The sequence below is a fragment of the Diadema antillarum genome, unplaced genomic scaffold (genome assembly GCF_040938485.1).
Source record: "Diadema antillarum isolate AM-2024a unplaced genomic scaffold, OU_Dant_1.0 seq00000297_RagTag, whole genome shotgun sequence".
NCBI lineage: Eukaryota > Metazoa > Echinodermata > Echinoidea > Diadematoida > Diadematidae > Diadema > Diadema antillarum.
In genome coordinates, this window is record NW_027271320.1 from 1872676 (window position 1) to 1944764 (window position 72089).

At 36.6% G+C, this 72089-nt stretch overlaps 1 protein-coding gene across 1 annotated transcript; it reads left to right on the plus strand.

Annotated features, from left to right (window-relative positions):
* The first annotated feature begins 15410 nt into the window (after positions 1-15410).
* LOC139730184 (C-type mannose receptor 2-like) lies at positions 15411-41905 on the plus strand. Its single transcript, XM_071641080.1, has 5 exons — positions 15411-15462; positions 20124-20506; positions 28093-28144; positions 30275-30475; positions 41499-41905. Exons 1-5 carry the CDS (start codon positions 15411-15413, stop codon positions 41903-41905), a joined length of 1095 nt encoding a protein of 364 aa, XP_071497181.1.
* Positions 41906-72089: the final 30184 nt, after the last annotated feature.

Below are 72089 nucleotides of genomic sequence, written 5' to 3' on the forward strand. Positions count from 1 at the left end.
ATTATCATTCCTTTTCGTTGGAGATCCATGCGGGATGGTCAAAACAAACATAAACAATAGATATCTCAAACCTAATTGTTATAACAAAGCATCATATCCTCATATACCCAACCCAACCCTCTATGCCCAGACAATGTAAACCACCCCATGGACTTACTTGGAGCTTTAGAATATCCTTTGTCAACAGAGAGAGACATCCAAACCTTTGCAGTGCCGACTAAGATCTGCCATGGAACTGATTGGTATTGGCTCTGCATCATTGACAGCAGATCTCGTTTCCTATTCTCCTTCTTCTTCTTCTTCTTCTTCTTCTTCTTCTTCTTCTTCTTCTTCTTCTTCATTATACTGTGTAATCTTGTAATATTCTGCCATGGAGCCTTTTCTTAATTGGTTAAAGAAGGTCCAAAGAGCTATATGAAGCAAAAAACAACAAACAAATGCAAAAACAAAAAGAGAGACATATGTACCTTTAATAACAGAGCTGAATATTGAGTATCTCTCTCCTGAAGTGTTTCAAAGAGATAAAAGAGACAGTGGCCGAGAGTAGCCGTCACCTTTTTTGGGAGTAGGCCTACTTTGTGTTCTTGCAAATGATGCCTGACATTTTTAGTCATTTGCCCTTTTTGAAGAATGCAGCAATAGAGCCACAACTTCCTGCGGAGTGGATATTGTGGAGTTCTTGATGCAGAACATCATCGCTGAATTTGCCTGAGCTGTACTTTCTTACAGGGATTGCCATTGTAGTTTTGTTTTGTTTTGCTTTGTTTTGTTTTTCAAGTGTGGCTGTAACACTGCTTGTTTTGCATATGATTGTCATTGCAGCTAAAGAGTACATATCTTCTCTGGATCATTCCAAACTTCATGATGTTTCACCTGGGTGAATGGATCCCAGATGATGCATGCATATTCCAGGACAGTCCTGAGCGGCATGGAGTAGCAAAACACCTGAACTTTATGATACTCGTATCTTCGTCTGGAGAGAGTCTTTGGTTAAAGTATAACCTTTCTAAGCTGCTGTGGTGATTTGATTCCAGCTGAGCCTCCTATTGGAACTCCAAAATATTTAGCACAATTCGCTTTCTCCATGGTTTGCCATGAATGCTTATCTATTCCCTGGGTAGGTCTCGGATGGCAATAGCTAGTTGCAATACACAGGATTGCTTCATGTGGAATGCATGTTGGGCCTCACAGTATGTCGAAGTTTTCAAGATGGTCCATGATGTCGCAGCTGTGGACTGTATACTCCAGGACCATGAGTCATTCATCGCAGTCATACTGTAACAACCCACCAGTTTTACACTGGCCAATACAGGCCCACCAGCTCGAAACTATGCAAATATTGCCTATGAGCTTGACACTTAGGCAAACCAGTCCCATAATGAGTCCGACAAATGGGGGAAAAGATCTATGAGACTTACACGGAATAGATTAAACACTCTGTATATCAGTCGCGTGGGCCTTGTTTTCCTCGAGTGTCGAGATAATGGCCATATTTGCCTATATTTGCTAGTCTACATAACTAACCCAAACATAACAGTTGTATTTGAGGTCACTGCCATCACTCAAGAAACTTAAGCTTTATTTCTGAAGTAATTGACCTCTCACATTTCAGAGACCTGTTATTATAAACCAATGCTCTGTGGAATATGCATACATACTTTGATCAAAACATCAATGCGTGATCTGTACATGAATAAGCATTTACGATTACACCAATGAAGCCAAACATCAGTACAGGTAAGCCTACACATGTGACCTCAGTGACCTCTCATTGTCCTGAGAGGTCGAAGTTGGATAAAATGCACAGGCTAATGACCAATGTTCCATGGAATGACAAGATTCTTCTATTATAGCATAAATGACTGTACATCGGGTATTACAAAGTTGACCATTGACTATACATAGAATATCAATATTCTGATATTTTGAGGTCATTGACCTGTCACCTTCCTCAGAGGTCAAAGGTAGAGACACGTGAGTAATTTCTCTTGCTCTGTGGAATAGGAAAACAATTCAATTGTAATACAAATGAATATAACATCTAAATCATGTTTGTCACCAACCAATTGCACCAAATATCAATGTTTTGACATTTTGAGGTCATTGGCCTCATCATAGGTCATCTGAGGTCATCAGAGGTCAAAGGTAGAAATCTGACTTGAAAGGCTCAGTGGAACATTGAGGCAATTCCTCTTTAATACAAAAATTAGTTTTTAGTACATAATTATCGTGTTTCAGTTATGCGTGACGCATTAAAATATCAATTTTCTGACATTTTGAGGTCATTGACCTCTGAAGGTCATCGGAGGTCAAAGATAGAAACCTGTCAGGGCTCTGTGGAATATAAAGACAATTTCACTGTGACAAAAATTAAGTTTTAGTACATCATTACTGTGTTTTATCATTAACCAATGATGCAAAATATCAATTTTCTGACATTTTGAGGTCATTGACCTCTGGAGGTCATCAGAGGTCAAAGGTAGAAACCTGTCAGGGCTCTGTGGAACATTAAGACAATTTCACTGTGACAAATATTAAGTTTTAATACATCATTACTGTGTTTATCATTAACCAATGACGCAAAATATCAATTTTCTTAGATTTTGAGGTCATTGACCTCTAGAGGTCATCAGAGGTCAATTCAGACTTACCTCCCGATCTTAAAATTAATCTTATAGCCTGTACTAACAATGGTGAAAGTTTCATGCTTTTGTCAAATTTTGCTCAATTCTTCGGCTTATCTGCTCTACTAGTGATGAATGGGACAAAAAAAAGGAAGTAAACCACCAGAGTAACACCAATGAAGAGATTATTAGATTAAACTGAAATTAAGCATGCCTCATTAACACATTCTGTCCATAATTAATGCCAACTTTCAAAGCAGCAGCCCTATCCTTTCAAAAGTTATTAGAGTTGTAAGTGAAGAGTGTGGACAAGGTTTTTTTTTTTCAGAAATGAAAAAGGGATTCTAAAGACACACCTAATCACACTATTCTACCAAAAATGTTCGAGATAAACTGCTAAAAAACACACTTTTCTGCCCGTTTCATGGTACCAAAATTTAGCATAATGTAAAAGAAGACCTGCTCTTTCAGAAAATATCAAAAAGTCAAGTTCGGCTAGGTTGACCCATTTCACTTATTTTCAGTCCTCACGCAAAATCAGTGTGTGCGACTTATGTTCGTTTTGAGGTGCACGGTCACATATATAGAATATTGCAAATATATAAAACATAATAGTGTCGTCGATCTGTGCTAAAGATGTATAACGCAACAGTACATGCTATGATGTAGACAGTACAGTACATGCTAAAAGATGTATAACGCAACAATACATGCTATATGATGTATAACGCAACAGAAGTGGACCTTAAATATTTGAATACTGTAAACAAAGCACACACTCTCGAAAAGTCTTAACTTAGAAACGAGGCTCTGAAGAACAGGGTTTATTCGAACGTTTAATCTTTACCAAGCCGTGCTAGCTGTGGAATGGAAGGGTCAAAACAAAGAATGTAAACCACTGGAGCAGCAGCAGTGGATGGATTATCAGATTAAATTGAAATTTGCCATGTTCTATAAACACATTCTGTCCATGATTAATGCCATTTTTCAAACCTGTAGCATAATGATTTCGAAAGTTATTAGACTTGAAAGTGAAGAGCACACACAAGGATTTTTTAAACATAAAAAAGGGGCCTCTGAGATATTCCGGATGATTCTACCCCCCCCCCCCCCAAAAAAAAAAAAGAAAAAAAAAGTTGTAGAAAAACGGGTGAACTGGTTTCTTGATTTTGTGATGCAGGGTCACATTTGCTTTTGACTTCGAATACTTCAATGTGTTTCAATGTCATGTAGGCATGTCAATCTTCCTGATCAAATTCTCAGCTTTTCTAAAAAGTTGATTTCCACGCAATAATTAATTGATAAGATTCCGCCTTCACAGGGTCACTTTCAATGTCAGGAAAAGTTGAAAAGCATGATTACAATAAGATAGTGTTTCTGCTATGAAAAAAGAAAAAAAAATGTGAACCCCCAACTCAAAACCAATAACCACGTCTTTTCCAACAGGCAGTGCATCACTGTAATTACAATTGGTAATTTTTAATTCACAGAATTCCTGTGACCCTGAACTTTAAATCTTTTTCCCTCTCATTGAAATTACACCTCCTCACTCTGTCTGATTCGGAGCACGTTTTGAATGGGTTAGGGTGGTCTAATTTTGACGAGTAATATGTCATTTTAAAGGTTAGAAGACACTCCTTGGAACTCTGTTTATTAACACGTATATTAGCACATGTATTAACGACTGTAAGTTGCACTTGCGTTTTAATGTGAAAAACATTAGTAATGGTAGGAGCCTTTTACTGCGTTTTCTGCAGTGTATAATTGGATGACGGATATTAGTATTAACAAAACAAGTATTTGTATTCTCCAAATGCGATACGTATACTGCACGTAAATACAGTAATGACACAACATAACAGATAGCATTGTCTTTCTTTAAAAAAGCTAATATTAAGTGAATCATCAATAGTATCTCGATATTGAAAAAAAAGAAAGCACACCCTCTGAATAAACGGTGACCTGAGAAAAGAGATTCTGAAGTAGTGGGTCTTTTCAAGCAAATAATATTTACCTAGCCGTGCTGTCTGTGAAATGAAAGGGACAAAAGAGAATAAAGAAACCCACAAAACAAACATGATATAAACGACCGTAGCAACCCTAATGAAGAGCTTATCGGAAAATTTAGTGAGCTTGCTTTATCAACACATTTTGTCTATGATTAATGCCAACTTTCCAAAGCAGTAGCATTATCCTCTCTAAACGTATCGGAGGTTAAATTTACGTGAATATTTTGCACACTTTTAAATGAAATAAAAAGGGGGCATTAAAGTCACAACTCATAAAGATATTCTACAGAAAAATCTCCGAGAAAATCTAGTAAAACACAATTATTTCTTATTCGTTTTGTGATCCCAACCTTCAGCATAATGTAGAAGAAGACTTGCTCTTCGTGAAGACATTATGAACAAACCCGAGACTGTCTAGGTTGACCCATCTCAATTATTTTCAGTCCTCACACAAACTTAGTTTGTGCGACTTTTTATTGATTTTGTGATGCATGGCCACAAATAATCTATATATTTTACTGAGGAGAGATAGACCTCCTTTTCTCTTCTTTTTCTTTTTCTTTTTCTTCTCTCTCTCTCTCTCTCTCTCTCTCTCTCTCTCTATATATATATATATATATACGTTTGTATATATATATATATGTATATATGCATACATATTTATATATGTGTGTATATGACATATATATACAATAATTATGTGTATTCATTAGGTCTCAAACATATATGAACATTTTATTTTTTGTATTTTTTTAATTGTCTTTGGTTTCCTCTATGTTTCGGGAATCTGTTTAACCCGTGCACCTTAAAGAAACCAAAAGCCCAAAAAGAAATGTGGATTCAGTGAAAGCAGCAATAAAGTAGAAGACATCAGTGAAAGTTTGAGAAAATTCGGAAAATTTATTGTTAAAGCGTCGGTGTTGGAAACGTTAAACGGAGACTACTTCAGAGATTATGACGCATGTGTGGACAGCAATATAAAGAAAGTATAAAGGGGATAGGACAACGCTTTAATTTTCTGGCATAATGAATGAACACTTTACTTACTGCTTGCAGAAAACAAGGGGAATAATATAATTGCTACCCTAATGTCAGTCACCAAGTTGATGGAATGTGTAATTTTCACTTTGTTGTCCACACATGACATCATAACATCTAGTAGTCTCCTCATCCAGTGGTACAATATCAAAAGTTTAAACATTCATATTTTTGCATCGATTGTCCAATTTTCCTTAGATTTTCACTGATGTGTTCTGCATCAGTCCACATTTCTCTTTGGATTTGGGTTTCCTTTCAGTAGGGCCTACGGTTTACCAGCATGCTTCCAAGTGGGTTTCATGATGTTACTTCTTTAGCATTCATTCTCAGATTTCAACTTTCAAAGATCGACCACTATGTTCTATATGTTTGCTATACTCTGTTATGCCTTCCAGCTGGATATCATGTATTATTTCATTTTGGAAATATGTCTGACAGCTGGATATCATGTGTTATTTAATTGTGTTATATTTGTTGCATTTTTCCATCGAGAAAGATTGAACTTGAACTTGAAATTGAAATACATATAACAGCGTGAAGCAGGTTTGGCCACATATACAATGGGTGCTGCACAGCAGTATAAGTATAGTTGTGGCGAAGAAAGAGACCCCCCCCCCCCCCCCCCCCCGCTGCTAGCACACGTTGCAGTAGTTCACTCTATTGCCTTGCTTTTACTGCCAAGCTTTCGACCCCTTTACAGGTCTTCGTCAGGACTTGGGATGTGAACATATCAAAAAGCCAACAACCGGAAAAGTAAACAGCTGCATGGCACAAGGTTACATTCAAAGCACCATTATAGCAATCATTATGACATAACTTGACATGTACGGCTGTGAAAGTAATAGAAGCATAGTAGCATACAGAAGTATTTTAAAATACAAAATAGCAACGGTTTTATTGCAATGAAGTAATACAACATATACAAAATAATACAAATCAAATTGGGCTAGCAAACTATATTACAGTAAACTGATTATCTTCTTTGAGGTTTTAGAAGTTTCTGGTGTCTCTGGAGTGAGGGAAATGAGTTCGCAAGTGTAATGTGAAGGTTGTGAAGTGTGAGGGTGTAAAATTGCAGTAGTTAGGACGTTCAAATTTAAATTCAAATTCAAACTTGGATGCTTGCATTTTTCATCAATGTTGATGGCGCGAAAAACTCAATGTTTCCATGAAGGCCATACACAAAAAACCTAATTATGATACTCATCGCCTTTCTTATCTTTCATTCATGACCAGAAGTGTGTGTGCGTGTGTGCGCGCATATGTGTGTGCTTACCAATGTATGTATACACTCACTATCCTGCTAATGATCGTGGGTGTTTTATGACTTGTGATGGTGTGTGTCTGTGTGTTTTAGTGTGTGTGTGTGTGTGTGTGTGTGCGCTAGTGCATGTGTGTGTACTACAGACTCAGACACACACATACAAGCACTCAAACACACGCTCCTGCTCATGAATAAAATGTGAGAAAAAAGGATGAGTATAATTATTAGGTTTTATAACTAGGTTAATGTCCCTTCTAATGGATGCATACAGTTTTGTTCGGTTTTTTTTTTTGCGGTATCAACTCCCAAAACACTGCAATTTACACCCTCACACTTCAATGCCCCATACTACTCTTGCGAACCCCTTTCACTCATTCAAGAAACACAAGAAACCACACAGCTACACTCCTCAGTGCCCTAAGCAAGGTAATCAGTTTGCTTTATTTAATATTGCTCAAGCAATGTATTTCTTTTTATTCTATATATTTGGAATAAGTATTTCATTGCAATTATATCCATTGGTATCATTTTCACCGCCGTGCATGCCAATCTATGTTACAATTGCTCTTCTAGTGTAAAGAATATCACTTTATATCATGTCGCTGTTTACTTCTATTTTGACTTTCTTTTATTTTGTCCGTTTATTTTGTTTTATTTTCGTCTTATTCTGTGATTCCTGTCCTTTTCCATCGCTCATATATAAGCGTATAGTGTCGGTCTCGTCGGATTTGTTTACGTAGTGTCGGTCTCGTGAGCCTCTTCTGCGTAGTGTCGAACTTTGGTGTTGAACTCGTGGGCAGTATAACTAGTGACCTGTATGAGTTGTGAGCTGTACGACTCGTGAGCTCTATGACTTGAAAATGTGGGCTGCATATAAAACTTGTTGGCTGTATGACTCGTGGGTGTCGTCTTGTGACGTGCACCCGATGATGTTGGGGTTTAACTCTGCAGGCATGGTAGGGACTGTGAAGGTCCATAAATGGCTTTCACATGAAAATTCACAATCTTTGCAGTGTTGCCGCAGAAAATAAACTGTTAATTTGCATTACAAGTTAAAAAGATTGTAAGTTATGTAATACAGTGGAATGTGATAGATATACACTTAATCAAATCATGAAGTATGGTATTTAATTACGTGCCTTTTACTTGTGCTCTTTTTTCTGATGAGTAATCGATTTCTTTTCTAAAAACAAATGCCTATGGAAATGCGTCTACTTGTTTTTTTCATATTCCGCCTTTCAAATATTTTCTTGCCAATTTCTTTGAGTGCTCTTTCCATTTCGTCATATAAAAGGTCTCTCCTCGCAATATTTTTCAACGAATAGAGTTTTTTTTCCTTCTTTTTCTATCCAAATCTATCATGGTAAAATCGGGAATGCTGGAATATCAGTATAGATATTTCTATATGTGACCCTGCACCTCAAAACAAACAAAAAGTCGCCAGGCATGAATTTTTAGTTAAGACCATAGTCTAATAGAACAGACTTTAAGCTTTAAAATGATGTATAACTCTAATCACATGGACTCTCCTAACCTATCTAAATATTGGAAAGAAAGCACAAAATCAGGAAAAGTGTGAACTGAGAAAAGAGGCTCTGAAGTACAGTGTCTATTCAAGCGCTTAATCTTTACCAAACCGTGCTGGCTGTGCGATGAATGGGACAAAGAACAGGAAGTAAACCACCAGAGTAACAACAATGAAGGGATTATCAGATTAAACTGAAATTAAGCATGCCTCATTAACACATTCTGTCCATAATTAATGCCAACTTTCAAAGCAGTAGCACTATCCTTTCAGAAGTTATTACAGTTGAAAGTGAAGAGTGTGGACAAGGTTTTTCAGAAATGAAAAAGGGATTCTAAGGACACACCTGATCACACTATTCTACCAAAAATGTTCGAGATAAACTGCTAAAAAAACACACTTTCCTGCCAGTGTTATGAAACCAAATTTAAGCATAATGTAAAAGAAGACCCGCTCTTTCAAAAAATATGAAAAAGTCAAGTTCGGCGAGGTTGACCCATTTCACTTATTTTCAGTCCTCACGCAAAATCAGTCTGTGCGACTTTATGTTCGTTTTGAGGTGCACGGTCACATATATTATATAAATTGTATCTACATATATATATATATATATATATATATATATATATATATATATTATATTATATACATTATTCAATTCATTTTTCATTTTCTTATAAAAAAGTCAACCACAAAGTACATTTCTAATATAGATAAGATGTCTAACTTAACCTGAGTGTACAATAGTATGTTTTAATGTAAAACAACGTCAGTAATATTGGATTATTTTATTCAAATTAAGATATTTTTGATGGGGCATACGTAAAAAACAGTCGTAAAGAGTCATATCTGTCGACTTTTGTTGGTTCTGTGATGCAGGTTCATAATGATCTCAAACTCTGACCTAATGTAGCAGAGGAATCACTCCTGTATAAAGATCTCAAAATTGACTAGGTTGTCCTGTTTCCCCTATTTTGAGTCCACGTGCAAAATCAGGGCGTGCAACCGTTCTGTTGGCTATGGGATGCACATTCACCTTTGTAGTTAAAATTTAAAAAAAGAAAAATCTGCATTGGTATTTCTAAGAGATTAGCACGTGTATTTTTACGGAAAGAAAGCAACGTTTCATGATACATATTTATATTAGATTAGCAATATGCCAGTTACAAAATAATAATGTTCTTACCACTACAAATTGCTGACAAGGGTAAAGACACTCATTGTGCTGATAGAATAAATTGCAAGCTATCAATCTTTGATTTTGAATAGTATTGTTGGATTGAAAGAGAGAAACATGTCTGTGTTCACTGCACAGCGGTGACCTTCCAAATGGCAATATGTGTGGGGTTTGGAAGAGGTCGATAGATGTGAATTATCCACTTAATAGACGAGAGCGGGGTTGCCAATATTATATGACGTTAATGAAGAAAATTTGGGGAAAACATAGCTGAATATAGGGGACTGTTTGTACATCCAAAACCGCTGTGATTTATAAAGGACTAAAGTGAAAGTCATAATCAAAATGGTAGTAAGGTTGGCATGCTTTAAAACCAAGCAAAGTAGGAATGCGCAAGCGTACTGACAATTGACGGAGGCCATTGCGTCCAACAGTATTCACCAGCGTGCCGTAAAAGAACCACTACAAGGTTAAAAGGTGGCATTTCATTGTTGTTGTTGTTGTTTCTGCATACCGTCATAACATTGATTTTTACGTCACTGACAGCAAAATACTACCCGCCACCGTCAGAGCTATCATTAATTACGCTATTTTTTTATTTCTTCGCTGAGTGCAATACGTTTCCATGTATAAGGTGAGTAAGATAAGAGCCATGAAAAGCAACTTATTCTCACATTAATTTACTGCCATTCGATCATATCCTCACATATTTTTTTTTTTCATATATCCTCTCTGTGTCAGGATGTCGGGAAATCTATACAATTTGTACATGCGTTTTTTGTTTTGCTTGTTTCTTATTAAAACAAAGAAAAAAGTAGAATATTAGTATTGCTTTTGAACATTAAGTTAAATTCCATTTTATTTTCGAGGACCTAACAAGAAAGTCTGAAGATATTACACAACTATCAAATGTATTTCATACCATACGGACGAGGCAATTGTATACAACGCAGAGGTAAATATTGTGTATGAACCTTATGAAAGCGCTTTCCTTAAAAACGCGGAGTAATAATCCAGAAGACTGTTAACGCTGCAACTTACACACAAAACTCCTAATTTGGTAATGCTGCTTTACGCGGAGGTGCTGCTATACTTCACAATGCATTTTCCTGATGATCTTTGAAAGGTTCGGTGCACTCTAGCTGAGAGCTCTTGCGTAGCACTACACAACAAGGATTTAGATACGGTAGGCACGAGATTTCATATTTGTCGTCGATCTCTCGTTTTTGTCTTTTTTGTTGGGGGGGGGGGGGGGGCAGGATTAACTTCTTTTGATAGATATACGAAGGGCAATCCACGTTCCAGAGTAATGTTGTGAGCTCAGTAGTCGTTTGCCACATCTTCTGTGTCCTGGTTGATTTTGTAATTAGGAAAATAAACTTTGTACGCAAAAAAAAAAGAAATGAAGATATAATTACATTACTTCATCATTTTTTTTTAAACTTGTACTACAGAATTGCTTGCACCGTTTCAGTATGCCTTTGTTACTATTAGCAAATTTTGTTGTCTCACTGTTTGAATTACGCTTTAGGTTATATGTTACGTTTTCCTAATGCTGCTATATCTGCAAAGTCGTTTTATCAAATGGCTATATCAGACCATCAAGGCAAGTGTCATTATTTGTATATACAACTAATTTCTTTTTCCTAGTCATTGTTGAAATTCATGTTTGTTTTATCTTTGTTCATTCAAAAATACTTGTGTGTATACATTCCTAAATAAAAGAGAAAAAGAAAACACCTCGGGCAGTGCCAAGGCAGAGCGCGATCTTCTTCTTGTTTTAATAATCCTGTTTAAGTATAAACATAAACATACCACCAAACAAACAAACATATTATCCAAATATTTGTAATATCGCTAAATTCAACCTTATTCCCCAGTCTGTCCCAGAATGTGACATAATGAACACCTCCTCTCCCGTTTAACTCAGTGTCTCAGAATCTTCGGTACCCGAAATGAAGCTTTTCAAGAGATTTCATGTGCAGGTGGTTTTATATATCATCGCCTTTCAGAGAGGTGAGTATACTTACTGTTGGAAATGATAATGATGATAATAATCATAATAATTATCATTATCATTACAATTACGATAACAATGATAAATATAAAAATGTTAACAATGATTATTAATAATGACGATATTTTAAAGAAATGAAAATAATGATAAGAAATGAGGACAAAACGAACAAATCAAAGTCTGCATTACAAAATTAACGTACTTTATTAGTCATAACGAAATACATTCTCAGTCTCGAATAAAATAGTTTAAAATGTAAAACACACACACACACACACACACACGCACAAACACACACACAGAAAAACCTGCATGTCTCTTCCTTACCCCCATGCCCCCTCGTTTTTTTTTTCCGCTTTCTTTCACTTACTTTATCTTTTATTACGTGTAACTAATTATACATCCAGCACCTTTTAACTGCAACAACATTTTGGCTGTGGTCGACTGCATTTCTTTGAAATTAAATCACGTAGGTGGTACAATTTGTAACACGCGTCATCTGGTATTGAACTTGAATCTTTTCTTGACAAAATATAACGTGTGTTGCGACATAAATTGTCGCCCCCGGCTCGGGGCGACAACTTATGACGGAGTTAGCGGCAAAATTTGTCTCCCCGTCACAAATTGTCGTCTGGCGGCAATTTTTGTTTATGCTTGTGCAGTTCCCAATTTTTGACCTCGATGGCGCCAACTTACTTGTAATGGCAAAAACAGCAGGCTGCGTTTTGATAGACTGCGGAAGGGTAAAATGATATTTGACTTGATTTTGATATCATTTTATTGTGCCCCATTTCAAACTCAAATAACATGATACAGTCAATTGAACATGAGACTGGGCATATGCATCGTAATTACAAAAAATACAAACATGAGATGTGAGGGAACTACGAAAAGGCAGAGCTTGTAATGCATACGTCCCTATATAGATGAAAATGTTGGTCTTGTTAAACAAACCACCTAGTAACTAAAGCTAGGAAAGGAAGAAAAGGGACGTAAAGAGAGCACAAAGAGCAAGAGAAACAAATAAGATACATCAGAATATTACGAACTAGCCTCCTGTAGTGCCCTTGGAAGATACCTCGTCACCCAAGGAACATAGCTACGTATTAACTGTAGAAATGCGCAAAAATTTACATGGTACATAATGATTCATTAATTCGGGATATGTTTCAAAATGAACGAAAATCTAGCTTCGGGTATTGATTGGTGAAGCGAATTTATTTTCATAATCATTCTCTATTAAAAGAAATGATTTTCAAAGACATCTGCATCTTCCAAACACAAAATTGTCCATTTCAAACCAATTTCAGCTTTTCGTACTCTCATTGCAAAGACAATAGTCTCGTCGTGATTAAAGCGTTACAGCAAAGGCAATGGCTGCATCCTCCCACGTACATTTAAAAGCTATATGCAAAGCCTTTTTCCTCAGTATTGTCATACATTTAAAAAAAGTGACTTTTAATGATCAAGTCAATTTTCAGATGTTCTCTTCCGACCCCCCCCCCCCCCTCAATCTTTCGGCCCTTTTTACCATGAACATCCTCCTCTGACATAGTTGAACACACATTTTTTGTTCTGTGAGTATATGACACAAAATGTTTCAAACGTGTAGATGATATCAAACATAACAGCTTGTATTTTAATATAAATAGATAGACACATTGATAAACGAAAAAATGTGACCCTGCATCACAAAACCAACTAAAAGTCGCCAAACATAGATTTTTAGCTGAGGGGAGTTTCTTAAAAAGCATACTCTAAACTTTAATATGATACATGATTAATTTGTTATAGACTCCCCTAGCATAAATCGAATCTCAATTTTGGAAAATTGTGAACTGAGAAAAGAATGATCTGAAATACAGAATCTATTCAAGCGATTTAACACGTAAAATCTAGGAGTGCGAATATTGGTTTGTTTTGTGATGCAGGGTCAAAAATAGTATTATGTACAAACGGTTACACACACAGACACACGCACACAAATATTTATACATGTGTGTGTGTGTGTGTGTGTGTGTGTGTGTGTGTGTGTGTGTGTGTGTTCATGCGTATATACATTCATTTCAGCATCATTATTTGAGGTTTTCTTGGTTATTTTCATACTTTTATCATTCCACTTCACGAATATGCATTCAAATTCACACACAGCAGCAAAGCGAAAATATTCGGGCATTCAAATTCAGAATCCGAGCTATTTCATTTATGGGAGTTCTATTTCGTATTCATCAAATCAAATTCACGCTTGGGCGTTCAATTTCCAAATGCGAGCACTGTATTTCCTACTCTTAATTTCAAATTCACGCGATACTCGTGTGATAGTCCCGGCGTTCTTGTTTATAGCGTTCATTTTCATTTAAAGGCGATCAAGTTCCTATTTCGTGCAATCCATTCAAAAAGAAAAATGAAATAAACTATTTTAAGAAATGAGGAAGGGCATACACAACCTAAAGGTGTGATAATGATTGTTTAAATGTTCTACATTGTTCTGTGCTCATGTATTCTTTGTATTTCTTCTCAATAAATTTGAAAGGGTAAGGTCCAATCAGCGGTGCATCCAAACAACACGGCGACAAACTAATCATATTTCTTGATGATACTGCATGCTGACAACGTCCGAACACTAGCCACATAATGAAAATGCATCAATTTATACACAGTCGGACACAATGATCTCGCATAATCCCTCCAAAGTCAACCAATGAGATAGCAATAAACACAAAACAAAACGTATACAATGTTCTTGTTATCAGTTTCAATGTAATCGAATTTTTTTTCCCCAAAGGTGTCAATCAATCTTTCCTTATATGTTTATGTGTAGGCCAATACTATGGCCATTATCGGTCTTCAGATACAACAGAAAACTCACAGGATAAGTGCCTATATATTTCTTCTCATGAAGCCCAAGTTCAAATTTCAGAATGAACAGGTGGAACTATTCTGCAAAATAGATAATCTTCATCATAAATCACAATATATTAAAAGCTATGGGGAAAAGACACATATTACATCCCAAAAAGTAACTAAATTCCGGATTTCTTTTTTGTTGTTGTTTAATGCATTTATTTGGAACATGGTTGCCTATTCACGAATTTGAATGATCGCCGAGATTCCAACGCCAGCTTGAAATGAATTTGAATGCTCTTTACTGCAATGCGTGCTCCCCTCTTAAATTTAACGGAATGACTTTTTGACTTTGTAATTTGTCCACTTTAAGCACTTTCTATCAGCATCAATGCATGTATTAATGCTTAAGTAATATTTGGTTTTAAACGTAGGCTCCCAATCATACATTCAGTAAATAACAAAAATTCTTATTATACCGACATTCATTGGTATACAATACAATTATCAAAAATACTGTTTTCCTTGAAGGTAAACAATTTAGGTATTTTCCATCACGTTGAAGAAAGACCGACCATCGTTGTACGTAAAGGAATGACGGCAGTAAGACATAAGGAAGAAGGGGGAGGGGAACAACCCTAATGAAACGACTTCTTAAATTCTCAAATACAGTCTGCAGTAAAATGTGGTAATTCCGTCCCTATTCCGATGACGCACAGATGCTTAGCCCTTAGTGTGTCACTGAAATTCCTTCTTGATGTAGATTGCTACGCAGCAACCACAGAAGACACGTGTCTGAACGCGGAATTAAACTTTGGAAATATTTGCCCGGATATTTTTTCTTACAAAATACGGGGTTACGTCCGGTCAACACCTAAATACGTCCCACGTGACCATCCTCAATATGACGTCATGGTTCCCGAAGCAGCGAGAGGAAAGACCAACCTCTACTGTGCCCATCCGGGTAAGATGTTCCAGTGCAGTTGTGCTTAAATGTAATTGCCCTGGGTATAGATCGTGTTGTCATTGAAAGGATGTTCTGATTTTGAGAGCAGAAGTGTAGGCCTATACTACCAGTCTCCGTTGGTTCGATATAGGTTACTGGTAAATGCACCAAATGGTATGAAAGAAACGACATATCGTTTTATAACGCCAAGGAAGAAAGTCTGCTTAATATGTGCTTGATTTTATTTGTCATTATGATGAAGGGCACAACTGAACATGAGTAGTTTTCTTTCTTTGTATTTCGGGTTATTATGATAACTCAAAATTCGCAACAAAAGCCTTTCAATCAGATTATACTTACATGATTCGGAATTGTGCTCTATTCGTTATTTATTTTTTTTTCTCTTTGTACTTGGTGCATTTATGGGAAATACAGATATTCAATGAGCCAATCAATTATGGAATACACAATACACCTTAAAGAAAAAGTGTGGTACGCCATTTCTCTCAAAAGGCTGAGCGTTGTTACAAATTGCGGTAATACAATAGATAGATAAAACAAACAGATAAAAGTTATGGCAATATTGAACGAGCTCCAAGTGGATGCCCCCAAACGCCCAAAGGGGGCCCACACCCACTGCCACTGGCACCACAGATTGGCGCATATGGCAGTCTGTGTCATTAAATATATCGCTTCAATATGCTACATTCAGAGTGCTCACCGCAATAACATACCTTTACATCATATGTCAAATCACCATTTACGGAAATGAAGTACACGTTTTTCATTCTTATTAGCAATACGATACTCAAGGTCTTTACATGTTTTTAAGCACACCTTAAATCCTTGAAATGAGGGTTGGTTACTTCTGAATTTACACAAGTAAATGTGATATTCAAAAAAATAAGGAAATATAAGTTATAAATTTATCGTCTTTAAACCCGATTTTTTTTTCCAAAAACGGAGGGGTTGTAATTTTTCTTAGTATTTCGATTTATTACCTTAATTTTCTCATCCCAAACTTTTCAGTATTTCTTTCTTTAGATAGGGAGAATAATGAATACACATTGTTATATTTATGCCTATATCAAGGGGGGTCAAGCACCACGTAAACTTCGAGTATAGGGGTATCTTGAAAGCTGTGATTAAATGATTTGGGATTTTTTTTTGAAGGGTATGCCTTAATACAGTGTAGCATTCAGATATTTGTTCCTGCGGGTCTTATTGTGGGAGACTTCCGTGCTTAAAGGACACGTTCACCTTCATAGACATGTGATTTAATTGAATGCAGCAGTATTAATAGAACACATCAACAAGAGTTTGTAGGAAAATTGGACAATCCGTTTAAAAGTTATGAATTTTTGAAATTTCTGCTTAGTCACTGCTGGACGAGAAGACTACTACAGCTTGTGATATCACATAATGTACAACGATAAGAATATATAAAGACAAAATTCAACATATTTTCACTTTTCTCGCATATTGAAAGAGCAGTGGACTTCCCTATTTCAGGAGGCAAAGGGAATAATATTACCCCTATTATATATCAGTGACGCTTCAAGAAAATGTACACTTCTTTTTTTTTCAAAAGGTAAAATGTTGTGAAATTCTCTTATATTTTCCTTATAGCGTTGTACGCATGTGACATCATACATTGCAGTAGTATTCTTATCCAGCAGTGACTGTGCAGATACTTTAAAAAAATCATAACTTTTGAACGGAATGTCAGATTTCCCCCAAACAATCACTGATGTGTTCTACTAATATAGCTGCATTCACTAAATCCACCTGTATATGAAGGTGGACTTGTCCTTTGAAGGAGTTTGTTAAAAATGGAAAAGGTAGGCTATGGATGGAGCAGACGAACGGCTGAAGACAATGACTCTTACCGAACTTCGAACACAGGGTGGGCCTAATTTTGAGGGCGATGTAGACGGTTCGCTTGAAATTATTACAGATATAAAGGGTAACAGAACAATATATTACAATAGTACATGAGGGTCTTGCCATTACAACATGATGATTGATGGTTATCAGTAAGCCTACATTCAATGATCGGCAATATGTTTCTCAAGTAAAAAGTTACATAATTAACGCTATTTACGTGGTTCTGATGTTGTCATACTATCATGCCAACTTTTACTTAACTGACTCTCAAACATATGTTATATAACAACAAGTTTTATATCAAAACGAAGGTAATCCGTTCTTGTTAAGTTGATATAATCCTGATTAAAGCAGGAAAAATAAGAAATATATATATATATATATATATATATATATATATATATACACTCAGCAAAAAAAGTAAGTTCCCCCCTAACAGTTTTTGATATATCTCAAAAAGTGTTTTACGGATTTTCATAATTCAAACCAGAATGGATAGGAAATTTCATTACTCATAACATGAATGTCATATCATTGCCACCAGATATCATTATTGGTGTAAAAAAACGCATTTTATGTCAAAATGCATGGGGAAAAAAGTTGCACTTTAGGCTATACGAAGCATATTGTATACATTTCCAATGTAAGTTAGCAAATGACCTTTTTAAATTGTGTAATACTCAGGAACTTCTTCAGGTACAATACGCTTCCTTATTAAACAGATGTTATGCATACTTTTTAAACAATAGCCTTTTCAATATGAAAAGTTTGGGAGAAGCCATGTGATTTATAATTCCAATTTGGGTTGATCACATTAATGTGCCTATGACCATTTTGCATCCTGCGCTCAAGTTGTAGATCAGTTTGTAGAGGGAAATGGCATCGAAAGTATGGAGTGGCCTACAAGATCCCCTGACTGTAATCCAGTAGAGAATCTTTGGGATATCATTAAGCGGAAAGCAAGCAAGGAGGTGAAAAAATGACACTTTACTGCAATAATTTCAGCGCATCTTGCAGAGAGCATGGGCCAACATTGAGCAGCGCCAAGTACAAACTTCAGTTAACAGTATGAGGACGAGATGCCGGCTGGTCATTGTAGCGGATGGTGGACATATCAATTATCAAATACTTGACTGTATGCTCATGAAAAGGAAGAGATAGAAAAATATGCAAAAAACAATGCTTAAATGTTCAGAATCATGATTGATTGTTTGATTATTTGTGTAAAAGTCACTGCAAATCACTAAAGTGCAACTTTTGTTTCCATGCATTTTGACATAAAATGCCTTTTTTTCACACCAATAATGATATCTGGTGGCAATGATTTGCCACTCATGTTATGAGTAATAAAATTCCTTATCCATTTCCGTTTGAATTATGAAAATCGGTAAAATACTTTTTGAGATATATCCAAAAATGTTAGGGGGGAACTTACTTTTTTTTTGCTGAGTGTATATATATATATATATATATATATATTCATACACATGTGTATACAGATGTATATAATATAGATATAGTATACATAATCATAAGCAGACGAATATTCTTTGTTATGTTATACAAGTGAGGTATTAATGGATAGGTTTGGGTTTGCTGTATCTGATGATGAGCTTACTTTGAATCAAGAAAACATATTACACATAAACGTAACCAACCCAAACATACACAAATGCAACCATATGGAACTAGAACCGAAAATGTTGCACGATTTTAAATCCCATATGTATATTGTTGTGAAAAGAAAGGGATCACTGACCCGAATACAGCAACATGACATGTATGCTAATGGAAAATACTAACTTAATATATTTTTCCTAATCCTAGCATCAGAGTCTACTGGGAATGAAATAATTTTCCTTTAAAAAAATGAATTGTGAGCATTATTGTGGAAGCTCGCAAGAGGTACCTAGAAAATTTTAGCGCAGCTTCATTATGCTCCCGTAATTGAAATAGAATTTGTTGTTTTGATGACCTAGTCGGTCGGTAATATTTTGTCAAAAGTAGAATAATAATGATAAAAAAACATCGATACATGTACCATAATATTATTCATTACACAGATTGTCTTCCTAATCCCTGCCTGAATGGAGGGACCTGTCTTGAAACTATAGAGGAATTTTCCTGCGAGTGCCCGGAGTTATTTCGTGGAAAGAGATGTGAACTTGGTACGTGCATGTGAGATAGGGAAGCTGTGGTATCTATCTTTAACTATTCATCAAGGTGTTTGTAGCATCAGTTGTATGTGAATAGATAATGAAGATGCAAACCCAGCTGTTCATTTTTTTTTTATAGAAAGGAGATATTTGAGATATAATGTGTTACATACTCACACACGCACCTGCACAATATATCACACAAATCTGTTTCAAAGAGGGATGGTTAAAACTGTTCGCCCGATGGGCATAACACTGTTGAGAAATCACCGCATAGGTATTTATTTATTCATTTTTTTTTTCTTTTTAATGAATCATGGTTTCTAGAACCGGAGGTTTTCCCGAGGTAGATTTTTCTTCATCACCTAATTTGAAAATACTATTGGAAAAGGTTATTGCATTTAGACGATTAGAAATGGACCTGTTGAATTTCTCCTTTACCATAAAAATAGTGTTTGCAAAAAAAAGAGGCAATAATATCAATTTGTTTACAATTTTCCACCAATATTCCGTTTACAAATATAGAGTAAAACCTGATTTCAACAGGAAGGCAACACTAATAAAAGAGCACTGAAACACTGAAAGAAAATGTTGCATGTGTAAACCGTGGTTTGGCTTGTCCTGCGTGTTCTCTAGATATCGTCTGCCCTAGTGATCCATCGTCCCCAGACTCCTGCTATATCTACCGCCAGGACCAACAGCCCTGGGAGGTGGCGCGGGATACATGCGATGAACTGGGAGGATATTTGGTCGCCATAGAAACGCCAAGTGAGCTGTCCAGCATCCGAGAGGACGTTCTTATCGCGCACTACGGAATAACAACCTTCCCATGGATCTGGATAGGTCTGAATGACTTAGCAACGGAAGGAGTGTACACATGGGAGCGAGTCGGCAGCACCCTATCCGTCTCAAGTAGTATGTGGGATCATGATGACAATCAGCCCAATCCACGTTATGCTGCCAATCAAGACTGTATGACCTTCAATGGACGTGTGCTCAGGGATGATCATTGTAGCATGGTAACTACCTACATGTGCGAATTCGGGCTTTAACTTTACAATGTCATATAGCATATACATAATAATATCATGTACATGGGAAAATGATTTTCTTCCACCTGTCTCTGTATCGGCTTTAGCACTCCTAGTTTTCCTTAGCTGTTGTTGCTTTTTTTTAAATTTGAATTTCTTTAAGGCACATTTCACCTGGCTATGGATATCCTGAATATGCATATGTTATTTTAGAATTATCATGGAGTGACGCATGACTGGTACACAATAATAATGAATGTTATACTCATCAATACTTAGGTATGTATGTGTACAGTATGCATGTATGGATACACCATGCTCTCTAAAAAAAAAAAAATCGAGTAAAAATATTCACTCTTCATAGTGAAAACTTTTGACTAGATTTGGACAAAAAGTCCATGCGTGTCCGCTCCGTTCACCGCTTCGCTTTGTTTACTTTACTATACGCCCGACTGGCCACGAGCTCCTCGTAAGAGCGAGACGGGATCGCTCCATTGTTGGAAATAGGCGTGGCCGTATCATCATATGCAGCGCGCCTCTGTCACCCGTCTCTCCTGTAGACCATACGAGCACACACACACACACACACACACATACATGCACACACACATTCCACATATTTGTAAAATATAATAAAATACGTCAAATTGAAGTTTGACTCTACAAAAGTACACAATCTTACCGGTTTCCAATGCAGACTTCACAATGATAAATAAAGTACGTAGTGGGACTATACGCAGCTAAGCGTTTACGCTACTTTCCCACTGCAGAACAAAACAATTTCGGGATTTTATTTCACCAGTTAACTATATTATCCCTCATGAATGACAAAATGTCGTCGTTATAAGAACCATGAACTCATATATCTTACCTTCATTGGCATAAATACTCTGCTAAAGAAAGAAACTGGAAACAAATCCGTCGATTCAAGTCGAAACAATGGTCTTGTCAGCCTCTTTGCGCGGGAATGCCCAAGAGTTACTACTCTCCCGAACTGCGAATGGAATAGTCGCATTACGTCATGGGCGGTTTTTCTCCATTTGGAGGCATTTTACATTTTATGCAAAACTTGTTAGCACAAAAGTGCTACGAGATCTTTTGACCAATCGCAATGAGTTTTACATGGTGGTCAAGCTTAGTATATGCTCTTTCTAAAACCGTTCGACCCAAGTCGATACGTGGCTGCATTCTCGAGTTTTGGCCTTTGGCGTGTGGTAGGTGCACGTGAACTTGCTGGATTTGGAATCATTTCCCATAGACTCTTGCCTAAAAAAGTGAATGCGTAACAGCTTTAAAGCAAAAGGTGCAATATGACCATTGCTCCTGTCATAAACTTTTGAATGTTATCACATGGCAGACAATTTCCGCTGTGAAATGATACTCGCCCCAAGTGAAAAAGTTAACGACAACAAAGAGATTGTATTAGAAAAGCGAGACATTGTTCAATTTTGCCCTTGCAAATTACGTGTTATAGCGCCGTACGCGTATGCACACGCGCGGAAAGGTAGAAAATGTCCACTAGTTATCATTATGAAAGAGTGAATATAAAAAAGAGTGAATTTAGAGCGAAATTGGAGTGAATTTTTAGTGAAAATTTTCATTTTCACTCATTATGGAGTGACCTCAGGGATCACTCGAAGATTTTGGAGTGATCCCAGAGGTCACTCTAAAACGAGTGAAAAATGAACATTTTCACTCAAAATTCACTTCAATTTCACTCTAAATTCACTCTTTTTTTTTTGTATTCACTCTGTTAGGAGTGAATATTTTCACTCGATTTTTTTTTTTTTAAAGAGAGTAGTATCGCCTTTTATAATAATCGCATGTTCGTTATTGTATTGCCCAGTGTATGCCAACGTACATTTTGCCGTTACAAAAATTACAAGGCTTATATCACCCTTATAATCACCTTTCTGCCTTTCCTTAGCCCTCTTTTCCAGAGTTACGTCTTGAATTCTCTTGCTTTTATGTATAATCCGTAACCAAAAAGCAAAGCATTTGTCATATTCTTGCTATGCTACCGTTCTGAGGAGAACATTGATTCGGAACGCATGTTATTATACTACAATCCTGAAAGTGTGATAATGGAATTATATGAATTTAATGCAAATATACAAAAACAGGGGAAAAAAGTACGATTTAAGCAAAACTCGGCCTAACTTTTTTGTTTCTTTTGGTGGCCAGGCGTCTATTTTTTTAGTGTTGCCTGGCCACCACTCATGTCGCTCCTGCTTTTACGTATGATAATATGATGTTTGATGAAATTGCTTAAAACTTACGACTCAAAGCAACGTCATAATTAGACAAGAAACAGGAAAATCAATTCAAATACAACCCTCTACCTCTATTTTTCTTTATTTCTGTCTTCTATAATATCTTTCTTACTGTTTTTTTTTTGTGTTTCTACCTCAATGAACGTTGAAATATTACATATTCTGCACTAATTCCCCAAAGTAAAGTGGTAAAACCTGCTGTAATGTATCAATTCATTTGTAATAACTTTTCATTATTAAGTTTACTATTTAATGACCATTTGTTACCCTGCATCACAAAACGAAGAAAAAGTCGTTTTTGTGCAATGAAAGGGACAAAAAAACAGGAAGTAAACCACCGAAGCAACAACAATGAAGAGATTACCACATTAAGCTGAAATTGAGCATGGTCTATTAACACATTCTGTCCGTGATTTGGACCGAATAATGCTAACTTTCAAAGCAGCAGAGTTATCCTTTCAAAAGTTATTAAAATTTGAAGTGAAGAGGGTGTAAAGGATTTCAAGAAATGAAAAGGTAACTTTATAGATTTACCCGATCATTCTATTCTCCCTCCAAATGGGTTGCAGAAAAACTGCTGAAAACATACTTTCCCATCCATGATATGATCCCAAACTTAAGAATGATGTAGAAGAAGGATAGCTCTTTCAGAAAATATGAAAAAAATCAAGATTGACTTGGCTGACCCATTTCACCTTTTTTGAGTCCTCACATGAAATCAAGGGATGCGACTTTTTGTTCGTTTTGTGATGCACGGAATGCATGTACAATGTATATATATATCGTGTATATCATGCAACCCTGCACCATAAAACCAACAAAAAGGCGCCAGGTTAGATTCTGAAAGAGTAGACTCTAAGCTTTAAAATGATATATAACTCAATCGAATGGACTCTCTTAACCTATCTAAATATTGAAAAGAAACTACACACTCTGGATAAGTGTGAACTGAGAAAAGAGGCTCTGAAGAACAGGGTCTATTCAAGCGCTAATCTTTACCAAGCCGCGCTAGCTGTGCGATGAATGGACCAAACAACAGGATGATAACCACCAGGGCAACAACACTGAAGGGATTATCAGATTAAGCTGAATTTGTGCAAGCTTTATTAACACATTCTGTTTATGATCATTGCCAACTTTCAAAGTAGAAACGTCATCCCTTCTAAAAGTATTTGAGTTGAAAGCGATGAGCACAGAAAAGGTTTCTAAGAATGAGAAGAGGACTCTTTAAGAAGCACCTAATCACACTATTCTACCCCAAAATGTTCCAGAAAAGCTGCTAAGAATCCCAATTTCCTTTTCATTCTATGATCCCAAACTTTAGTGTGATATAATAGGAGAAGACTTGCTCTTTTAGAAAATATGAAAAAAGTCAAGATTGGCTTGGTTGACCTATTTCACCTACTTTCGGCTCTCACACAAAATCAGTGCTCGCGACTCTTGTTTGTTCCACAAGTGGTGCACGGTCACACACACACACACACACACACACACACACACACACACACACACACATATATATATATATATATATATATATATATATATATATATATATATAAAGAATGGGTGCACTTTCATCACTAGATTGAATAAAACAAACCAAATAAACATTGCTCAGAATAGAGGTATTGAAGTTCAGGGCCTCTCCAGGTGCTTTATCACACTCTGGTGTGCTACGTGCAATTAATGACACACACTCACTAGCACACACACACACGCACAAACACACACACACACACACACACACACGATGTAAGACTGTAGCAACCACAATAAAGAGATTATCAGATAAAGTTGAAGTTTTCCGCGTTCATTGAGCCGATTCGATTTTACGTTTGTTTGACTTCAAAACGCAGTAGCTTTATGCTTCATTCACTCCTTTGTTTATGGTATGAAAGTAAAGATTGTGTAAAGCGACTTCATCAAATGAAAAGGGGACTATAAAGGCAATGTCGTGCCTGATCACACTATTCTTCTAATCTTTGAAACTAAAAAATCTTCCAAAATAAACACTTTCTCATTCATTTTTTGTGGTTTTTTTTTTTTGTAAAAAAGTGGAGACATGTGTGGAATTGTTCTTTCAGGGGAAAAATATAATGATTAATTTTGTTCACTCGTTCACTCGACGTTTTCTGTTTTGGTTTGTTTGTTTGTTTTGTTATTCAAGTTCACAATAAGAGCAACGTATGATAATACATCATAAAATACATATATATATATATATATATATATATATATATATATATATATATATATATATACATATTCTTTATCAAAAACGTTATCCTAATAAACCGGTACGTAAATCTCATGAGAAGATACAGCTGAGGCACGCGGTAGGCTGTCCTTCAAAACTCTCTGCCCCAAAAAGGAAGATGCGCATAAAGACTTGAAAGTTTAGTCCGTCGGGTAATCGAGCCTGGGTCACCCTGAACGTCGAGACGTCTCCGTGGCAGAGCGGTTTAAGGCGTTGGCATTCCATGTCAAAGACCAAGGGTTAGGTTCCCGGCTGATTTTTCAACCCTTGCACTTTTCCAAAAAGGAGGAACAGTAAGAGGAATAAGATGTGAAAGCTACGCACCGATTTTTCCTTACTTTCTCACATCTGACTATTATATGCTATATGCAATGGAAAATAATAAACACAGATACAGAGAAGTAAATGACTACAGGCCATAGTATGAAATTGAAGAGGGTTTGTGCTGAGATATAATTATCACAGTTAGTTTGGGATGCTTCAAAGCCAAGTGAACGACTCCTGCGCCAACGTACTTTTTTTTTGTTTTTTTTTGTTTTTTATTGTTCCATATTCCACATTTCAACAAATACATAAAACATAAATATCACAATACAAAAGCCTGGATGAATTGTCAAGTACAGCTTATAAGACAATAAAACATGTGAAATATGAGGAATCTACATAGAAGCATTGCTTGTAGGGTGTAGATTCCCAGATGCGGATGTGAGATTATTTCTTACTTGGTTATGTAATTAAAGGAATGACAATTTGTGAATTGGAGAAATATAAACGCCAAAAAGTAAAAAGAAAAAGAAGAAGAAGAAAAAAACCCAAAGAAAGCAATGTCCGCGGCACAGACCTCTTGAGAGTTGCGTGATCACCCGAGCGAGGTACAAGTCAGATGCAGTGTACAATAGCAGAGATACCAAATGTGTACAAAGGAAGTTCAGGAGATAATACAGAAATCACGAGCGAGGCACATGTTACATAATCGATAATGTCAGTAATGTGAAGTATGAACAGAGAATGTCGAGGAGGATTGAAGAATAGCTATAGATATGAATTCAGAAAAACTAGTTTAAGTTTATGCTTAAATGAATAAAGAGACTGAGATAAAGAGACTACTAGACTTCGCGTCTAGTAGTACAAGGATTCTTAGAGGCCGTGTAATAAAATATTAAACCAGTATTAAAAGCTGTAATATGACCACCCAGCTCAATATTGTACATTTGCAGGAAGAAATGACTTCCATTTACCTTCATATTAAAAAGATAGTAAGTTGTGATATAATATATATATATATATATATATATATATATATATATATATATATATATCAGTATGTGTGTGTGTGTGTGTATGTACTTGTGTGTGTGTGTGTCAGTGTGTGTTAACAAAATGTGACAATTCCAATCAATTCAAAGAGTGACTGAAATGAATTTTGTCATAATCTTATTCAATTTTCTGCATGGCGAACCTTCGGAATATTGAACATTCCGAAAAGCAAACTGTGATCTTATTGGCGCTGCATAGTGTTTAGACGAGAGGTACCTTTTGTCAAGCTATTGAAACTGATATTTGATAAGTGCATTTGAACTATCATGAGATAAGTGCAGCATGAAAATTAAAGAATCATGGTTTTATACCCATTAAGCCAGTCTCCAGTTGCATTTTGATATCAGATTTTGATATCCTAATAAATGAACTATATTCAACGATTTAGCATTGTTCTCTCTCACATCCTGGCTGCTGGTCAGTCTTTGGGTGAGCATACAAAAAGGTCGTAGGGTAATTAATTTGAGCATGGCACGTATACTGCCCTACTTTAGCAAAGGGGAGCAAGTGCCATTTCTATGGATTTTTTTTTTTTTTTGGTTGATTTGGCATTCATTCATTCATTCATTGTATTTTTTTCTGTATGGTACAATATAATCAAATAATTATGATAAAATATAACCAAATATAATCAATACAATAATTGAGGCATGCTCTATTGAAGTGAAAAATCAAAAAGTTACAATTGTGGCCCATTTCTAAGAAATTCGAGTGGCAAAAGGAAACAAGTGCACAAAATTACATGAAAAAATGGCAAAAAGAAGCAAGTTCCAACCTCATGATATGATTGTCTCGTGCTTTCCTTTGCCAAATAATTTGTATTGAGACAAAATATAAACTACATGGGCAAAAGGTAGTTAGTACCATCCATATAATGTGATTGTCACTTGCTTCCTTTTGACAATTTTTCAAGTTTGATACAAATCTGAAATACTTTGGCAAAAGGAAGCAAGTCATAACCTCATGATATCATTGTCACTTGCTTCCTTTTGACAAATTATTCATATTTTGGCACAATCTAGAATACTTCGGCAAGAGGACGAAAGTGACATCCTTAAGATATAATTGTCATTTACTTCATTTTGCCGACTTTTTATGTTTGCTACAAATCAATAAAACTTTGGCAACAGAAAGCAAATAACATATTCATGATATGATTGTCATATATATGCTTCCTTTTGCCAGATTTTTCATGTTTGCTACAAATCTGTAATACTCTGGCAAAAGGAAGCAAGTTACATTATAAAGAGTTTCTATGGGAATATTAAAATTCTTCGAATCGTCATAAATGCATCAAAATATGACTTGCACGAATGCCAACATTATTTCTCATCACAAATTTAAATTTTGAAGGGCATATCCCCCAAAAAAACATGTTTGCTTCTTTTGTAGCATTTTTACTCGATGTCACTGGCTCCCTTTTGCAAAAGTAGGGCAGGTTACGACTTCGCGTTATTAGAAATAGCTGAAATTGTTCATAATGAATGGACATGTAATGCACACATTCGAACGCTCTGATTGCAACGCAAAAGCAAAATAATTTTTTTTTTTCAAATCTGTTCCACGTCCTTGCGACTGAATACTACTTCAGGAGCCATTTGGCGGCTATATTTTGCACTCTAAAGATCTGCAGGTTGTAATGCGGCTTTGCAGGGAGGATTAGTCAATATTAAATTTGCTGGATAACATTTGAAACGCGTGGTGTTTATTACGCTCTAAAACAGGCAACAAAGTATAGCGAAGCACTGCAGAACCAGGATTCACGTGGAGCGGAGGGTAAGAAATTGTGAATTTTTCCTTGATCTCTCATTCGTTTTGTTTTGTTTTCAAATCAGATATTATTAAATCGTTAGCAGACTTTCTGCAACGTTGAAGTTACTACTTACTCTTTGTGAACGATGTCGGAAGTATATTCCAACGAGAGGTTGTGTGTTTAAAGCCTACTGAATATCAAAACAGAGGCCGATTCGATGTCATGGTTTCCTGTTGTTGCTGTGTTTTAAAGAAAAGGAAAGAGATAGAGAGAGAAAAAAAATAATAGGGCCCTATACAACAAACGATTTGCCCCCAGAAAATACTGACGTAAATCATAAATAATACATCTTAAAGGTTTCAAACAAGACTATAAGATATATTGTTTAATGAACGGGTTTATTGTGTATGTATGCAAAAGTACTCGTTTTGCAATTGTCATGTGGATTCTCGTTGTTATTTTGTATCTCGTGAGCACATGAAGACAACATATCAAAGTGTCATTACAGGAAGTGTTTGTTGCATTTGGACTTAAACAGTTTTGCTTTTTTTTTTAGCAACTGTTTACGAACCCTAAAAAAATCAACAAACAAACAAACAAGCAAATAAACAAACAGAACAGCTATTCTCTAAAGTTCGCAACGTTCGCAACGTTCACAAATGTTCACCTCTTCGTGAGTCACGCCATTTAAGCATAGATAGAGCGCGGTATAGTACCTGAGTGTTTTATGACGATTGATTTGTAATTGTCCATCTCATTAGAGATTCAAAGAAGAAAGATATTGGGCGACCATAATTGTGCGTGTGTGAAATATCTTGTATAGTATCCTAAATAAATCGAGCCATATCAGGTTTTCCTAATGTATAAATTGTGTGTGTGTGTGTGTGTGTGTGTGCGTGTGTGTAGGTGTGTATGTGTGTGAGTGTGTGTGTGTTTACCATTGACTAGATACCCCTTATGGTTTTATTTTATTGCTCGTAGGTTTAAACAATTTTCCAAATTTTCCAACAGTTTGCGTTCGTGCTTAATGATACGTGACGCGATGAAAATGTCTTTTCTCCCTTCCAACCCAGAAGCAAAGGATACATCACTATCCGAGATGCAGTTTTTTAAACGACTTCCCATCCAAATGGTCATATATCTACTTGCATTTCAAAAAGGTGGGTATTCTAACTGTTATCTAGATTTTAAAAAAAATATTTGTGGGGGTGCTGTGGCATAGTGGATGTTTTTACCCACTATATGCCCCTCTCCACCAAGGCGCATGAATTGGTATCTGGAACGCAGGGGTAATAATAATGACAGGGCCCTCTGGTAGAGCAGTGGCAACACTGAAAAGTCTATCCTTCATAAACAAGTCATAATTCTCCTTATTATCATTCTTATTATAATTATTATTATCATTATCATTATTATTATTACTAATTTGATTGCAATTTTTGTCATACAAATGAATTTACAAGTTGAAAATTACTCTCAACCTCAGAAAAAAATGCATAAACACAGACACAGGGGCAAGTTTTCCCCATCCCCACCGTCTCTCTCTCTCCTCATCACTCTTACCCTTTCTTTGAGTTGCTGATTTGGGAAATGTATTTTTTTGTTGTTAAGAAGTGAAGATTTTTATGCCAAGTAATGGATATTGATGACACCACTAAAGATCTTGTTTTAACTTTTGTGTGGGTACTTTTTATAAATGTGATATAATTTTAATATTCCACAATAACTGGAGGGCGACGCGCAAGAACAATGTGTCAAAAAGGTATTATCAAAACAACCCATTATAGACGTAGCGTCTTGAAGAAAATGTGATGAGTTCGACGGCTCCCTGGTGCTATATTCAATTGAATTCAATTCGATGTTATTGTCCGTTTCTGGAAATTTGTTTTGTTTCCATGTATACCCGGTTACATCGATACGTTATTCCCATACAAACCACACGTATAACATAGATACATGGACATAGACATACAAGAGATATACAGCAATACAATATCACTACCATTGTAAAAAATACATAACATTGAAGAAGTATGTATATAATGTATCGACGTAACCGGGTATGCAAAAAACACACACACCAAATTTCCAGAACTCCTTTATGCCTTAATGAAGTTGTGTTACTGTGCACTCATTCCTTTCCTATGATGTAGATTGCTGCGCAGAAAATGGAAAAGACACGTGTCAAAATGCAGCACTAGCCTTTGAAAGTCTTTGTCCCGAGATTTTCTCCGAGAAAATGGAAGGTTTTGTCCGATCAACACCCAAGTACGTCCCTCGTGACCATCCTCAGTATGACGTCATGGTTCCCGAAGCGGCGAGAGGAAAGACCAACCTCTACTGTGCCCATCCGCGTAAGATATCCCTGTGTACTCAAATATGATTTGCTATTAAACTATTGAATGTACATTGTATATGCTCATCAATATTATTCTGGACCCCATGGAAGACCATCAATATTGTTGTTGAATGGGCTACCCTGACAAAAGAGTAGAAATAAATGGATAGATAGATAGATAGATAAATTAAACAATGAGATAATTTCAGATGAGTTATCACGAAAACCATTGTGTCTGAAACAAATTTGACATATGCGGAGCTTTAAGTATGTCATAGATATCGTTTGTCATAGATATCGTTTGTCTGCCTCAATTCCTCGCAAGTTCACCCACCTTGTAAAAACTGAATTGCATATGCATGTGTTTAAACAGTCTAGTATTTCACATGCCGTATTTTTTTTAACACATGCCTATGGAATATTTGTCTATCCCATCTCCGTCCTCTTCACCCTTCTTAACAAGCACTTTGTTTGTTTCATTTCTTTTTACTCTTTTTATGCATGAACGCCTATAATTTCCATCGTTCCCCCTCCCCCCACCTGGTCAAACAATACAAATTACACATGCAAACAGTGCGTTTAAAATTCCGGGAGGGTTGAATCGGGAGCGGAGGTGGGACATACAATACATTCTTTTCTGAATATTAGGACCGGTTTATTCATGCATCCAAATATATGAACAGCGCTTTCCCTGAGATTTTGGAGTGAGCTGTTGTTGTTGTTTTTGTTTCCTTCCCTTTTGTAAGTATGGTATTCAGTTCTGATACAGCTGTTGCTAATGCGAAAGTTTTCAGTATTTCGTTGTCACCTTTTGTAAGCATGGCATCTAGTTCACATACAGCTATTGCCCCGTCTGCCCCTGCGAGGGCTGTCAGTATTATTATATTGTTCACTCATTTCAGCAGTTGTCCGACATTTGTAATGTCAGCATATTATTTTAGTCTGATTAGTTATGCCCCTTGTGTATAATGTAAAATGAATGTGAAACTTCCGGGCCTTGATAATATTATGATACTACATAATGATCCAAGAAATGAAAGGGGTTTTATTTTCATTTTTATTTTAATGTTAACACGCATTTATTATCCATTTTCTATGTTTTCATTCTATAAATCAACAATTATTTCCTATAAATAACGAATGATTTTTCCAAATTCGGGAGCTATCTTTATCTCCATGGCCGTTTAAATGCTTTGCGCTGGTTCTGTCAAAGTTCTTTTACAGGCTTTGACTATTTGTGTGTACGCTTTCTTCCTGTGTTGTTTATGTATTCTATGTGCTTTGATTATGTTGCCTAAAGTCTATGTTTTCGTGAATTTGCCTACTCGCTGTACTATCCGTGAACCCGGAATTGTCCGTGCATCTTTTGTGCCAAAAATTTTCATTCCTTTGCTAACTCGTCAGTTGACATGCCTTCATATACGTTATGCCTCTTTTTATGGCTAATCGACTTAATGTAGCATTTGATTCCCTAGATGATGATGAACTCTTTGATCTGTTTAGACGTTCCCCTTCGGAATTAAGTCGGAATAAGTCACAATCGTCTGCTTTTTTTGACGATCTTATTGTTAATAATGTAAACTCATCTTTAAAAGATGTATATAATGATTTTGATTTTGAATATGACTCCCCTCAAATTCCTTCTAAATATGTAACTGTTGACCAGTTTAAAGATTATACAAAAAGTTTTTCACAAAGCATATTTTCTATGTTACATTTAAATATAAGGAGTATTAATAAACATTTTGATGAGTTGCAGATGTTATTAGATAATCAAAATAAACAACAAATTTCAGTAATAGGTTTAACTGAAACATGGTTATCATTTGACGTTAATTTGCCGTATGCATTAAATGGTTATGAGTTTATCGTTAATAACAGAGTAAACAGGACGGGTGGTGGAGTCGCTTTTTATTTATCTGAAAAATTTGAATTTAGTGTTTGTGATGAATTAAATGTAATGAATGAAATTGTAGAGACTTTGTTTGTGGAAATTTGTATTCCGCAAAGTAAGAATATTATAATTGGTATTGTTTATAGACCCCCAAGTTCTAGTTCCAAGGATTTTTTAAATTGTATGACAAATTTATTAAAAAGTCCTTTGTTTATCAATAAAAGCATTTTCATAATGGGGGATTTTAATATTGATTTGATTAGGAATGATGATATCACATCTCAAGAATTTCTTGAAATGTTTTTGTCAGCCTCCTTCTTGCCACTAATTTCGAAGCCAACTCGTGTTACAAATCACTCCGCAACCCTCCTTGATAATATTTTTTTCTAATTCTGTGCAGATTTTAAATTCTGCTATAATTTTATCTGATATAACTGATCATTTCCCTATTATAACATATTTTGATCTTAAACATTTGGTTAATAAGTTTCAACTTTCTTCATTTAGACGTAGAGCTTCACCGGAAAATTTGGCTAGCCTTGGTGCTTGCTTAGATAGGGCTGACTGGTCTAGTGTTTATGATAATGATGACGTAAATGCATCATTTGAAAATTTTTCAGGGATTATGAATAAATATTTAGATGAATATATTCCTAAAATAAAAGATAAGTTAGTTAATTATAAAACGTCTCCTAAACTTCCATGGATTTCAAAATCTGTTCTGCGTTCAATAAATAGGAAAAATAGGTTATATTATAAATTCAAAATGAAAAAAACTGAAAAGTCAAAAAATAAATACACTTCGTATAGAAATATCTTAACGAAGATTATACGGTTGGAAAAGAGGAAATATTATATGATTCAGTTAGAGAAATATAAACATGATATAAAGAATACATGGAAGATATTGAAGCAGGCTATGAATATATCAAAAAAGAAATTAAATATTACAAAGTTAAAATATGATGATAACATTGTTGAAGATCCTAATGATATAGTTAATATTTTTAACTCTTATTTTTCAATGATTGGGGAAAATCTGGCAGAAAAAGTACCACAGTCAAATATGCATTTTTCTACATTCTTAGGTCAGCCTAATTCTAGTTCAATTTTTTTTTGTTCCAACTACCAAATATGAAATAATAGATATTGTTACTGCAATGAATAATAAACGAAGTGCCGGTTATGATGATATAAGTAATTTTATTTTAAAGGGAATTATATCATCAATTGCTGACCCACTTTCATATATTTTCAATAAATCTATACTAAGTGGTGTTTTTCCTGAAATTATGAAAATAGCTAAGGTTTTTCCTTTATTTAAAAAAGGAGATGAATTTGATGTAAGTAATTATAGACCCATTTCTTTGCTTTCATCCTTATCTAAAATTTTGGAAAAATTAATGTTTGTAAGAACAATCAATTTTCTTAATTTTCATAATGTTTTTACAAATTCTCAATTTGGGTTTCGTCAGAAACACAGTACCATTCATGCCCTTTTGAAATTTATTGACCACGCCGCGCATACTATTGATAATCATTCTCATCTTATTGGTATCTTCCTGGACTTCTCCAAGGCCTTCGATACGATAAATCATGACATTTTATTATATAAATTGTCTCATTATGGAATACGGGGGAAGGCCTTGGAGTGGTTCAGGAGTTACCTACAAAATCGAAAACAATATGTATCTCTGAACGAGAATGACTCAAATTTAGAATTTATCAAATGTGGCGTCCCACAGGGTAGCTTATTAGGACCATTACTTTTTATTATTTGTATTAATGACTTTTGTAGATCATCTGATATACTCTCATTTATACTTTTTGCTGATGATTCCAATGTTTTCTTTTCTCACCGAAATCCAGATACTCTCGTAAGCATTGTTAATTCTGAACTGAAAAAAGTTACTCAGTGGATAAGAGCTAATAAATTATCACTTAATCTCAAGAAAACTAAGTATATGCTTTTTAGCAATTCTGTAGAAGCTTTGCGCACAAATATCATTTTTGATGACACTCTGTTACAACGTGTATCTCATATAAAATTCCTTGGTATCACAGTGGATGATAAACTTTCATGGAGACCGCACATTATTAACATTAGTACAATCATTTCACGTAATATTGGTATCATAAATAGACTCAAGTCTCATATTCCAATGTCCTCTTTGTTGACCTTGTATTTTTCTCTGATTTTACCGTATCTTAATTACGGACTCCTAGCATGGGGTAGTGCCCATCAAACTTTATTAGATAAATTACTATTACTGCAGAAAAAGGTACTTCGTATCATATGCGGCGTCCCGCCACGTTCCCATTCAGAGCCATTGTTTACTAAATATAAGATTTTGAAAATCAAAGATTTGTATTTTTTTCAACTTGGTCAGTTTATGTTTAATTACAATGCAAATGCACTTCCCAGTATTTTCAATTCAATGTTTCCACGGAATCAGTTTTTTCATAATTATCCAACTAGACAATCTAATGAGTTTCATTTGCCCCTCCTGAGAACTTTATTAGCTCAGAGTACATTTATATACACCGGTCCTAGATTTTGGAATTCATTAAGCTGTGAAATAAAAAATTCCCCTTCTTTGCATTCTTTTAAGCGCAAGTTGAAATCATTTCTGTTAAATCCTCTTTGATATATTTCGTCCTTAGTTAGATCTCATCAACCTCAGGGTTCATCATCCATCCACCAATCTTTCGTTTACTGACTTCATTATTACGTAATGGATTGCATGGATTATTATGCAATAGCCATTAAATCCCTGCACAGCTGCGTGCAGTACCAGCCCTCTGAAGCACATTGTCAATCACCCCCTGTTCCATTTCCCTAGTTAAGCGTGTAGGCATTCTCTCATTCTCTTATTCTCTTTCTCTTTTTTTCTTTTCCTTTCTCCCCATTCTTTCCGTCTTTTTTGTCAAGTGTTGTCATGTCTTTTGTATTTCTCCTCTCTTGTTCCGTTCTGTCGTAAATTATAACTGTGATAAGTATTTGTAAATAAGTAATTCATAAGTTTGTTCATTTTTTGAGTGGTTCACAACATACAAGCTTGCTTTTTAGTGGACCTCTCAGTTCTTTCTTTTTCCTCAATTGAAGCATAACTTTGTACTTTTTTGCCAGTATGCATTCTTTTGTTTATTTGTATCATTTATCTTTTACAAAGTCGAATGTTTATGTTTATGATGTAATTCCAAATATATTATGCGTTATGTTTTGTTGAAAAAAGAAGAATGAAAAATGAATGAATTGAATTGAATTGAATTGAATAGATTCGATTCGGCAGAGTTAACTTCTTTTCAAGGAAAATATTTCTCAGAAATAAGATGAAATTAAATTTCGAAAACAGTTAATGTTGTATTAGTAAAACCAGCTTTACGATAATTTCTGCTTTTTACTTTTGTCATCTCCGACCTTGCATGGGTACCGTGTTGACGAGTCACATTGTATTCGATGGATCTCATAGTCTCCTTGATCTCATTGAAACGTTGATTAATGAAAAACGGCCTACACACCATTAAGTGCATATACATTGGAAAATGAACTAGTAATCCCAAATATGCTAGGTATGATAAAGGTGGCTTGCAAAAAGCCTCGACTAATATGAGAAAAATTCATATCGGATAATGGGAGGGGGGGGGGAGTATACTGCTTAATAATGAAATGCGCACTCTGATGCAGGAAGGCTAATATTCCCTTTAACACTAGTTAAATGATATTAGTGAAGTTTTAATATTGCAAACAGAACGAACTTATTTTGTAATACATGATTAGTCCTTACACTTTTCTATATGTGTAATATATATATATATATATATATATATATATATACATATATATGTGACCCTGCACCTCAAAACAAACAAAAAGTCGCCAGGCATGAATTTTTAGTTAAGACCATATTCTGAAAGACCAGACTTTAAGCTTTAAAATGATGTATAACTCAAATCAAATGGACTCTCCTAAGCTATCTAAATATTGGAAAGAAAGCACAAACTCAGGAAAAGTGTGAACTGAAAAAAGAGGCTCTGAAGTACAGTGTCTATTTAAGCGCTTAATCTTTGCCACACCCGGTCCGTGCTGGCTGTGCGATGAATGGGACAAAAAACAGGAAGTAAACCACCAGAGTAACAACAATGAAGAGATTATCAGATTAAAATGAAATTAAACATGCCTCATTAACACATTCTGTCCATAATTAATGCCAACTTTCAAAGCAGTAGCACTATCCTGTCAAAAGTTATTAAAGTTGAAAGTGAAGAGTGCGGACAAGGTTTTTTTCAGAAATGAAAAAGGGATTCTAAAGGCACACCTAATCACACTATTCTACCAAAAATGTTCGAAATAAACTGCTTAAAAAAACACACTTTCCTGCCCGTGTTATGATACCAAATTTAAGCATAATGTAAAAGAAGACTCGCTCTGTCAGTAAATATGAAAAAGTCAAGTTCGGCTAGGTTGACCCATTACACTTATTTTCAGTCCTCACGCAAAATCAGTGTGTGTGACTTTATGTTCGTTTTTGAGGTGCACGGTCACATATATACATGTATTTATTTATTGGACAGATGCTGATAGAAAGTATTATTAAAGAAATGCAAACGAACGCACAATTACATCATCGTAATGTAAATATTAAAAAAAAAATCATTTGTTCTAGCATAAAGAAAGAGAACTAGACGTACCTCTTTCCAAAAGCGAGAAATATCATGCCAAGGGAATGCGTACTTTTCATACAAAAATATGTTTTGTGGAACACGCGTCATAATTGATTCTTCATATAATTTCACGAGAAGTCACGGTCTCTATAGTTTTCTCATCCGGCGATGGCTGACCAAAACCTCGAAATTTCATATCTTTTGAACGAATTGTCTGATTTTCCTCCAACTTTCGTTGATGTATTCTATTAGAATTGCTGAAGTCATTAAATCCACACTTATTTGTAAGTTTCGTTCCCCTTTAATTTCCCAGAACACTTCAATCTGTGCATTTCTGTGAGAATTTAAGAGCGGTAGGTCTTGTAAAATACTAGAAAAAAAAATCCTCAACAGTTATTTTATGTTTGTTTGTAGATGATCAAAGCGTTTTCTTGCTGATTCAACGCTAATAAACATGTCGCTATACCAACGTAAACAACTCTTCAACACATTTACCATTCACCATATCATTCAATACGCAAAACAGATTGCGTTCCTAATCCCTGCCTGAATGGGTGGACCTGCTCAGAAACTCTGGAAGCATTCACCTGCAAGTGCCCAAGATCATCTGCCGGACACCGATGTGAAGTTGGTATGTACACGTGAATAAATGAAGTTGTGGATTACAAACCAGCTAAGCGTTATAAGGTGTTAGTATTAATACTTGCATGAGAATCAATGAAGAAGAGGAGTGTAAATGCAAGCACAGGTATACTACTTTTTCAATTTGAGATATTTCATATCCACTCTGATGAAAAACAAAGAAATGTAGAGGTTATTATAATTACTATTATTATTATTATCATCATCATCATCATTAGTTATTCGGCAATTCAACAAACAATACAAGTGGACATAGAATACAAACAGAAAATCGTTTACATGATATAAATAATGCGGTGATTACAGGTGCATGGCCCTGATTACCAGGGGAGGAAAATGCTAACTTAATTTCCGGGGTATAAGATATTGATAATAACATCTTGAAAACCATCTCTTGTCATGATTTGACGTCAGTGTAATTGAAAATGTGTCCTTTTCTCTACTGAATAATGACATAACTTAATAGAAAGCAGAAGGAAATTTTAAAAGCACTCACTTCCTTTAACATTCAAGGTCTTCTTGGTTTTTTTATGGATATGTCTACGTAAACTACATATATATATATATATATATATATATATATATACATATGAAGAGTTTGTTCGCAAAATCCGATAAGTTTTATATTTGCCAAATGGAGATATTTGCGATTAAAGGTCAAGAAAAATAAAGAGAATAATAAGACAGTTTTTTGTTTCTTTTGACCATAACTTCAAAAATGTACCTTTATATGTAGTGACCAAAATATCATTTAAAAGGTATTATTTTGTACTTTATGACAGAGACCGTAATTCAAAATCTTCAAAAATGGACTTATCGGTTTCAGCGAACAAACTCTTCATATATATATATATATATATATATATATGTGACCGTGCACCTCAAAACGAACATAAAGTCGCACACACTGATTTTGCGTGAGGACTGATAATAAGTGAAATGGGTCAACCTAGCCGAACTTGACTTTTTCATATTTTCTGAAAGAGCAGGTCTTCTTTTACATTATGCTAAAATTTGGTATCATAAAACGGGCAGGAAAGTGTGTTTTTTAGCAGTTTATCTCGAACATTTTTGATAGAATAGTGTGATTAGGTGTGTCTTCAGAATCCCTTTTTCATTTCTGAAAAACCTTGTCTACACTCTTCACTTTCAACTCTAATAACTTTTGCAAGGATAGTGTATACTGCTTTGAAAGTTGGCATTAATTACGGACAGAATGTGTTAATGAGACATGCTTAATTTCAGTTTAATCTGATAGTCCCTTCATTGTTGCTACTCCAGTGGTTTACTTCCTGTTTTTTGTCCCATTCATCGCACAGCCAGCACGGTTTGGTAAAGATTAAGCGCTTGAATAGACACTGTACTTCAGAGCCTCTTTTCTCAGTTCACACTTTTTCTGAGGTTGTGCTTTCTTTCCAATATTTAGATAGGTTCGGAGAGTCCATTTGATTTGAGTTATACATCACTTTAAAGCTTAAAGTCTCCTCTTTCAGAATATGGTCTTTACTAAAAATTCATGTCTGGCGACTTTTTGTTTGTTTTGAGGTGCACTGTCACATATTATTGTGTATATATATATATATATATATATATAGATTATATAAATATGTTGAGATTTCTCGTATTGGCTCCACGCAAAAATGAAGAAACAAACTGGTAATGCATTTTTGGCCAATAAAGCATGAGTTTATTTTCGGCGTCCTACGCCTTCATCAGGAGTCTTGACAACGACGGTATCAAAAGTAGCAAAACAAGAATTGAACACGTAGATTGCGCACTCATAGACAGACTTAGTTGCTATGAGACACGGCTAGGGGTGCGCACCCTTTACAGTGATGTTGCCATGTAGACGCAATGTAGTCATGGCCCGCATAAGGAGGAGAGCATTGACATGTTTATTACGTGTTAACAATGGCGTCCAATTAAGCGTCATATCACCTTATATTATCAAATATCTGATGTGATGCCGAATAACTCTACTAATATCAACGTACCGTAAATTACAAAAATAATAGACAAATTCAGAATCAGGTTAAAGGGCGCTCCAGCAATTGAGCTGTTTCATGACTTACACTGATGGAGACTGTTGTATAAAATAATCATCAATAGGATGAAATCGGTTTCAAAATTCCTGTTGAGAAACAGATGAATTCATCAATGGCACAAAGGCACAATTCAGAGTCCCACTGTAATCTAATCAGATTTGAACATGGAAGTATGAAATTGAGTATATAAATATAAGAACGACCCAAGTCCACGGAAGATCATTTCGAGTAAACTAAAAAAAAAAAACTTCATATCTTTTCTATTTGTCCAATAATATTCTATTTAACTGTGATGGGAAGGCAACATTGTATATACAAATTAGAACATATATTATTATGACAATTAACATTTACATTAATTGTGGAGAGGCCATTTTGTGTGGTGGACTTGGGTCGTTCTTTGATTCATATGGACTTGGGTCGTTCTTTGATTCATATACATGATATTCTGCTATAGAGATGGGAGAAGGATGAGAGAGGGCGCTATTATATGCATGTAAGAATGACCCAAGTCCTTCATTCTTACATTAATATAAGATTTAACTCATTCATTTCAGGCACTTCCGGGGGTAATTGGGATTTATCATTTACACACAAGATGAGTCCATGCATAAGCTACAATTTCCCATGTCAAACTGAATTTGGCCAAAAATTGGACTTGGGTCGTTCTTATATTCATATATTCAATTGATTATAAAGTATCAGTCATTAATAGGATGACAGTGTGAATTCATCTATATAAAATAAAGCAAAACGTGAGTAAATTGGTTATTAAAAATTGAGACATTGAATCATAATTTTCGCTTTCATGTTATCTCTGACAGAATAACCTAATAATTTCTCTTTATCAGTGTAAGTGAAACTATTACCAATTAGAAAGATATTTTGAAAAAAAAAATATCTTAGAATCCTCGCCATGACTTATTCCTCTCTTTAACGGAAGAATTAGTAATCGTTTAGAATGGATAAGTCCTTGTTCAGCCCTTCATTTTTAAAACTCTTACTCTTCACTTTTACTCAGCGAGTTTTCTTTCCTCTGTTGATTTGAAACCTCCCCGAAAATGCACACTCTGACCAGGGGCGGATCCAGGAATTCTGTAAGGGGGTGGGGGGGGGGGGGGGGGCGACTCATATTTCAGGTGCCACTTCCGAGTTTCATTAAACTTTTTTTCTTTTTATTTCTTTTCTTTTTAACGAAAAATAAAGGGGGCGTGCGCCGGTTGCGCCCCCTCTGGATCCGCCACTGGTGACATCCGTCATTGAGTGGCCGGGAAGTTTGAAGTGTTTAGCAACGGGAAGGGCGTTATGTTTCTTCAAAGTGGACGATTTGTGATTTTTAAAGCGCATCCGGAATTTGGTGCTCGTCTCACCGATATAGACAGCTTGAGGGCATTGTGCACAGATCAGATCTGCGGCGCTAAATTCAAATCTTCTGGACACGTTTCTCTTCAGTTAAAACATTCAGTTGAAAAACATGACCCAGGAAAAACAAAACAAAACAAAAGGTTGATTTCTTGTCTTTCCTTTGATCATTTAGCTTCAAACTTTTGTCATTTTGGGTCATAGGCAATAATTATAATTATACTACAAAATCTTGCCAAGAACATAAATCCAATTGTTTTGACCGATTTTAATGATTTGACTTCAAATCTGATTTTCTCGGCTCAGCAGTCAGCGACATCAGGATCCTCTTGTTGTTGCGGGTCACATACATCTGTTCATGTTTTCCTGTTCTGTGGATAAGTCTACGTTTATTCTTGTATTTTTTTTTGTCCTGTGCGTGAATTATCCAGATGATATCGTCTGCCCTGGCGGTGAATTGTCCCCAGACTCCTGCTATCTCTACCGTCAGGACCAACAGACCTGGGAGGTGGCGAGGGATACATGTGATGAACTAGGAGGCTATCTTGTCGCCATAGAAACGCCAAGTGAGCTATCCAACATTACACGGGAGATCCTTCGCCCGCACTTCGCAGATACGGACATCACCCCACGTATCTGGATCGGCCTAAATGACAGATCGACCGAAGGAGTCTACACATGGGAGCGTGTTGGCGGTACCGTATCGAGTAGTATGTGGAAAAGCGATCAGCCCAATGACAACGCTCATACTCAAAACTGTGTGAGCTTTAATGGGTTAAAGTTTTGGGATGATTCATGCAGCGATGACTTTAGCTACATCTGCGAATTCGGTCTTTGATTTGACAAGGACCTACATCACTTTTACGTTCCGGGAATTTTGAATCTACTGAATCGGTCTCAATTTTATTTAGCAAATTCCCTTCTCGCAAGTTTTTTTTTTTTTTTTTTAATTCTATTATTGCGTTTCTCCAGTATAACTCCATGTACATTTTGCCTAGCAGTAGGACCACATTGACTGTAAACCATCATGTCAATACGCAGATGCATTACTGTAATATCTAAACTGTATTATATATGACGTTGATCATTCCATCTATGTATAATGTATATGTATGGAATACCCAATGGCATCGCTTTTAGATCGTGATGTAATTATGTCTACTGCAGTTCACTGCATGGTAATGTAAACTGTACCATTACTACACTGACAATACAGTGTCTTAATATCAATGGTGAATACATATCGCAAGACTACTATTGGGAGGTTTATATTTATAGCCACCTCTCTCTCTCTGTCTCACCCTCTAATCTTACCCTATTTCCCAGAGCATCATATTGCCCCTTGCATTATTGTATATTGATGTTATGTATTATCTGGTACAACCAGTCATGGTTTTACCAATTAGTATTGCTGATGAATGTTGCGTATAAGAAGATGACATGTAACCACGGTAACGCACGTATTACAGCTGCATTACTTGCGGCAATTCAGATTGATATAATTGTTCAAAATAGCCATATGGTATATTACCATACTATAATTGCGATTGTGTGACGATCATATACAAAACTGCTGCAAATTGATGGAATTTAGAAGAATAATGTACAGAGAACAAAATAATGAACAAACTGAAACAAACTGAAACATACACCTCCCCCTCACTATATCTCCCTCTTTTCTTCTTATATTCATTGTTTTCTTTTGCCTCTTTTTCTTTTTTCTTTTTACTTCGGAAATATTGAAAATTATCACACATTCAACACGCAAGATGATATTGTCACGACTGTGTAGTGCATTGTATGGTCCTGTACCGTGAAATGGAGAGATCCCGAGTTCAAATCCTCACACACTAGATGTTTAACTCACACTTTGCGTCTCTATAAGTTTGCTTGTTTTACTCTATTCATTTATTCAGTAATTAGGAAATGCAAAATGTGGTATTTGACAGTCATGCCACAAATACTCTAAAAGTAATGGAAAGAACGAGTGAGTAATAAGAAGTACATAAAAAGAACAGGCATAAAAAAACGAATAAGAAATACTTCGAACCCTTCAATCTTAAACGCTTTCATGAAACGTTTCAATACTCCATCCCCGTTATATTCATTTGCATTTATTTTATGCAACGCAAAAAAAAAAAAAAAAATAGAGAAAAAAATTATATACTTTTCAGACTGTACGATTGTTCATCCCTTGCATTGCAGGTAAGGTAGTCCACGGTTTGCAGCACAAATTTCCACTGACTCGTGTAAAAGTCATCAGAAACTCATAGTTTTTATCCTATTGCATGGCGCTGAAGTCACAACAAACACACCTTTTAGGCGGCAACTCAGCAGATACAATACCGTGCATTCAGTCCTTCGTCTCACTCTTAACGACATTACTTGATCGGCTTTACATAAGACTGACTTGTCTGTGCAACTTTTCATTGCTTTTCAAGAAAAAAAAGCAAACAACAACAACAGCAACAAAAATCGACAATATGGTTGTCATTTATGGTTTGTTTAATCAAAATCAAAGAATCTGCGTGGATCACACATGTTGAAATCCGAGGTGTTTGAAGTCCTATTATTTCTTTTTTTTAACTTTAAGAATTATTTATCAAATGCAAGGCACATGCAAAATTGAATATAAAAGCGTCTGTGCGTGACAAAGGTAACACAAGGTCTCACGCCTTATTAAGGTCAAGAACTCGTGTAAACTAATTCTATTTACTTCTTTTCATTTTCCTACTTTTCAATGCCTGTATACAATAACCATGGATATATTCATTTTTTTAGGAACATAATAGTCTTTTTTTTTGTCACTGAGAGAACAATTCTGATTTTTTTTTGACGCACACCGTGACGTCAGGACTATCAATGTCGTATACTTTGAAACACCATGGAGAGTAGCACACGTCTCCTAATTCTCTTCTCATTTTCAATTTCGATGCATGCTGATATGCATGATGAAATTTAATGTGTAACGTTAATGCACATTGACATGTAAATGGTATCTGCTGCGTGAATATCCCAGTCCAGCCTAGACTAAGGGCAATACACTCAAAAATGTAAATGACATAATAAAATGACATATGAATGACATAGTTAGGGCATTTTAGAAAATTTCTGGACCATCTGTGAAAAAATTGCTTACCAATAGCTGTCTTCACCAATGTGTTCACTAAGGTGTCTACTAACACCTCTCAATTAGTTCCAACCCAAATCCTTGTGGAAAATTCTGGGAAGCCAATCAAAATCGAGCACCCGGAGGGGGGCGGGGCAGAAATGGAAAAATATATATTTTTTTCCAATATAAGCGAGTGAGATGATTTCTGGGGGTGCAGAATCGATTCCCACAATTAGTTTTGAGTACAAACAACTCTCTGACCGTGAAATAGGCCACGCCTCCTTTTTGCCCCCACCGAAATACGTAAATATTGGTATTTTTATACTTATCTTATTAGGTTTATATAATGGGTTTTTAGGGTGAACTGAAAACACTTGTGTGCGATGGGAAGTAGTCGTTACCATTTCTCTTATATCCATAACACCAAATATAATCATATTACTGCTGTGTATACTTATTAAATGTTTGATTCTCAATAGTTTTGAACCAACATCCTCGTGGAAAAAAAACCAACAACAACAACAACAACTGTAGAGCCAGTTAAATCTATGCAACAGAATGGGAGGGGTTGTCAAACAATGGGAAGATTTTTTTTTTTTTTTTTTGCCAGTATTATCGTGTGAGATGTCCAATTAGGGGTTTCTGGGGGTACTGAATGGATTCGAAACATTAGTTTTGAGTTAAAACTACTACCTGATCATTAAAATAGGCCACACCTACTTTTGCACCCGCCGAATCATGTATTATTGGTATTTTAATCTATACGCATCTCGGTAGGTTTATGTAGTGAGTTGGTTAGAATGCTGCATTGAGTTCTATCATCACTTAATTTGAGCTACACCTCCTCTAAAAACAGTTGGCAAAACACTGAAACATAAGTGTGCAAAATAACAAAAGTAGTCGTTCCCTCTTCTTTTACTTCCAGTATGCCCATTTAAATCCAACAGAAATATATCTCAATATTGAAACCTTGGTACATTATCCTACTCACAGACATCTCCCTCACTGCTCCCATCAGCTGTTTGGTCGATGTTCTGGCAACAGCTACCACGACATTTGCCGCAAAAAGAAATACACTTGACTCCTTACTTTTTATCATACAACTTGCTTTTTACAACTGAGGGCCGGCGACTGTGTGCTACAGTCCCCCTCACAGTTACAGCTGACAAACTTCAGAAAATAGTCCTTTGCGATGGGTCTGTTGAAGGGACCGGTGCGTAACCTTGGTCCTCAAGCTTCCATCCATACTCCAAGACATCCAATGATGGAGTTTGCAACATTAGCCAATCTCTGGTTTGGAGATAAGTTTGTAGAGAATGCTGCTCTGCAGCTTATGTTGTCGGGGACATGTAATTTCTCAGTTTTGATGCTCCCAGCAGCAGCCCGCTTGCTGAAGACGTCAAATCTCAAGTCTCCAAAGTCTGTTGGGTGATCTTCCATGGAACATGAGCTTAAATAATACACAGCCGGTTTTAATGATATCATCTTTCTTGCCTCGGATATCCAGAGACGCATCCATGGCCCTTTCCGCCTTGTCAGTCTCGCAGAGCTTGTTTACCAAAGTTGATTTGCTGAACCCAGAAATTGCTGACACTGTATCGCAGCCGGAAAAGCTGTGCAAGTATTCAAGATCAAACACTTCCGGTATCTCTCTGGGAGGGCCTCCCTTATCTTTGGGATTATAATCATAAGATGTTTCCTTGGCGCTTGTGAGGAAGACAGAGTGAATCAGCAAAAAGATGATGTCGGTGTCCCCAGCCCTCACCTCAACAGTAGAATCTTTTGCCTCATCTAGAGCTGCCCGGACTGTAGCAGTGTCTGTATCATCATGGTATTGCTGTACACTGATCTCATTTCTACTGAATGTCTCAGCAAGCACCAGAATAAAATGGGCCTTGTTGCTCTTGCTTTTCTCTTGGAACGAGGCTTCTAATGTCTGGGCGAATCAAAATGTCACATCAAGCATTCTTCGTTCGTCTCCGGTGATCAAGGCCCTTAGTGGTGCTGCCGTATCCGTCAGAGACCACATTGATTTGGAGAAACTGGCTCCCCATGGACTTAAAAAATGGAGGTATCTCTTGGCAACTAATGCCCTTAGCAGGTGAGGTTAGCTTCCCATTTGACGTTGCGCAAGAGCCATCCACCATCCGTCACCAGACTCGTGCAGGGGTTTATTCTACGGGTTCCACAGAAGTCTTGCTAGGGTGCATGGTTTCCATACACAGTGAATTTGGTATAAAGCTCTTACCAAATTCACTTTGTATGGAAACCATGCAGTCAGTTTCTCAGACCATGAGCGGTCAGGTACATGGACTAAAATCACGATGGAAACCACACTCATGGGTGAGGCCAAATCCTCAAACAGTCTTAACAGAGGACGCTTCCGGAATGAATCTCCTCACAGGTGTTGGGTTAAGACGCTAAACCACTTCTCATGCATTCACCAGGAACTTGAACAAGGTATGAACAAGCGTGAGGTACCTGACCACACGCACGTCACAAGAGCCCAGATGAAGAATGACGAAGATGCTGTCAACGCCATTTTCGGATGGTTGGAGGAGATCGACCTCTTCGATGCAACATGGGACAAGAAGACTATCCTTTATAACAGGATTCAGCAGCACTCCAGAGGACCCAGTCAACGCTGATCAGGCAGAGGAGGTTGGCAGAGCCATGCTGGCCAAGATGAATGGACGAACGGTTCTGGATTCAATTGAAACTAAAGCAAAAGGTGAAGTCATTAGAGAGCCTTAGAAGTGGACCCAAAGCCAATGGAAAGAAGCTGGTTATTGACTCATTCATGCTCTTCAACCGTCTAATCATCATCAGTTTGCGTGAAGTCAAGACCGAAGGTCTGTCATTTGAGTTGACGCCAACACCAATGTCTCTATTTGACAAAGACTAGAAGTTGCGAAATCCAGACAATGCTGCCCAAGCAAGATTTCTGAAAGCATTTGTGGAAAGCGTTGAACGAACCCCTGCATGAGTCTGTTTATTGATGGTGGATGACTATACTGCACAACGTCAAGCGGGAGGCTGACCTATCCTGGAAGGGCATTTCCGAGAGCTACCTTCAGTTTTTGAAGTCCATGGGGAGCCAGTTTCTCCAATCACTGTAGTCTTTGGTAGATACGGCAGCTCTGCTAAGGACCATGATCACCTGAGACGAACAAAGAATGCACGATGTGACATTCCCTTTCGCCCAGACATCAAAGCCTCGTTCCAAGAGAAAAGTTCATCCACAACAAGAGCAACAAGCCCCGGCTCATTCTGCTGCTTGCTGAGAAATTCAGTAGAAATGGGATCAGTGTACGGCAATGCCACGATGATGCAGACACTGCTATAGTCCGGGAATATATCTAGATTAGGCAAAATATTCTCCTGTTTAGGTAAGGGCGGAGGACACCGATATCATGGTTTTGCTGATTCACCCCATCTTCCTCACAAGAGCAAAAGAAACATCTTGTAGTATCGCAAAGATCAGGGAGGCCCTTCCAGAGAGATACCGAAAGTGTTTGATCTTGAACTCTTGCACAGCTTCTCTGGCTGCAATACAGTGTCAGCGATTTCTGGGTTCGCAAATCAACTTTGGTAAACAAGCTCTGAGAGACTGACAAGGCGGAAAGGGCCATGGATGTGTCTCTGGACATCCGAGGCAAGAAAGATGATATCATTAAAACCGGCTGTGTATTATTTAAGCTCATGTTCCATGGAAAACCACCCGAAAGACTTGGAGGCTTGAGATTTGACATCTTCAGCAAGCGGGCTGCTGATGAGCGCATCAAACCTGACAACAGAAGCTGCAGCAGAGCATCCTCTACGAGCTAATCTCCAAACCAGAGGTTGGCTAGTGTTGCAAACTCCATCATTGGATGTCTTGGAGTATGGATGGAAGCTTGAGGACCAAGGTTACGCACAGGTCCCTTCAACAAACCCCATCGCAAAGGACTATTTTCGGAAGTTTGTGAGCTGCAAACTGTGAAGGGACTGTAGCGCACTGAAGTGCAGTTGTAAAAGCAAGGAGTTATGCTTTTCTGTTTGCGGCAAATGGCATGGTAACTCTTGTCAGAACATCAACCAAACAGCTGATGGGGGCAGTAAGGGAGATGTTGGGGAGTAGGATAAAGTACCAAGGTTTCAATACAGTTCTGTTGTGCCAGATTTAAATGTGGCATAATGGAAGTAAGAGAAGTGGATTGCACAGTTAACGGTATATGTTGCAGTATTTTTTGCTCACTGTTTTTAGAGTTGATACAGCTCAAATTCAATAATAGAACTCAATTCAGTGTTCTAAAAAACTCAATGAATAACCCACTGATGTACGTATGAAATACCAATAATACATGATTCAGCGGGTGCAAAAAGTAGGCGTGGCCTATTTTAATGGTCAGGTAGTATTTTTTACGCAAAACTTATGTTTCGAATCCTTTCAGCACCCCTAGAAACTTTAATTGGACATCTCACAAACTAATACTGGAAAAAAAAAATTTCCTATTGATTGTCACCCCCACCCTTTTGTTGCTTTAATAGGTTTAACTGGCTCCACAGTTTTGGGGTTTTTTTTCCCCCACAAGGATGTTGGTTCGAAATTATTGAGAATCAAACATTTAATAAGTAAAGCCTGTTTACAGTAATATGATTATATTTGGTGTTATGGATATAAGGGAAATGGGAACAACTACTTCCCATCGCACACAAATATTTTCAGTGCACCTTAAAAACCTACTATATAAACCCAATAAGATACGTATGAAAATACCAATATTTACGTATTTCGGCGGGGGCAAAAAGGAGGCGTGGCCTATTTCACGGTAAGAGAGTTGTTTATACTCAAAACTAATTGTGGGAATCGATTCTGCACCCCCAGAAACCCCTAATTAGACATCTCACACGCTTATATTGGAAAAAATATATATTTTTCCATTTCTGCCCCGCCCCCCTCCGGGTGCTCGATTTTGATTGGCTCCCCAGAATTTTCCACAAGGATTTGGGTTGGAACTAATTGAGAGGTGTTAGTAGACACCTTAGTGAACACATTGGTGAAGAAAGCTGTTGGTAAGCAATTTTTTCACAGATGGTCCAGAAATTCTCTAAAATGCCCTAACTAACATATAAATGCATGTGTTGTTCCGTGTTCTCAATTGGGGCGCCTGCTTGGTGACCTTTACCCTGGCGCGCATGCCTTATTCGCGCGCCGGAGTGAGGGTCATCGGGCGGCCGCCTCGGGTGGGGGATGCAGAGTGATGCAGGTTGGAAATCGCGCGCGCCTGTGGTGATCATGCTCGGGGCCTTCTATTACAATTATTCTATTAGTCCAGTCAAAATATGAAATGACCCCCAACTAATTGCAACAGAAACTATTCCACTTGCATTTGACCTGGAAGAGCAATTAAATTAACATATTAAAAGTTCCCTAAAATTCGAGTGGTGAATCAGGGCCTAATTTGCATAAGTTCAAAATGGCCGCCATACAACCTATTTATGCCTATATCTCGGAATATAATTATAACCAACAAAAAGTAACTTCCGGTGTTTAAACCTATGTTTTTTAGCTGAAGGAATACAATTATGTTATCTCTAGCAACTTTCAAGCATCCTTTATAATATAAAGGATGCTTGAAAGTTGCTAGAGATAACATAATAGTTTTTGCATATATTTGCATATAATTACATGCAAAATGGCCGCCATATTGTATGTGCAAGCCCGGATACGCGTATCTTCGTATATCATTAATGTAGTACACTCAGGAATAAGTCGCTACATATCTGGACATAACACCCGCAAAAAATAGATTCTGGTGTCTAAACCTATGTTTGTTTTTTAGCTCAAGGAATACAATTATGTTATCTGTAGCAACTTTCAAGCATCCCTTTATATAGTGTTTGCATATATTTACATATAATTACATTCAAAATGGCCACCATATTGCCTGTGCAAGCCCGTATCTTCGTATATCATTAATGTAGTACACTCAGGAATAAGTTGCTATAATTATATCTGGACATAAAACCCGCAGAAAATAGATTCTTGTGTTTAAAACTGTGTTTTTTAGGTCAGAGAATACAATCATGATATAAGCAGTAACTTTCAAGCTTCCCTTTATACATTTTCTGCATATATCTGCATTTGATTAAATGCAAAATGGCCGCCATAATGCCTCTACAGGCTTATATCTCTATCTGTAAAAGGTATCCAGTGATGGTGTTTCGGGTCTTAATTTTACCGCTGAGAATCATGATGTAGAATACGTTCCACTCACAAATAATTACCTATATTTTACTAATTTCACTAATTTGCATAAATCATACATAAATCGATTCAAATTACTACCGTGAATTTAATTTCAGATATACGAGCTGCAGAACGTTAATTGTATTGTAATGTCTACATCCAAGATTTCAAGGGCAAAATTGATGTGATACCATTCACAACCTTAATAAATATTCTTACACCTAGTTTTATATTCTTGCATTGATTAAAGGTATTGGATAACATTGTACTCACATCTCTGCTCAGAACAGAAAAAGAAACATACATGCACACACACACACACACACACACATATATATATATATATATATATATATATATGGATCTTGGTTAATTTAGTTAAAATCAAAATACATAGCAGCCCAGAGGGTGAACTGCGTGTTCTTGTTCTTGATGTAAGTATACAGACAAAACAAAACAATATGATAAAAATCAATAATCATTCACATTTAACAGTCTATCCAAAAAAGAGCCTTATTACTATACTATGCTCTTTCAAAACTACAATATTCCATCAACAACTAATTGCACGTACATATGTATGTGTATGTGTGTGTGCGTATGTGTGCGTGTGTGCGTGTGTGTGTGTGTGTGTGTGTGTGTGTGTGTGTAAATAAAATTTGACAATTCCACCCAATACAAAAAGTGACTGAAATAAAAAAATGAGGGAGGAATATTATGGTATTAAAATTTCTTTGTTTAGTGTCTCAATTCCCCTTTATGTGTGTAAAGAGGAAATTGTAAGTAATGACTTCATGCTTTGATGCACTATGATTCGGAGCGGGCTTACTGTTTTATAAAACATATTTTCTTTCGTAATTATCTAATTTAAAGGACACGTTCACCTTCATAAACATAAGGATTGAGAGAATGCAACAATATTAGTAGAACACATCAGTGAAAGTTTGAGGAAAATTGGACAATCGATACAAAAGTTATGAATTTTTAAATTTTTGTGTTGGAACCGCTGGATGAGGAGACTATTACAGCTTGTGAGTCATATGCGTACAACAGAGTAAAGAAAATGTAAAAGAAAATGTAACATATTTTCACTTTTTTCGCATAATAAAAGAACACTTGACTTGCCTCTTTCTAAAGGCAGGGGAAATAATATTACCCATAACATTTGTCGGTAACGAGTCAGGGGAATGTGTACTTTTTTCAAAAGATGGACTTTTGTGAAATTCTCTTTATACTTTCCTTATATTGTTGTACGCATGTGACATCTAAGTTATTCATACACTGCAGTAGTCTTCTCATCCAGCGGTTACTGCACAAAAACTTCAAAAATGCATAACTTTTGAACGGATTGTCTGATTTTCCTCAAACTTTCAATGATGTGTTCTACTAATATTGCTACATTTTCTCAATCCTTATGTTTATGAAGGTGAACTTGTCCTTTAATATTCTCACCTTCGGAATATCAAATATTCCGAATGGCAAACTGTGATCTCGTTGGCGCGGCAATATTTTGACGAAAGTTATATTATGTCAAGATATTGAAATTGATGTTAAATAGATATATCTGGGTCCTGTTTCATAACAATTTGTTAACTTGTTATCAGTGACAACTGTCATAATTCTGTGACATATTTCCTCTTAGCCAAGTCAATGTAAGGGATTCAGTAGCTTATAACAACTATGACAACTTATCACTGATAACAAGATTTATGAAACGGAGCCCTGTTGTTTCGTGGGATAAGTGCAGAATAAAAAAATAAAGAATTACGGTTTTAAACCAATTAAAACCAATCTCTAGTTGCCTTTTGATTTCAGATTTTGATATCTTAATATATGAATTATATTCGACGATTTAGCATTGTTCTTTCTCACACGTCATGCTGAACAGTCTTTGAGTGGGCATACGAGAAGGTAATAGGGTAAAGGATTTGAGCATGACATGTATACTGCCCTACTTTGGCAAAGGGAAGCAAGTGACATTTCATGGATATTGACTTTTTAACTGATTTGGCATATTTGAAGCATGCTCTATTTAACTGAAAAATCCAAAATTGACAGTTTGTCACATTTCTGAGATATTCAGGTGCAAAGTTAGAACCTCATGATAGAATTGTCTCTTGCTTCTCTTTGCGAAATCATTGATATTTACACACGATCAAAAATACTTTGGCAAAAGGGAGCAAGTAACATCATTATGTTATGATATGATTGTCACTTGCTTCCCTTTTTTTAATGTTTGCTACAAATCTATAATACTTTTGCAAAAGGAAGCAAATAACCATATCGTGATATGATTGTCACTTGCTTCCTTTTGCAGGATTTTTCATGTTTGCTAAAAATATGAAATACTTTGGCAAAAGGAAGCAAGTTACAAAATCATTATATGATTGTCACCTGCTTCCTTTTGACAAATTATTTATATTTGCGCATAATCTAAATCACTTTGGTAAAAGAAAGCAAGTAACATCCGTTTGATATGATTGTCACTTGCTTCTTTTTACCATTTACATGTTTGCTAGAAATCTATAAAACTTTGGCAAAAGGAAGCAAGTAACAAACTCATGATATGATTGTCACATGCTTCCTTTTGCCAGATTTTTCATGTTTGCTACAAATCTATTATGCTTTGGCAAAAGCAAGTATTTACATATTTATGAGTTTCTATAGGAATTTCATAATTCTTCGAATTGTCATAAATGCATCACCATATGACTTGCATGGATACCGACATTTTTTCTCATCACAAATTCCCATGTTGAAGGACCTATCCCCAAAACATGTTTTCTTCATTTGTATCATTTGTACTCGTTGCCACTTGCTTCCTTTTGCCAAAGTAGGGCAGTATACGACTTCGCGTCATTTATGTTATTAGAAATAGCTGAAATTGTTTATAATAAATGGACATGTAATACACATATGTGAACGCTCTGATTGCAACGCAAAGACATTATCATTCTTATTTTTTTTTTAGCTGTCAACATCATTACGACTAAATACTTCTTCATTAGCAAGTCAGCGGCTACATTTTGCACTCTAAAGCTCTGCTAGTTGTAATGCGGCCTTGGCGGGAGGAGTAGTCAATATTAAATTTGCTGGTCCAGATAACATTAATGAAGCGCGTAGTGTATATTACGTTTAAAACAGACCACAAAGTATCGCGAAGCACTGCAGCACCAGGATTCACGAGGAACGGAGGGTAAGGAATTGTGAAAGGAAGCAAGTTACATAATAATGAGTTTAAATGGGAATATCAAAATTCTACGAATTGCCATAAATGCATCACTATATTATGTGACCGTGCATCACAAAACAAACAAAAAGTCGCACCCCTTGATTTTACGTGAGGACTCAAGAAAGGTAAAATGGGTGAAATGAGTCAATTTTAAGTTTTCCATATTTTCTGAAAGAGCTACTCCTCTTCTACATTATTCTTGAGTTTGGGATCATAAATGGTATGGGAAAGCGGGTTTTCAGCAGTTCTTTTACAATCTCTCTTTGGAAGAGTATTGTGATTAGGTTTTTCTTTAGAGGCCCCTTTCATTTCTTGAAAATCCTTTGCACCCTCTTCACTTTCAACTCTAATAACTTTTGAAAAGATGATGCTACGGCTCGGAAAGTCGACTTTTTTTCATGGTCAGAATGTGGTAATAGACAGTATTCAATTTCAGCTTAATCTTATAATCCCTTAATTGCTGGTGCTACAGTGGTTAACATCATGTTGGGTTTTTTTTTTTTTCCATTCATGGCACAGGTAGCACGGCTTAGTAAAGATTAAGCACTTGAATAGACCGTGTACTTCAGAGCGTCTTTTCTAAGTTCACACGCTCGAGAGTGCGTGCTTTCTTTACAGTATTTATATGGGTTAGAAGAATGCATTTGAATTGAGTTGTACATCATTTTAAAGCTTAGTGTCTGTTCTTTCAGAATCTGCCCTTAACTTAAAATCCATGTCTGGCGACTTTTTGTTTGTTTTGTGGTGCAGGGTCACATATGGCTTGCACGATTACCAATATCATTTTTCATCACAAATTTCCATTTTGAAGAACCTATCCCCCCGTAAAAAAAAAAACAAAAAACAAAAACATGTTTTCTTTATTTGTAGCATTTTAACTCATGTCACTTGTTTCCTTTTGCCAACGTAGGGTTGTATACGACTTCGCGTTATTTGAAACAGCTAAAATTGTTTTATAATGAATTTCGATATAATACACCAATTCGAACGCTCTGATTGCAACACAAAAGCCTTATTGTTCTTTTTTTTTTTTCTTCAAATCTGTTCAACATCGTTACGACTGTATACCTCAGAAGCCATTTGGCGGCTACATTTTGCACCCTAAAGCTCTACAGGTTGTAATGCGGCCTTGGAGGGAGGATTAGTCAATATTAAATTTGCTGCATAACATTAATGAAGCACGTGGGGTATATTACGCTCTATAAAACAAACAACAAAGTATCGCGAAGCACTGCAGAACCAGGATTCACCAGGAACGGATGGTAAAGAATTCTGAATTCTTCCTTGATCTTTCATTCGTCTTGTTTTGTTTTGAAATCAGATATTATTGACTCTTTAGCAGACTTTCTGCAACGTTCAAGTTACTACTTACTCCTTGCGAACGATGTCGGAAGTACATTCCAAGGAAATGTTGAGAGTTTAAAGCATACTGAATACAGAAAGAGAGGCCGATTCGATGTGTGTATTCTTCTAATTTATATTTGACAATTTACCTCGGCTGTAAGCCTTTTGTGGGGTGGAATCAGGTGCTGATTTGGGCTTGATGTTTATATCTGGTACTGTTTACCGTCTTGGTCATACAAAAAAAAAAAACACACAACTTTAGAGTTCATCTGAAGACTTGTTACATCGGGAAAAAAACAGATGTGTACTTAATATCCATTCGCAAATGCCGCTAATAGACATTTAGACCCAACAATTGGCACCTCGTCTACACCCACCCTGTCCACTGTCCACCTAGTCTAATGCCATCTCGTCTAAACCCACTTCGTCTACTACCAACTCGTCTACCAACCATTTTGTCTATATGCCAATTAGTCTAATTGTCATTTCGTCTACTAGCCATTTTATCTATAGTCCAATTTGTCTAAGTCACATTTCGTCTAACACCCATTATGTCTATTGACCATTTCGTCTATTAATCATTAGGTCTATGAATAAAATAGTCTACAGTTCATTTTGTCTAATAGCCAATTAGTCTACAACCACCTTGTCTAATAGTCAATTAGTCTAATAACCAGTCAGTCTACTCCCAACTCGTCTACTCCCAATTGGTCTACTCCCAACTCGTCTACTCCCAATTGGTCTACTCCCAACTCGTCTACTCCCAATTGGTCTACTCCCAACTCGTCTACTCCCAATTGGTCTACTCCCAACTCGTCTACTCCCAACTAGTCTTCACCCAACTCGTCTACACCCAACTCGTCTACTGCCAACTCGTCTACCACCAACTAGTCTACTCCCAACTGGTCTACTACTAGTTATAGTTTTTTTTTTGTTATTTAACCCGTTGAGGACGGGTCCCGAGTATACTCGGGCAGGTGTCTATGGGAAATGCGTGTTGTAGCAAAATATAACCGTCCTCAACGGGTTAAGTCTACTTCATCCAGTTTCTTTTTTCCCCAGTGAAATAGGTTGAACACTCTTGGTGCCCCATTTGAATTTTAAATTTTTATGTTCTAATTATGACACTTTCTTAGGAAAAAAAGATAATGTCACAGTGTGAAAAACTTGCTGTGTTATTTTTGTGGTGGATGTGTAATTTATATCAGAAGCAATCATACAGCATTTATATGTCCAAACTCCAACACTCCATCCATTCAACTTTGATACACAATCATAAGTATGGTAAAAATGAAAATGAACACTTTAGAAGTACATTATCAGTATTCTTTATTCTGTCTGCCACGTACTGATGTATGTAAACGGTTAAATGCACAAAAAAGGTTGAAACATATGCACAAAAATATGATTCATGTACAATATATAGCTACTACTGAGATGAATAATTTACTAGCCTGCAATGTACTCAATACACGTTTCGCGAGGAACCTAACGAAGTCCACGCGCATGCGTACAAAAACCAGCCAGCACACTGATAGTCTTTGCTCAAGTGACACAATTGGCAATTTCCAAAAAAAAAATCGCATCCCGCCAAGATCGCTGCATGCATGCACGCGCATGGAGGTTAGTTTGCAGGCACAAACCCTTGTTGGTCGTAATAGGAGTCTGCATGTGCCAAGACTAATTATACACGTACCACTGCACTGCAGCCTCTCCCAACAAGGGTTTGTACAGACTTCTAAAATCAGTTTCTCACGGTGAAAATCAAACTCCACCCATGTGATTGGTTGCTTTCCAATGTCCATCACCATCTCTTGGGACTTGTCTGGCAGCACCCAGTAACTGGATAATTAGAAAGGCAGATTAGGCAGATATCACCAGTCCATGGGTGAAATAAAAACAACACTGGTCAGACCAGGGAGGTGACCTCCCTGGTCAGACAACCCTTATACCAGTGCACCAAATTCCAAGGGTTGTATCAGGTGACCTTTTCTTCCTACTCTGCACAGTAGTCCGTATTGTCATCTTTCCCCCTTAAAGGGAAGATAAACCCCAAGAGCAATGTGGATTGAGTGAAAGCAGCAACAATAGTAGAACACATCAGTGAAAGTTTGAAGAAAATCGGACAATCGATGCAAAAGTTATAGATTTTTAAAGTTTGGTGTTGGAACCGCTGGATGAAGAGACTACTACAGGTTATGACGTATGAGTGGACAACAATACCAAGAAAATATAAAGAAAATTCTACAAAAATCCATTTTTCATGAAAATTACAAATTCCATCAACTTGATATTGACATATGTTAAGGGTAGCAATTATTTCCTCTGGTTTCTGAAAGCGGTTGGTCCATTACTCTTTCATAATTCTAGAAAAGTGAATTTTGGTTGAATTTCCTTTATATTTTCTTTGTATTGTTGTCCACTCATACGTCATATCCTCTAGTAGTCTCCTCATCCAGCCGTTCCAACATCAAAACTTTAAAAATTCATAACTTTTGCATCGATTGTCCGATTTTCCTCAAACTTTCACTGATGTGTTCTACTAATGTTGCTGCTTTCACTCAATCCACATTGCTCTTTGGGTTTACCTTCCCTTTAATCTGGCTCTTCTGTAAACCATGGAGTAACATATTATGCAGATATATGTGGATTCATTCACGTGTAAACCATGAAATGACTAAAATGTAATGAGATATTTTGGGGGCATTATTTACTATTCTGAAAAAGATTTCAAGGCATGTTATAACTTTTTGCAACAATTCATGAGATTCCCCTTATCAAAAGAGCATACATATTATTCTAAGAGACGAAAATCAAATTTGAGATGGTCGAGATATCCCGAAACAGAGTGGTCCTAATGAAATGTGGGAAATTTCTTTTATATGGACCACCTTGCTTTACTTTGTTTTTTGGATATTTCCAAATCCGACTTTCATCAAATAGAATTTTAACTTCTGTTTGATAATAATATCTCGAGTAGTTTCTATCTTGCAAAATGTCAAAAGCTGAATCATCATCTCAACCAAAATTACCATCCTTTAACACCTACTTGTTTTCTTTTTCTCACTGGTATACTGTGTACTCATGGGCCCTAACACAAACCTAGGTTCATTGTAAGTGTATACCAACCTAGTGTATATGACAATCTAAAATTGATACCCTTGAATTTCATTATGTGTAGGTTCTGAATGAAACCTTAATTTTGAGAAAATCAATGCTGAAAAGCAAAGAACAGTTCTTGTGCCTATGCAGGAACCAGACCCAGAAAAACATTTTACTTCTAAGAGGTTTTCTACTTCCAGGAGGAATTTTTAATAAGTGGAGTCAGAGATGGTCTTCTGTATAACTTCTCTCCCTAGTTTGATCTCTCTCCTAGTAAGTTCCGACAGTGTTTCAAATTCACTGTAAATTCCTCCCTATTCATTGGTCTGATAAAACAATACATTTCCAGAGTGAATGTATGTATCCATACATCTTTTAAAACTTGTGATACTGATAGATATCAATGTAAAATCTCCTGGATGCTGCAGTTGATCATAACTTGCAATTGATTGCAATTCTCTATTCTATACTAGTTAAAATCATTTGCTGGTTGCCATCAATTTTTTTCCATCTTTATTAATTGCAAAACACTGAAAGAGTTAATACTTAGTTGTTATGTGTTCACTCAAAATGAGTTGAATCTACTGTGTCATAGCTGTAATAATCTAATTAAGTGCTTTTTGGAAATGAACCTGCAGTATGTTGGCAACAACGTAATATTTGTCACTGTCGTCCAATGTTTTGCCATGATTTACAACATCATTCATATTTTTTTGAATCATTTACAATTTTGTGGATCAAACTTTTTGCTCAGTTGTATTTTTGGATTTGAGTTGCAATTTGGGAATTATGACCACTCTATAGTTGGCCTAATGTTATTTGTTTTGTTTGTTTGATAGATACTTTATTTTCTGCAAATCAATATACATAAACTGAATAATCGTGAACATGGGAAATATACAAAGTATATTTGAAACAGAGTCGTTTGACTTGCATAAACAATGATATAAAAGGAAATTAATGATATTACAGTATGCATGTCTATGCAGCTGGGATTACAATAACAATATTATATTTAGGAAATGATAATGGAGAGGGCCGCCATTGTAACCATTGCTTGAAAAGATGGCCGGCCCGAGGAAAAGGTAGGTAGGTAAATTGGTAAACAATACAAATTCTGCTGCGAGGATAGCAGGGGAAAATAAACTCTGATGTGTGAAGGTGGTGAATGTGCGTGCGAGTGCTTGAGAGTGCACAGGGGCAGATAGGCTGGGATTTGGAATGATAAAATTGGTTTGCTGGAAGAGGGAATGACTTACGATGTTGCTACTATCGGGAGACCAACATAAGTCATATAAATTATTCGGGCTTAATTCGTATTTGAAGTATACTGTGATAAAATATGCTTCTTTAAGTTTGCTTTGAATGAAAACAAGGAGGCACACTGTTTCAACTCTTCAGGAAGAGTGTTCCATGTATCCGGACCGTGATGTCTAATCGACTTTTGACAACACTTAGATATGATACATATAGAATTTTCAATATGCCTCTTTCCATTAAACAATATTTTTATGGATAAATACAAAATCACATGAACTGACCTACACTTTGTATCTCCCTCGATTTTTGAGCATTAGACTTGAAATTTGGCACATGACATTGAGGCCGCCATTGTAGAATTTTAGCTTTTGTCATTGTCAACAGTGTTTGCCATGGTAGCAGCATTTTCATTTAAAAAAACATACAAAATTTTGTGGAACAAACTGCTCACTTTTTGAACAATTGATTTGCAAGTTGAGAGACTATAATGATCACTCTTGCATGTTAAAGGACAAGTTCACCTTCATAAACATAAGGATTGAGAAAATGCAACAATATTAGTAGAACACATCAGTGAAAGTTTGAGGAAAATTGGACAATCGATGCAAAAGTTATGAATTTTTTAAATTTTTGTGTTGGAACGTACCGCTGGATGAGGAGACTACTACAGCTTGTGAGTCATATGCGTACAACAGTATAAAGAAAATATAAAGGAAAATTCAACATATTTTCACTTTTTTCGCATAATAAAAGAGCAATTGACTTGCCTCTTTCTAAAGGCAGGGGGAATAATATTACCCATAACATTTATCGGTAACGAGGTAGGGGAATGTGTACTTTTTTCAAAAGATGGAATTTTGTGAAATTCTCTTTATATTTTCCTTATATTGTTGTACGCATGTGACATCTAAGTTATTCATACACTGCAGTAGTCTTCTCATCCAGCGGGTACTGCAAAAAAACTTCAACAATTCATAACTTTTGAACGGATTGTCTGATTTTCCTCAAACTTTCAATGATGTGTTCTACTAATATTGCTACATTCTCTCAATCCTTATGTTTATGAAGGTGAACTTGTCCCTTAATAGGGCCTACTATTTCATTTTAGCAAGACAGTTGTGTGTGTGTGTGTGTGTGTGTGTACGTGTGTGTGTGTGTGGTTTTCAGTCTGTCTGTTGCCATGACATGAGTATTATCTTACAATTACAGAATTATGTGGATTGATCTAACTCCCTCACTTATTGAGCATTAGAATTGAAATGTCGCATATATGTGGCCGCTACTGTAAAGTGAAGACATGCAAACTTCATCTCTTGTCATTGCTGGTCAATGTATTGATAACAGTGATAACAGCATTTTTTTAAAATTAAACATCATACAAATTGTTAGTTGATTTTTAATAGCTAAACCCAGCAGTTTGTAGGATTTGACTTGAGATTTGACACATAATACCAATACAAATTCAATTGCTCAAAGTATTTCTTTCGTCAATATCAAACAATGGGATCCCATGGCAACATCCTTTTTCTATATTATAATTATATATAATTATATATATATATAAAGAAAAGTAACAAAGCTGCAACAAAGTTCATGCTGTATTCACCAACGGTTTATTTCTTCACACAAATTTTCGAGCGTCTCGCCGCCCTTTCTCAAGTGTTGATACTGTTGAAGAAATAAACCGTTGGTGAATACAGCATGAACTTTGTTGCAGCTTTGTTACTTTTCTTTTTATCTTGCCAACACGTGGACTACCTTTATCAACATATATATATATATATATATATATATATATATATATATATATATATATGTATATATATATATATATATATATTAGAGCTTACTCCCTCAGTCTTTGAACATTTGATTTGATATTCGGTACATGTGACCACTATATAGCATGTTGATACTTAAATTCAATCTTTGGAGTATGGAAAATCCGTGTTGCCATTGTAACGGCATTTTTCATTAAAAAATATTCACTTCTTTCGTCAGGGACAGACAGTATTTGCCACAGAAATAATTAACTTTTTGAATAAAAATCAATCAAACAAAAACATTGCTTACGCTATTTTCCTCAGTTTTGAGAATGTTGTTATAGCTTTAGATTTAGCACATTTTGGTAAACCATTATAGATTTTAGATATGCATATTGAAAAACACATCTTTGTCAATGTTAAATAACGCATTGCCATGGTAGCAACTTTTTTATTTCTGATAAAAAGCATACAGAAGCATTGTGTATTGACCTAACTCCCTCAGTTTGAGGTCCATGGGGTATTAATCACATTTAGTGATAGTTCCAGTCTGTATTGCATGTATTGTTGCTGCCAGTCCTCTGTGGTACATTCTTATTATTTTCTGAGCAACACATTTTTGCTTGTTTGTTTACATTTCAATGAACTTCTGTTGTTGTTTTTGAAAGAAATGTAGGTAGGCTATTGTTCTTTAAACTGTAATATTGTCTGTTAAAAAAAAAATGGGCGTATATTCCTTGGCAATGTAGCCCACATTATGTGTGGGACCTTGATATTTTGACCTGGCTATAGAAACTTCAAAAATTCATAACTTTTTCTTTTTCTAATTTTGCTCAAACTGTCACTGATATGTTCTAATAATGTTGCTGAATTCTCTCAATCCACATGATTTCAACGTGAACTTGCGCAGTACTTACTTTTACGATATCATCAAAACATATCTAATCTCTTTTCTGTTACTCCCCAAATTAGCCAAAAGCATTACAACATATATAATACTACAGTTATCAGGGTCATGGCTTTATGACAACATAAAACTGTTTAATTGAAATATCAAACAATCGCAAAAAATATTTTGATGATATCGTAAAAGTCAAGTTCACATTGAAATACATGTGGATTGAGAGAATTCAGCAACATTATTAGAACAATAAACACATCAGTGACCGTTTGAGGAAAGTTAGATAAAGAGCAAGTTATAACTTCAAAAATTCATAACTTTGTTATTAGGCTCTATAATATTATCCACATTATTCGTAAGATACATGAACGCCTATATTTATTGACTAATTCAGCTAAAACAGTTTGAATGCATGACAATTATAAATTTGACATTGGTGTCAGATTTTTACTTGAATGGATTGATCCAGGTTATAGCTAATCTTATATCTCAGCTCCTATGGGCCTATTGGCAAACTATTTCGTTGAGATTTTGCTTTGGTACATGTACAACGCATTAGCAATAGCACGACAAGACATTACGTAGGCCTGAAGGGAAAAGTCACCAAATCATTAAGTATAGTAATCTATTACTGTAGATGAATAAGCCTTAGTAGATTTATCTCAAACTTCCAAGAAGGCGAATTTGATAAAATGTTTAGTGAGTGGAGAATGATGATTGTGTAGTGGTAGCAACACCTACTCTCACTAATTAATTAAGGTCGTATACACTATAGGAAATGAAGACATCGAGCGCTCCGAGCTGCGTACATTGTAGATTGGATGGTTTTATTAGATCGAGTTGTGGGAGCCAGTCACTGATGTGGCGACGGTGAAATTGTGATACACTCTCCATTTTTACACAAAGAGCAGTCGGTATTTATACATGTAGAACAGCAGAGAGGTGACTCACCTCTCTGGTATCAGACAGTGAAACAAGTGGTCAGTGTTGACAAGCGGTTAACTTGGAATTGTTTTGAAGAGAACCAGCGGGGAGGATAAATGACCCACGGAGAGAGGAGGAGAGAGAGTGGGAAAGACGGAGAGGTCGAAGCGGTGAGAGAGAGATTGTGAAGGAGAGAAACTGGAGAAAAGTTGAGCTGCTACAGAAGCTCCCCCCTAGTGAGCGTCTCGAAAGGTGAAAGAGAGAGATGGGAACGATAGAAAATGTAAAAGTATGCAGCGAGGCTAGAGCACACATGGAAATTATAAAAGGTACAGAATGGTTTGAAAAACGTACATGCTAACATTCGTTATGTTGAATTTCGTGAACCGTTGTAAGGCATGAAACGCGCTATGTAATCGTATACATGACAATGCCAAAGTGAACGTGGTTCGAGAAATGCGAACGGAACAAATGTCAATTATGCTGAACGTTTCAAAGCAATGAACTTATCGAATTGTATGCGTCATGTACAATTAAAATGCACGTAATGCAATAAACGTATATGAACTATTGGAATTGGCACACAATAATTCTGTCAATTTACATGTTTTCGTTTCAAGATGACGATACAAAAATAATCACTGGCAGTTTGACGCGTGTCGTTGGAGGCAGTGTTTATAAACCGTGTTATCGCATATCGAAAGGTAACATAGAAATTTAGAGAATTAAAGACGATTATAGTACGATTGAAATGTGCGAGGTGATGCTTTACTTGACAGACATGATAATAGTAATCATGATACAAACGGTGAAAATGAGTGTCCAACACGAATGTCCTGAATATGACTGAGTCTTTTTATCTCTTGCGATTATAACGTGCTCGGGTAATGTCCGGCTATCGCGGTTGACGAAGACTAACTGTAGTCAGTAGGACGTACGTGGTGTGAGAGTCGGGATGAACGGATGGTCGATGTCGATGTCAGATTGTCAGCTATCAACGGTCTCTCGACAGGACAGTGAGTCGCCTGGAGATGTCGTGTTGATAGTCGGCAAGCGCGAGATGGCCAGCGGCAGCAGCGAGTCGTGCCGGTAGAAGGCGATGCGCGATGTGTTCGAGGTCGAGTCAAAATTAGGCAGAAAGCGATCGAGAGTTCGTGGCGGTCGATGCGGCAACGGTCGGCGAGGTCGAGTCGTATCGTGGCGTTGCGAGAGTTGAGCGATTCGTATCGCGGTGTGTCGTATCGTGTCGAAGCGACAGCTGTTGAGCAATTCGTATCATATCGTGTCGAGAGTTCGAGCGATTCGAATGGCGTCGTGCGGTTGAAGGCGGGTCGTGCTGGCAGGTGTCGGTGTCAGTGCGGCGATTAGGCGGTCGTGGATGTCGATCGTGCGTGCCTGCCGAAGGAACCGTCGAGGCGTGCGGCGGGTGAAGTAGACGGCGGCCTTGCGGCATTGTGGCGGGCAAAAACATGCAGCGTGCTCGTTGCGATGACATGTTCTAAGATGATTGCTGTTGCCGTGGCGGGCGATGTCGTCGTCGACTGCGTTGTGACGTACAAAAGATGAGCGTAAGTGCCGGCGTAAGTGGCGGGGTCGAAATCGTCGGATAGATGTTAGTTCGTCATGGGCGCGATGAATTTCCCCGGCAGTAAGCGTAACATGGTTCAGAGAACCAGTTGAGTCGGGGAGTAGCTCATGACTAGAGAAGCGTGGTTGAACTGTCAATAGGTGTGTCGATGAAATGCGTGCACGAGATCGAGGGAAAGTCCTTTAGGTGAATGTATTGATGGAGTGGCCGCGGGCTGGTCGAGTGCATGTGGCAGCGGGCCGGTGACGAGAAAAAGGAGCGATCCCGTTGATGCAAAGTTGAGTGGTGCATATCGAAAAGCAGATTACAGTGATGCAGAAAATCGGCTCGGAGAAAGGGGAGATGGACTTAGGTGATGAGGAATATCCATCTCAAGGTGCAGAGAGGCAATAGTGTCGGCAGCCATTGTTGAGGCAAGCTCGGGCGTGGTTGGAGTTGATGTCGTGTCAGTCATGATTGCTGCGTTATTGTTCGTAATACGGGGTCACCAATTTAGTGAGTGGAGAATGATGATTGTGTAGTGGTAGCAACACCTACTCTCACTAATTAATTAAGGTCGTATACACTATAGGAAATGAAGACATCGAGCGCTCCGAGCTGCGTACATTGTAGATTGGATGGTTTTATTAGATCGAGTTGTGGGAGCCAGTCACTGATGTGGCGACGGTGAAATTGTGATACACTCTCCATTTTTACACAAAGAGCAGTCGGTATTTATACATGTAGAACAGCAGAGAGGTGACTCACCTCTCTGGTATCAGACAGTGAAACAAGTGGTCAGTGTTGACAAGCGGTTAACTTGGAATTGTTTTGAAGAGAACCAGCGGGGAGGATAAATGACCCACGGAGAGAGGAGGAGAGAGAGTGGGAAAGACGGAGAGGTCGAAGCGGTGAGAGAGAGATTGTGAAGGAGAGAAACTGGAGAAAAGTTGAGCTGCTACAAATGCATGATAAGCAGGCACCATGCATAAATAGGTGAATTAACTTGGGTTTTTATATATATGTAAACTCGCATTCACAATTAAATCAGAATGTCACATACAATGTAAAAGCTTATTATAGCTATTATCTTTTTTTTTCTTAAACAGATAAAGGTTAGGCTCGTATAGACATATCAGTAGTTTTGTACAATCTTGTATAGCCCTTCATGAAATATTATAGAAATATGAAAGAAGGAGTTATATGACACATTGGATAAGTATGTCGGCCAGAGGCCAAGAAAACTATACATGTAAGGTAGACTGATATAAAAAAAAAAACACAACAAAAACCTACAAACTTGTTCAGCTATTAATGCAAATGGGGAGTGAATTTTCAATGTACAAAAACAGAGAATGATTTAGGCCTTTTGTAGTATTTCTTTCATAAAGAGATTTATTGAGAGAAAGGTGAAAATAGAGGGAAAAATCATGTTGGTCTTGACATGATTCAGTAATTATGAAGAGTAGACAGACGGACAGAAAGAAAAAAGATCTAGTGAGAGCTTGAAAAGAGAGAACAGAAGAAAACGAATAAACAGAAAGGGAATGGCTGGGATATGAGTTCCTTGGTTCCTCATGCAAGGAGGTCTCTCATTGCAGACAGAATGGAGCATTTCTTGCTCTAGAAAGTACATTCCGAGGTGTTACATAACAGTTCAAACCACCATCTGGCTTTCTACTCAGGTTGACCTTTATCTCAGTGGGGGTTAGCCAGACAGGCCCCCATAGGACATGTCAATCACGGTTACCATGACAATCCTCTCAGAATGAAGCTCTGCCTAATAAACATGAAAAGGTGTTTCTGGACTCAAAGGCTGTTGGGAGAAGCTACAACACAGGGCCTATGGGACAGTGCCGAAGTGGTGCATATAGTAGTCTTGGCGCAGATTCCTCTACGACCAACAAGGGTTTGTGCCTGCAAACTACATGGAGGTACGGGTGGACTGGGGTGGTCGGTCGAAATGTAATTCTGTTACGTATGACTGACAATTCGTTTGTGATGGAGGATTGTAACTGAGCTAGTTTATCATTATTTAGTTATTTTACGGCCAGAATGTAGACTGGATAGTCATGTCTCACCATTGATTAGTATGTCTTTATATTCAGCATGTGCGGAATAATTAACAACTAGAATAGTCTAATAGTAATATTGATTTTTGTGCTAATCAAGGGCAGGTTTAATATGAATAGTTCATGACAGTGAGACGGACTGGACACTAGACAAAGTGGTATATTCATTATAAGCATGACCAGATGGAAATGATCAGTTTGGGTAAATTGTTGAGAGTAAAACTATATCAGTTGGGAGTACACCAATTGGGAGTAGACGAGTTGCTGGGAGTAGACCAATTGGGAGGAGACGAGTTGGGAGTAGACGAGTTGGGAGTAGACCAATTGGGAGTAGACCAGTTGGGAGTAGACAAGTAGAGAGTAGACCAATTGGGAGTAGACCAGTTGGGAGTAGACCAATTGGGAGTAGACCAATTGGGAGTAGACGAGTTGGGAGTAGACCAATTGGGAGTAGACCAGTTGGAAGTAGACCAGTTGGGAGTAGACCAATTGGGAGTAGACGAGTTAGGAGTAGACCAGATGGGTATAGACCATATTAGGTATGGACAAACTAGGGTTGGACGATATGATAACTAGACAAAGTGAATGTAGACTGAATGACTTGTAGACGAGGTGGGAGTAGACTAACTAGTAGTAGACAAAATAAATATTAGACGACATGGCAAATAGACATTGTGAGTGTAGACGATTTGGCTATTAGATCAATTGATTTGTAGACGAAATGCTCCTTAGACGAGTTGGGTATTAGACAATACGGGTAGTGGGCAAAGTGGCTATTAGACAATATGGGTACTGGACAAAACGAGATGTAGACCAAATGGGTATTAGACTAATCGGTAATAGACGATATGCCAGTAGACCAATTGGAAAATAGACAAAGTGGCTGTAGACGAGGTGACAATAAACCTTTAGACCAGGAGCTGGCTGCTGGTCAATTTACCCCACCAACCCCAAAAGGTTTGACCCCTCAGAGTTGCTGGGGCCACCCTCATTAAAAAGATGCGCGTCAGCCTGGTCCCTGATGGCGGGTTCGGCCCCCAGGGACCCCCCGAAAAGGCCCTCCGGCTGGTGTAATTTACCCCATGGACCAAACTTAGCGTAAATGGATGTCCTATGGGTGTACATAATCAAAATATAAAAACTGACAAAATATCTGGTTGCGAAAGGGGTTGCAAGACCGCTTGTTTGCAGGTACAAAACCTCGTTTTTGGTCACGGAGTCTGTGCCAAGACTACACTGCCCCATAGGCCCTGTACTGTAGCGTCTCCCAACAGTCTGAGGGGCAGTGCAAGTTAGTGCATGTAGTAGTCTTGTCGCAGACTAATTAACGCTAAACAAGGGTTTGTGGCTGCAAACTACCTGTTAAACCCTGGGACCCAGGGTAGTTTGCATCCAGAAATTCACCACACACACACACACACGCATGATACACACACACACACACACACACACACACACACACACATACGCACACAAACACGTTATTATATTCACACATGACTCTATGTATATACCATAACACTTAACATGTTACTTAGCTTTCTCAATACTATTAATACAGACATTATATCTTGCACATAAGAAATGTCAGACCTATAAGATGTTCATACCTTTTGAGTGTTTTACATGGATACTATCTATACACCTTTAAGGAACACTGAAGAAATCTGAAATTTGTGTGGAGTTGTATTATGTTTTATTGGCCACACAGCCTACTTATTCCGTATGATGTATTCACCTTAGGAGACACAAAGCTTTCCAGAAAATGCTGAAATAAAACCTTTGTTGTGAGTAGACTTCAATTTCAAACCAACCACAATAGCACTAAAGGCCAGTTGTAAAACAGATTTCAGTAAACATTAATTTTTCATCAGCAGTGCATTAAACATACCTTTGATAAAGTTTATGTCAACGAGAGGAAGTCGGATTTAGCTTGGATTACTTTCTGTTCTCCTACTTGATATCATCTTTTGAATAGAACATAACAAGTCTCAATCCTAATATAATATGAGATTCTTTTGAAAACCTCAAACTAAAACATTCTTGTGTATTTGGCTGATATAATCCATCCTACGATGAATAAAATAGGCAGGGATTACAGCATCCATGGCAACATTTCCTTTATTTGAATTTATTCAATTTCAAATCAGAATAAACTGCAACAATACATTAAGAAGTGGAGCTTAATGGTTTTGGAAAATATCTATCCAATTTCATACTCAGTAGTGCATGTGACCTCATCTATAGTTTTGGACAAATATCTGCATACTAATAAGAGTAATGGACATAATTATGGTGTTCTCCATAAATTGTATACATGTATATTGCTGATCTTCCTTGAAACATCAAATAACAAGCTTCACAATAGCATGCTAACTTTCTATAATGAAAATAAACAGGCTAAGAGCATTTACTTTGATCTTGTGTTCTATTTCTTCAGCACTTGTTTTTTTTTTGGTCAACTTCTTATTTCTGGAGATACTTGTACTTTTTTATTTGTGATAGTTCCCAAACCCACACAAATTTTGCACATACTGCAAACACTGCCATTGGCAGTGACCAGTAGGCCTACACACCAAGTTAAAACATGAAATCACCAGCTTACTGAAATAGCTCTCTTTTTCTATAGCATACGGTATAGGCTGAGAGCATTAACTTGGTCTTGTGGTCCCTTTATTCCTTCAGCACTTTTGTCAACTCCTTATTTCTGGAGATACTTCATCTTGAGTTCCCCAGCCCAACACAAACAAAAACTCAACCTATGGTGTCACATATACTGCAAACAGCACACCATAGTATGGTTGCCATTAACCCTGGACATATACACACAACATTGAAACATGAAATTACCAGCTGAATGTTATGCTAGCTTAATTTCTTTCTTTAACATTAGCATGCACGTTGAGAGCATTTACATGTTGTGTTCTTGTGTTCTCTTTTATATGAGAATTTTTGTCATTCCTCATTTATGAGATACTTTGTCTACCTTCCCCCCCCCCCCCTCCCCGAAAAAAGAAGATATTACACTTTCAGGGTGTCACATACCATATACAGAACAATGTAGTTAATATTTATGATTTAGTTGTCATTCAAAACCGTGCAATTACACATGAAGTCATGCATCACACTCTGTGGTAGACTAAAGCTTACATAAATTAAGTATAATGAAGGCCTAATAAGCATTGCACATATTTCAGTCACAATCTAGGATTCCTGAACTGACCAGTATTTGGAATGAATTTGTTTCATACAACACCAAACATATTTGTCTTTCAGCCAGTATGATGCATAATTTGAGGTATTATATAACTGACATCTACTCACAACAAAGGGTCTATTTCAGCATTTTCCAAAAATATATGGGTCAGAATTTTGAACGATGTACAATTGAGCCAAAACAAGCCAAAATTTAAAAAGTAGGAAATTCTCCAAATCATTTATCTTACCTGAAAGAGTATAACTCCAGCTTTAATATGAACCCAATTATACTAGGATTTTCCTAGAGGAACAAGTTTTTATTCACTGCGGAAGTTACCATGTCCATAGCAGCGAACGTCCGTAAGGAATAATACTGCATATACATTTAAATACCATTTAACATAGTTTGCAAAGATCTGATTCAGTTCAAAATCGTAACGAAATATCTTAAGGGACATGTGTACTTGTTGGCAGAATATTAAGCTTGTACCATTAACCTGTACGTAATGGTAGACAACTGATGATTTAACCAAATTCGTCATTTCTGTTGATATATTGCTCTTCCGCTAAACACTTTCCCCACTTTACGCGCATTTTACAGAAACTCAATATTTTGACCTCTTATTTCACTATCCCATACTTTAATCCTCACTCCCAAATAATAAGATACCTTTTTAAGATGTATCTGATCTAGGCAGTCTCTATAACCCAACAAACATGGCATAGTTTTCATCACGGAGGTTCGCATATAGCTCACGGACGTTCGGAACAAACAAGCTATTGGACAATGCAGCTCTCTTGAGTTGGAAACGCATTCTACTCACAACAAACAGTAATTTAATGTCGAGAACAAACTCCTCTGCAAAGTCCTGAATAGATATTACCAATTCTCAATTAAAAAAGCTTGTTTATCTTCTCTTATTGAGGAATCAAAGAAAACAATTTTTCCATCTCTCGTAAATGAACTTGAAGGGTTTGTTTGCAAAACCGATAAGTCCATTTTTGAAGGATTTGAAGTACGATCTCTGTCATAAAGTGCAAAATAATACCTTTTAAATGATATATTGGGCACTACATATAAAGGTATATTTTTGAAGTTATGGTCAAAAGAAGCAAAAATCTTCTTATTATTTTCTTTATTTTTCTTGACCTTTAATCGCAAATATCTCCATTTGGCAAATATGGACTTATCGGTTTTTGCAAACAAACTCTTCACTTATACAGACGTACGTGTAATCTCAGTGACGTAGTCCATCCTTGAGAACGAATATTTATCAAAATTCTGTTGTCACGAAGTAAAGATTCAGGTCCTAAATTTGTTATCTAAAGTCTACAATGCATGATTTCCTTATAACGAACATGGTCACAGCTAAATATGACAAAGAATTAACAGAAAAAACCAAAGAAATGTGTTCCGTTATAGAAATACGAAGTTTAGCTGGAGAGGGCAAACGAATACGTTAGGAAGAAATCCCTCTGCGTTTGCTCATTGTGTTACACACTGTTACCGAGGAGAATTTGTGTTGTTATATTAGTCCCAACACACTGAAGTTTCGCCCTAACAAGACACAATAAGTCCATATAACTTGGATGGATGTTTGTGACCTCGATATCGTACAATATGGTTTGTTATAGCAAACATTTTGTAGCGCGTCATTTCGGAGGCTCGTTATTCATACAGGTTGTCAATCCGAAAATTGATAGATTTCGTATAATCATGAAGCTTTTTCATTCGATAAATGATAGGAATCTCCGAAGGTTAATCGAAAGGTTTATTAATTAGAACATGAAAAATCAGGTTCGCTTATCCAAATGTGGAAAAACAAGTTAACAACCAAATCCTCCAAATTTCAAAACCTCATGATAACCGCATTCACCTAAATGAATATCAGGCCCATTCCACTTTTAGAAGAACGGACCTAAACATAATTAACCTTAATATTTAATTTTCGGACTAACAAACTTTGGGAGTAAGAACATTTTTAATAAGAAGCCTCCTGAATTAACTACGAAGAATTGTTTCCATTTTCGGAATAACAAACCTTTGGACATTCGGAGTAACGAATCTTTGGAAGAGCGAATGTATCAAAGTGCAACCTTAAACCTATTCTTAATCATTACTTTTTTAGCATGTGTTTTCAAAGTAAGCACAAAAGCACAAACAAATTGACGATCTCTCTGTCTCTTAAATGTAAAATTTAAAAAAAAAAATCTTTGAAAGAATTTCAAATTAACATTGCTTTTCATTGATGAGTATAAAAAAACACCATGTCATGATAAGCGGAGGATTTGCGTGTTTTCATCGGACAATAATT

Bases quoted from the DNA above. Each gene is read 5' to 3' on its own strand.
- LOC139730184 (XM_071641080.1), top strand. From the start codon at position 15,411: ATGGTTCCCGAAGCAGCGAGAGGAAAGACCAACCTCTACTGTGCCCAT. The intron at 15,463-20,123 runs GTAAGATGTTCC...CGTGTTCTCTAG, and splicing joins CCTCTACTGTGCCCATCCGG to ATATCGTCTGCCCTAGTGAT. The intron at 28,145-30,274 runs GTAAGAAATTGT...CCTATGATGTAG, and splicing joins GGATTCACGTGGAGCGGAGG to ATTGCTGCGCAGAAAATGGA.